Here is a 71411-nt window from a genome sequence, read left to right on the forward strand (position 1 = left end):
TGTTAGAAAGTGATTAAACGGGCTAAATCACCTAATCAGTGATTTTTGCAAAAAGTTTACTCAATGCGTGATGATTTTTACAAATGATTAAGAACCAGATGGTTTTCTGCAGAAAAAGCCCGAAATGTGGTGGTTTTATGCAATTAACTCCACCAGAGGAGATCGAGGAGCACCTTATCTCCAAGCACCCATCAACGCTTCCGTCCTTCTTCTTCGTCGCCGGGCCGCCGTTGGTGCTGCCCAAAAAGACGCCACACGGCAAATGGGTTAAGCTGCGGAAGCAGCACGTCATGGTGCGTGCGGCTGGGCCCGTGAACTCTCGTCCCAGCTACATGGGCATGAAAATGGCGCACGAGTTCTAGTCGGAGGCGAGGAAGAAGAAGAAGGAGGAGGTCTGTTTGAACTTGGTCCAGTACCAGAACATGCGGGAAGAAGCTAGCGCTTGGGCTTGCTATATATCCAGGTACCACCGCATCTGGACGATTAGAAGGGACATGATGCCGGTAGAGCTAGATTTTGCTATGTTTGTTTACACGAAGGGCATTGTTACTCCCATCTCAACTGCTTTTACAGTTATTAGGATTAACAGATTTCTTAGGGAATGCAGTGCACGTAACTTAACATGCTCGGTCCGCTCGCCACGTGCTCTGAGCCGTCGCGTAGCTCTGCCCGCTCACTCGCTTCTCGCGTCCTCTGTAGACTCGAGAGCGCGTCCCATCCGATAGATCGCGCGTCGCCGGTCGCGGCTTCACCCAAGGGGGGAGCGCGGCCACAAACATCCTAGACGTCCCCGCCGCCGCGCCATCGTTAACGACAAGCACGTCCCAGCATGTTGGGAGCAGCAGCATGCCGCCAATCACCCGTGGCAGAGGCATTTTCACCATGGCTACACCGGTTGGGTTGGGGTCAGTCGGCGCGATGCAGCCGCATGTCCATGTCCGGTCGGCCAGCACGAACGTGCCGTTCCGGAGCGCGAGGTGGTACGAGCGCCTGGGCGTGCGTCTGATACTCGGGGCGTGGCGGGAGGAGGACAGGTAGTTCCGTGGCACGTCTCCGGAGATAGTTGGAAGGACGGACGCGTAGCACTAGCGGGGTGCGGTTCTAGGGGTCAACGACAAGACATGGTGCTGCCGGGAAGGAGGTGAAGAGAGCTTGTTCTCTACGTTCGCCTCCGTGTTCTCGTCCGACAACGGGAAGAAGGTCGGCGGCGGTGGGCCGTTAACGCCAGTCGTGCAAGAAAAACTCAAAGTTTGCCGCTGCGCGCCGAGGATGAGCGCCCGGCCTGTTAAAATACGACGGGCAAATCAACGTGACGGAGAACGAAAACAAGCAAGTTACATGAGATTTAACATGAAAAGCCCCTCCAACACAAAGGAGAAAAAACCACGGGCGCTACCCAACAAATCTTCACTATATCGGGGAAGGTTATAAACGCTGGGGATTTACAACCGATCAACTCATCCCGTGCGGCGGCTTACAAAGGATGAATACAGGTGACCTACGTCAATACTGATCGGTACTGCCGGGGGGGGGGGGGGGGGGGGGGGGCTAACTTGATTTTTAACACGTATGTACAGTGCCATATCCAAAGATCCTGCGAAGCCACCGCTTCTAATATGACAGTGCACGCTTTGACATGCCCCTTATACTGGCCCTGCCAAGCAAATGGACAGTTCTTCCACTCTCAGTGCATACAATCTATACTGCCAAGCATGCCTGGAAAGCCTCTAGCTGCGTTGGTCGCCAACAATCTCTCTGTATCAGCGGCAGTTGGCTGCCTCAAGTACTCCGGGCCAAACACCTCGATCACAGCCTGGCAGAACTTGTACATTGACATCAGACATGTTGTCTCACTCATACGCACATACTCATCTACCTGATCGCCTGGAATTCCATATGCAAGCATGCGGATGGCCGCGGTGCATTTCTGGTAAGAGGAGAATCCAAGCTTGCCAAGGGCATCCGTCTTACACTCAAAGTATGGGTCATGAGCAACCACTCCCTCTCGGATACGATTGAACACATGCCTTGCCATTCGAAAACGGCGACGGAATTTATCCGGCTTGAAGAGCGGGGTGTTGGCAAAGTAATCGGCATAGAGCAGGGCGTGACCTCTCTCCCTGTTGCGGTTCAGGTTGGGAGCACGGCCAGGGAGTGACCCCCTGTATCGAGGAAGCTGTCGTTGAATGTGGTCGTGAACGACCAGTGCAGCTACCACAAGATCTTCATCATCCGACGACGAATCGTCCGATGAACAAATGAAGTAGTGGAAGAAAAACCCATCTCCATTGTCCATACCTTTGTGGGCAAACTGTCGAACACCTTGCGGTCGTGGTGGAAAAGAGGACGCGATGATCACCTCGACGCAGCAGGGGTGGTTGGCGGCCGGCTACTGGCCGCTCTGGAGCTCTCGTCGGAAGCTGCCGCAGCCGCCGTGGTACGTCGTCAGCGGTCGTATCCCCTCTGCCACCGGCTACGACGGCGACGGCCAAACCTCCTCCGATCGACGGCCAAAACTACGACGAAAGCGCGGGCGTGTTGGCAGCCATGTCGAGACGTGGTTTGGTATGGACGGTCGTGGCCTGCACAGTGAGGAGGCAGCCGGAGAATAGCTGCGGCGCCGGCGGGGTGGGGGGGAGAGGGGGTGGAGGCGTTGGAAGCGAAGGGACTGCTAGTGTCCCCGGCAGGCGGGCCACGGGAGGACAAGGGCGTGCGGCGAGCCCGTCCGCGCGATGTCCGTTTCACCCCAAACTCGGCGCAAGTTTGAGTCGGGGATGGGTCAAAAACGGACGAAATCTGGACATTTGTTCGTTTGGGGCCGCGCTATTCGTTCGTTCTACCTCAAACGGACGCACCCAGACATGATGGGGTCGCGCGGTGAAGTTGGCCTAAGGGGGGAGAAGGCGGCACTAGCTCTTCCTCTGCGACTCCATAGACACCGCAGCACCCCTAGGTTCCCAGCTCGCTGATGGAGTATATTACTATCTACTAGATCGGCAGCGCGCCTTGGCGCGAGGGTGCCGGTCCCAACAATGTGCCCAAGCAAGTAATGGTGAAGTTAGTAGAAAGCCAGGCTTAGCGTACGTATTCAATCAGGGTAACAAAATAAAAGAAAGAAGAAACATTCACATCTAATCGGAGCAAGACATCATCGATGGACACTAAAACTACAGTACAACACATCTCCACATCTCCATGGTCACCAGAACGATAGTACAACACATTCGGAGGATGCAATGTTCATATAGGATGCAATGTTCATATACAGGGTAAATTAAGGAATGCAATGTTCATATGAGTACAAAAGGATGGATGGACATGCCAAAGGGGAGGTGCTCACAAAAGAAGAGGGAGATCACACGATAGTTTACACTGTACATCACAGGAGCTGGTGGCACCACATATGATCAGGTACTTGCCAGAGTTAGAATAGGCGATCTATGACGTCCATCAATGATAAACGTCCTTCAGTATTCATAAGGGTCATGTTTGTTGATTTATCCACGGCACTGGTAAAAAGGAAAGCCATGTGTTATCACATTATGAAGCTGATCTAAGTAAGAGCTCATGTATCTCACATCATACAAGTAACCTTTGGCACTTGTTTATCATGTCAAATGCCTCATTGAGCCCGAGTCTCAGATAACCAAAAGTCTTTCTGCGTTCTGCTAAGCCTGGCATAGTTTAGATCCTTCGCTACAATGTTTCTGGCATTTTCCATGTACCTAATGGCCTCCAAAGCGGCCGAATCTTCTGGCACCGCCTCGTTGGAGGACTGAACACCAGTAATCTGCATACGTGGTGGACAGGTGTCGTTGTCTTGAACAGTAGTGTCAAAGAGAACGATGACACTCACCGTGTTCTCATTGAGCTCGGGTCTCAGATGGCCTCGTGAAGCCCAAGATGCTCTAACAGGAGATCAAGCATCATTCTAATTGGGATCCTTACTATGCTTGTCTCGGCCTGTGTCATAGGAAATTTCAGAATAGTTATATGATTTTCCATAGTACTAAAGTTGACAGCAGATGGTTTTATACCACAAAAACAAAGGCCTGGGTAACTAAAGGACATCAACCTTTGTTGTGCAAGAGTTTTATTAGACTCTTACTGTCTTGTTCGACAACCGAGACATAGTAATTGATAAAAAAATCAAATGGTACCACGAATTATAAGATATAAACCAGCAGAAAATCTAAAGGCTAATAATCAGACAAAGTCACACACACGAGCAGATCGCTTCATATTGTACAAAGAATAATGGCCTAGGAAACCATATCAACAATCCATTGAGTTTGCTACAAAAAAAAAATCCCAAGGACAACCTGTACGCACTCACACGCAAGTGTCAATTCTGGTGTTTCCAACTTGAAAGTTAGGCTAACCAAAATAAGAGGCCAAGCAGTCCTGGATAATCATAGTGAGAAGTCTAATTAAACAATGTTAAGTGGAAGAGAGGCAAGGTGACCAATTAAACAGTGCGCCAGGAATGCCAGAAAAAGACGATTGCATCCGCACGTCCGTTGTAGTTCCTGTAGTGCTTGTATTTTGCATCAGGCAGACCAACGTTACCAAGAGTGGCACTAAGCATAGCCTTTGGCCTGACCAACTCGTCAGTTAATGAGACGCCAAACGATTAGATATGTACATATATTTGGAAAGAGAATATGCCAGACCAGGCTCAGAAATAAGAATGACACGATCAGTAAAAAAACAATGATGGCACAAGTTAATCTATGAACATGTGGTATTTAGATCGTTTAATAGATTCATTAGGTGAGTATTCGTACTAAACAAAAATCAATACCACAACTAAATCATAGTTAATAGTTCTAGAGTAGTCTCTCTGAAAAGAGCGTTCTGCTGGACCATGAGACTCACAACAATAGAACTGCAGCTACTACTGATAACCGAGCAACATTTTTAAACACGGCCCAAAGAACAGTAAGATTCACTCACATGACCCCTAGATCGATACTACAGAAGTACGGAATTTATAAGCGACCGACTGCTCGTGTTTACCTTGTTCATTGGTTGCACCGTGGACTGGATTTTCCCTGTTCCTGTCGCCGACGCGGTGGAGAAGAGTTCCCTCCATGCACTGATTGATATTGAGTCGTCAGTTGCTTTCAAATCACAAAGAACTACATCAAACAAAGATGAATTTAGTTAAAGGATGCATGTCTTTCATACAATAAAATGCATTGCTGCAAAATAATGTCCCGAAAGCTTTAATTCATGTACAGGTAGCCAATTGAGCTATTTCTTTTTAGTTCAATAGAATCACTAAATTTTATGATAAACAAAGGGATTAGTTTTGTCCATCAATAAACATATGGGTAGGGGTGCAGCAAGCTCTATATGCAGTATGTTACTATTCAACATAAGATAAGTCATGCTAATTTAGGATATAATCACGTGTAGTAGCCTTGACAAATTAACCTATCGGAGCTAGATATATGCACTAAAAAGGCCAGATTACCTAGACACAATCAAAAGTATCATATACTGTTATAGATCTGCATACAACTTACTGTCTTATCAACACTATCATACATAAAATTAACCAATAGAATGAGGCTCGGAGCTAGTGGCAGGAGCAAGGCATTCAATTGGTGAACGGAGAAGGAAGGGGGTTCCATCCATTAACAAAGCTACACTAACCTTCTTAATCACAACAACATCTGAAGGAGGATTGTAGAGAGGAACCTGTAGGTCAAGCTAGAGCCTGCAGGGTAGGAGGCTCACCTTGTTGATGTCGCCTGTAGGTTGGCGTTGATTGGGGAGGCAGTAGTTGCAAGATCGGAGGAGGAGGCCGAAGCAAGCTCGTGTCGGGGGGGGGGGGGGGGGGATCATCCAACGGCACTTGCTACCAGTTATGCGCTCGTCTAACTGATACGTCTCCAACGTATCTATAATTTTTGATTGCTCCATGCTATATTATCTATTGTTTTGGACCATATTGGGCTTTATTTTCCACTTTTATATTAATTTTGGGACTAACCTATTAACCGGAGGCCCAGCCCAGATTTGCTGTTTTTTGCCTATTTCAGTGTTTCGAAGAAACGGAATATCAAACGGAGTCCAAACGGAATGAAACCTTCGGAAACGTGATTTTCTCACCGAATATGACCCAGGAGACTTGAACCCTACGTCAAGAAAGCCACGAGGTGGGCACGAGGTAGGGGGGCGCGCCCACCCCCCTAGGGCGCGCCCCCACCCTCGTGGGCCCCACGAAGCTCCACCGACGTACTTTTTCCTCCCATATATACCCATATACCCTAAAAACTTCAAAGAACAGAATAGATCGGGAGTTCCGCCATCGCAAGTCTCTGTAGCCACCAAAAGTCAATCGGGACCCTATTCCGGCACCCTGCCGGAGGGGGGATCCCTCACCAATGTCCATCTTCATCATCCCGGCGCTCTCCATGACGAGGAGGGAGTAGTTCACCCTCGGGGCTGAGGGTATGTACCAGTAGCTATGTGTTTGATCTCTCTCTCTCGTGTTCTTGATTTGGCACGATCTTGATGTATCGCGAGCTTTGCTATTATAGTTGGATCTTATGTTGCTTCTCCCCCTCTACTCTCTTGTAATGGATTGAGTTTTCCCTTTGAAGTAATCTTATCGGATTGAGTCTTTAATGATTTGAGAACACTTGATGTATGTCTTGTCGTGCGTATCTGTGGTGACAATGGGATATCGCGTGATTCACTTGATGTATGTTTTGGTGATCAACTTGTGGGTTCCGCCCATGAACCTATGCATAGGGGTTGGCACATGTTTTCGTCTTGATTCTCCGATAGAAACTTTGGGGCACTCTTTGAGGTTCTATGTGTTGGTTGAATAGATGAATCTGAGATTGTGTGATGCATATCGTATAATCATACCCATGGATACTTGAGGTGACATTGGAGTATCTAGGTGACATTAGGGTTTTGGTTGATTTGTGTCTTAAGGTGTTATTCTAGTACAAACTCTAGGGATGTTTGTGACACTTATAGAAATAGCCCAACGGATTGATTGGAAAGAATAACTGTGAGGTGGTTTCGTACCCTACCATAATCTCTTTGTTTGTTCTCCGCTATTAGTGACTTTTGAGTGACTCTTTATTGCATGTTGAGGGATAGTTATATGATCCAATTATGTTATTATTGTTGAGAGAACTTGCACTAGTGAAAGTATGAACCCTAGGCCTTATTTCCTAGCATTGCAATACCATTTACGCTCACTTTTATCATTAGTTACCTTGCTGTTTTTATATTTTCAGATTACAAAAACCTATATCTACCATCCATATTGCACTTGTATCACCATCTCTTCGCCGAACTAGTGCACCTATACAATTTACCATTGTATTGGGTGGGTTGGGGACACAAGAGACTCTTTGTTATTTGGTTGCAGGGTTGTTTGAGAGAGACCATCTTCATCCTACGCCTCCCACGGATTGATAAACCTTAGGTCATCCACTTGAGGGAAATTTGCTACTGTCCTACAAACCTCTGCACTTGGAGGCCCAACAACATCTACAAGAAGAAGGTTGCGTAGTAGACATCAAGCTCTTTTCTAACGTCGTTGCCGGGGAGGTGAGTGCTTGAAGGTATATCTTTAGATCTTGCAATCGAATCTCTTTGTTTCTTGTTTTAGCACTAGTTTAGTTTATAAAAGAAAACTACAAAAAAATGGAATTGAGTTTGTCTCATACGCTTCATCTTTTTAATATCTTTCGTGACTATGATGGAAAGAAAAATTGTGCCAAAGTGCTAGAAGAAGAATTACATAGAATGCTTGGCATAAAATATGTGAATGATGAGCATGATTGAAATGTTTTTAGTATGAACTCCTTGAATATCCATGGTACTAATGATGATCGCTCTAGTTATGATGAAAATGTCTCCTATAAACATGTCAATTTTTGTGGAGTGCATTGGGTTTGCAAGTATACACCAAATAGGGAAGATAGATATTGCAAGAGGCATAAGTATTTAGAAACTAAATTGTTGCAAGAAAGTCTTGATGATTGCGCTGAAACATTCAATATTTATCGCGCCCCTTGTGAACTTTGCAATGAACATGGTCATTTAAAGCTCCATAGCTATTTGTTTCATGATCAAGTCGTGTCCAAATATTGTGATAATTTGATTACCCTTGAGCATCATAAAGAGCTTAGCCTTCTTTTGGGGTATGAAGAAATGAAATGTATAACCGAGGGTATTCCAAAATTTAATCTTGATAGATTTCTTGATTTTGATCTAGAGAAGATTTATATGTATTGTGCGGTGAATTGTATTGAAAATCCTTATATTGCCAATTACATAAAGAAAAGAAAACAAATAGAAGATGAAGAGAATATTAACGAAAGGGAAGAGACTTCCCAATATCCTCCTATTATTTCTTATGATGAATCAGGTAACGAGGAAGAGCCTTCTATTCAACCAATCTCATCAATAAGGAGCTCCAAAAAGAGAATTGAACCCACACATGAGGTGAAGAAGAAGAAAAAAAGGAAGAGAGGTAAAAAGGTATCCCTCCCAAATAATGTTGCTCCTATTATTGTTGTGCCTCATGAAAATGAATCAAAAATAATTGTGGAAGATGATGCACTTGATGATGATCTCGTTATACCTATTGCTTGTTGTGATGATTATGATTGGGAAGATAATGATACTTCTTATGATCTTGAAAATCTTTTTGGCACTTGCTTGGAAGAATATGATAATTGCTATACTATTGGTGCTATCCATACTATTAATGATGAGAGTGATTATGCTTATGATATGAAAAAGCCCAAGCTTGGGGATGCTATGTTTGATGAAGATGATGTTTTTGAGAATATATTTGCTGCAATTAATGTTTGTCCCAAGTTTGGGGATGCTATGTTTAATAATGATGATATTTTTAGCCTCCCAAGTTTTGATATGCAAAGTTGTTATGATGATAGCATGCCTTCTACTTATGATGATTATATTTATGAAAGTGGGTTTGGAAGAGTGTCAACTTTAGGAAGTAATGATCCCACTATTTTGGAGGATGTTGAATCTTATAATATTTATGAAAGTGGATTTGGATAGGTCATGACTTTATTTAGTGATGTATCAACTATCTTGGAAGAGGTTTCAATCGATTATGATGAGAACAAAGTTGCTACTTATGATGATTATTGTGATGAAACTTATGCTATAAAAAGTAGTGATGATTATATTTATAAAACTTGTCATGATTATGATTCCCCTTTTTCTGAACATTACTCTTTTAATGTGGAAACAATTTATAGTATTCAAGTCTCTTATGATACTCTCACTATTCCGAATGAGAAGAATTGTGCTTATGTGGAGAGTAGTAAAATTTATATGCTTGTAGATCATGAAAAGAATGCTTTAGGTGCTGGTTATATTGTTGAATTCATTGATGATGCTACTGAAAATTATTATGAGAGAGGATCATATGCTTCTACATATTGCAATAATATCAAGTTTCCTCTCTATGTGTTGAAAATCTTGAAGCTATGCTTGTTTTGCTTTCCTATGCTAGTTGTTTCATGTTCCCATAAGTTATTTGCTCACAAAATCCCTATGCATAGGAAGTGGGTTAGACTTAAATGTGCTAGTCATATTCTTCATGATGCTCTCTTTATGTTTCAATTCTTATCTTCTATGTGAGCATCATTGAAATCATCATGCCTAGCTAGGGGCGTTAAACGTTAGCGCTTGTTGGGAGGCAACCCAATTTTATTTTAGTTTCTTGATTTTTGGTTCTGTTTAGTAATAAATAATCCATCTAGCCTCTGGTTATATGTGGTTTTGTGTTTCAATTAGTTTTTGTGCCAAGTAGAACCTTTGGGAAGACTTGGGTGAAGTCTTTATGATCATGCTGTAAAAAACAGAAACTTTAGCGCTCATGAGATTAGCTAAAACTTTTTACTGGAAAGTGATATTTAGTTGATTCTTTTTGCATATGATTACTAGACAAATTCCTCAGGTCCACCAATTTATTTTAGAATTTTTGGAGTTTCAGAAGTATACGTTTGATACAGATTACTACAGACTGTTCTGTTTTTGACAGATTATGTTTTCATTGTGTTGCTCGCTTATTTTGATGAATCTATGGCTAGTAAAATAGTTTATAAACCATAGAGAAGTTGGAATACAGTAGGTTTAACACCAATATAAATAAATAATGAGTTCATTACAGTACCTTGAAGTGGTGTTTTGTTTCTTTCGCTAACAGAGCTTACGAGTTTTCTGTTAAGTTTTGTGTTGTGAGGTTTTCAAGTTTTGGGTAAAGATTCGATGGACTATGGAATAAGGAGTGGCAAGAGCCTAAGCTTGGGAATGCCCAAGGCACCCCAAGGTAATATTCAAGGACAACCAAGAGCCTAAGCTTGGGTATGCCCCGGATGGCATTCCCTCTTTCGTCTTCGTTCATCGGTAACTTTACTTGGAGCTATATTTTTATTCACCACATGATATGTGTTTTGCTTGGAGCGTCATTTTATTTTCTTTAGCTTTTCTTGCTGTTTGAATAAAATACCAAGATCTGAAATTCTTAAATGTTAGAGAGTCTTCACATAGTTGCATAATTATTCGACTACTCATTGATCTTCACTTATATCTTTCGGAGTAGTTTGTCATTTGCTCTAGTGCTTCACTTATATCTTTTAGAGCACGGTGGTGGATTTGTTTTATAGAAACTATTGATCTCTCATGCTTCACTTATATTATTTTGAGAGTCTTAAATAGCATGGTAATTTGCTTAATCCTAATATGCTAGGTATTCAAGACTAGTAAAAACTTTCTTATGAGTGTGTTGAATACTAAGAGAAGTTTGATGCTTGATGATTGTTTTGAGATATGGAGGTAATAATATTAAAGTCGTGCTAGTTGAGTAGTTGTGAATTTGAGAAATACTTGTGTTGGAGTTTGCAAGTCCCGTAGCATGCACGTATGGTAAACGTTATGTAACAAATTTGAAACATGAGGTGTTCTTTGATTGTCCTCCTTATGAGTGGCGGTCGGGGACGAGCGATAGTCTTTTCCTACCAATCTATCCCCCTAGGAGCATGCGCGTAGTGCTTTGGTTATTGATGGCTTGTAGATTTTTGCAATAAGTATATGAGTTCTTTATGACTAATGTTGAGTCCATGGATTGTACGCACTCTCACGCTTCCATCATTGCTAGCCTCTTCGGTGCCGTGCATTGCCCTTTCTCACATTGAGAGTTGGTGCAAACTTCGCCGGTGCATCCAAACCCCATGATATGATACGCTCTTTCACACACAAACCTCCTTATATCTTCTTCAAAACAGCCACCATACCTACCTATTATGGCATTTCCATAGCCATTCCGAGATATATTGCCATGCAACTTTCCACCGTTCCGTTTATCATGACACATTCATCATTGTCATATTGCTTAGCATGATCATGTAGTTGACATAGTATTTGTGGCAAAACCACCGTTCATAATTCTTTCATACATGTCACTCTTGATTCATTGCATATCCCGGTACAACGCCGGAGGCATTCATATAGAGTCATACTTTGTTCTAGTATCGAGTTGTAATCATTGAGTTGTAAATAAATAGAAGTGTGATGATCATCATTTTCTAGAGCATTGTCCCAAGTGAGGAATATAAAAAAAAGGCCATAAAAAAAAGAAGGCCCAAAAAAAAGAGAAAGGCCATATAAAAAAAGAGAAGGCCCAAAAAAAAGAGAAAAAGAGAGAAAGGACAATGTTACTATCCTTTTACCACACTTGTGCTTCAAAGTAGCACCATAATCTTCATGATAGAGAGTCTCTTGTTTTGTCACTTTCATATACTAGTGGGAACTTTTCATTATAAAACTTGGCTTGTATATTCCAACGATGGGCTTCCTCAAATGCCCTAGGTCTTCGTGAGCAAGCAAGTTGGATGCACACCCACTTAGTTTCTTTTGTTGAGCTTTCATACATTTATAGCTCTAGTGCATCCGTTGCATGGCAATCCCTACTCCTTGCATTAACATCAATCGATGGGCATCTCCATAGCCTATTGATTAGTCTCGTTGATGTGAGACTTTCTCCTTTTTTGTTTTCTCCACATAACCCCCATCATCATATTCTATTCCACCCATAGTGCTATATCCATGGCTCACGCTCATGTATTGCGTGAAGGTTTATAAAGTTTGAAATTACTAAAGTATGAAACAATTGCTTGGCTTGTCAACGGGGTTGTGCATAATGAGAGCATTCTTGTGTGACAAAAATGGAGCATGACTAAACTATATGATTTTGTAGGGATAAACTTTCTTTGGCCATGTTATTTTGAGAAGACATAATTGCTTAGTTAGTACGCTTGAAGTATTATTATTTTTATGTCAATATGAACTTTTGTCTTGAATCTTTCGGATCTGAATATTCATACCACAATTAAGAAGAATTACAATGAAATTATGCCAACTAGCATTCCACATCAAAAATTCTTTTTTATCATTTACCTACTCGAGGACGAGCAGGAATTAAGCTTGGGGATGCCTGATACGTCTCCAACGTATCTATAATTTTTGATTGCTCCATGCTATATTATCTACTGTTTTGGACCATATTGGGCTTTATTTTCCACTTTTATATTACTTTTGGGACTAACCTATTAACCGGAGGCCCAGCCCAGATTTGCTGTTTTTTGCCTATTTCAGTGTTTCGAAGAAACGGAATATCAAACGGAGTCCAAACGGAATGAAACCTTCGGAAACGTGATTTTCTCACCGAATATGACTCAGGAGACTTGGACCCTACGTCAAGAAAGCCACAAGGTGGGCACGAGGTAGGAGGGCGCTCCCACCCCCCTAGGGCGCGCCCCTCACCCTCGTGGGCCCCACGAAGCTCCACCGACGTACTTTTTCCTCCCATATATACTCATATACCCTAAAAACTTCAGAGAACAGAATAGATCGGGAGTTCCGCCGCCGCAAGTCTCTGTAGCCACCAAAAGTCAATCGGGACCCTGTTCCGGCACCCTGCCGGAGGGGGGATCGCTCACCAGTGTCCATCTTCATCATCCCGGCGCTCTCCATGACGAGGAGGGAGTAGTTCACCCTCGGGGCTGAGGGTATGTACCAGTAGCTATGTGTTTGATCTCTCTCTCTCTCGTGTTCTTGATTTGGCATGATCTTGATGTATCGCGAGCTTTGCTATTATAGTTGGATCTTATGTTGCTTCTCCCCCTCTACTCTCTTGTAATGGATTGAGTTTTTCCTTTGAAGTAATCTTATCGGATTGAGTCTTTAATGATTTGAGAACACTTGATGTATGTCTTGCCGTGCGTATCTGTGGTGACAATGGGATATCGCGTGATTCACTTGATGTATGTTTTGGTGATCAACTTGCGGGTTCCGCCCATGAACCTATGCATAGGGGTTGGCACACGTTTTTGTCTTGATTCTCCGGTAGAAACTTTGGGGCACTCTTTGAGGTTCTATGTGTTGGTTGAATAGATGAATCTGAGATTGTGTGATGCATATCGTATAATCATACCCACGGATACTTGAGGTGACATTGGAGTATCTAGGTGACATTAGGGTTTTGGTTGATTTGTGTCTTAAGGTGTTATTCTAGTACGAACTCTAGGGCTGTTTGTGACACTTATAGGAATAGCCCAACGGATTGATTGGAAAGAATAACTTTGAGGTGGTTTCGTACCCTACCATAATCTCTTCGTTTGTTCTCCGCTATTAGTGACTTTGGAGTGACTCTTTGTTGCATGTTGAGGGATAGTTATATGATCCAATTATGTTATTATTGTTGAGAGAACTTGCACTAGTGAAAGTATGAACCCTAGGCCTTGTTTCCTAGCATTGCAATACCGTTTACGCTCACTTTTATCATTAGTTACCTTGCTGTTTTTATATTTTCAGATTACAAAAACCTATATCTACCATCCATATTGCACTAGTGCACCTATACAATTTACCATTGTATTGGATGGGTTGGGGACACAAGAGACTCTTTGTTATTTGGTTGCAGGGTTGTTTGAGAGAGACCATCTTCATCCTACGCCTCCCACGGATTGATAAACCTTAGGTCATCCACTTGAGGGAAATTTGCTACTGTCCTACAAACCTCTGCACTTGGAGGCCCAACAACGTCTACAAGAAGAAGGTTGCATAATAGACATCACTAACTAACATGCATCTCTATGGTAAATGACCTAAATATAAACATTTGTTACAGCCTGTTATGGTCAGCGATCTAAATCTAAACATATGTGACTGTTGTATATCAATTTACTTGATCAGTTTTCACATGAATACTCAACCATGATCTTAAAATTATTATAGTAGGAGTTTGAATATTCGGTAGAATTTGTACTGAAATTTAGAGCATAGTGCATCTTTGCAAACCGACATCTCCTCCCAAAGTGAATAGATGAGAGGGAAGCCACATATATTATTCAAAATAAAAATGAGTCAAGGCTCAATCCAGACATACCTTGCAATCAGTTGAAGCTTTCTTTCCCTTCTATGCATTGATTTGAGCCTAAGAACCTAATAAATCATCTAGTGGGAAAATAATCAGCATCCACATATTCTCTGTCAGGTTTCATGGTGAATACTAAACCCCCGTTTTTGTTAGACGATCAAATCATAGATCAACATCACATTAATATACAAACAAATGGCTGAAAAGAAGATCCCCGAGAACATGACATCTATGCAGGGGCATTTACATGAATTGAGTATAGATGCGAGATAGTTAACCACTGTCATTTTCCAAACCTATAACTTCCTCTCAGTAAGTATTTCTCCATATTAGTAATACAACACCAAGAAAATGAGTAAGCAAACCATCATTTGCTCTCCTAATTTTGTAGGAAAGGATAGAGGTTAAGTTCAGGAACCAGAAATGGGAACAAGAAACACTTAAATGCAACGCCATCTCCTTGAGGTTGCCACTATCAAATCTTGAGTTTCAGATGAATGAAACACTGCTTAGCTAAGTATTCAAAAGGAAAGAACAAAAAAATTGTTAGGTGGAGAAAAATCAAAGTACCACTTGATCTATTTTCAGATGAATGAAACACTGCTTGGCTAAGCATCATACACACAAGATTAGCGATGCTAGCTAGATGCACAAATCCACGACCTACCTAATCATGTGTACGAACTCTGCTTCTGACCAAAAAGAAGAAATGAAAAAATAACATGGACACCTGATAAAGAAAGTAGTGAATCACATGTTGTAAATAAATACAAAATAAATTAGCTCTTTTGTATCCATATGTTCTATTTTCAAAATAGATCCTTATATTAGAACTGATTTCATTTACATTTTAAGCAAATGTTGATGGTGGGGTTAATACTGCCATGACAGATGCATGGTATAGGCTGCATAATGGCAAGTAAGATAGCATGTCCCTATAAATTCAACCACTCGAGCCAAACAATTTGTATCCGAGTCACAAATTGCTACTACAGTAACAGAGCAAAATAGAGCACTCTTAAATGACAAAGAATGAACATTGCTAGACTTGTACAGAGTATACAAACACACAAAATAATCCACGTATCAGCGATGAATGGACAGAATTGGGAAAGAAAGTCAATGCATTGTTTAGTGAGCAAGTAGAAAAAAAATAAAGAAAATAGTTCATGACTGAAAATTTAGTTGTTCTGACGCCATACTAAAGAGTGCATCTTGGAGACGCGTCGCTGTTGTGCAAGTATGGCCATGACAACACAATAGACATAGCTGAAAGAGCAACACAAAACATTTCTGTTTATAAATTCATTGGTTCATATCTGATGGATTAACAACATGGTGCTGAAAAAGCAAGTTTTTTTTTTTTGAGAAATTAGTCATGCCAATATTCTTCCACATCGCAGATTGAAGCTATAAAACAAGAGCAACAAAAGTAGCTGCCATCATGGCAAAGCATTCACCAGCATCAAAAGTCGGTGCTCCCCACTGGAATGGGTATGGTACAGTTATCCTGCAAAATTTAAAGCAATGATACGCTCAATAGCTGAATTCCCCAGTGTAAATTGCAGAAACCATTCATAATATCAATATAGTTATTATGTGATTGTCTTAAAATTTTACCAGGGAACACCCCCAACAAGTACAAATCGATCAGTGCGGCAGTGGAATTGGATTTTTGGAGAAGCATTCTTATACGCCCCGCCAACCATCAGGAAGAACGCGTAAAGCCAAATAACGGCGACGGACATTATTACGGGGAACTGCTCGAAGGCAGTCCCCAGCAAAGGCACCAAATGAGATATGTAATGCAGAAAAAAAGGCAACAATCATAACCCTTCAGAAATTGCAAGTAAAGGTCACACATCAGCTATGTATGACTAATCATGCATGTAGTGCTACCAGCAGTATGATCTCCTGAAGACCGATTTCGATACATTTCGCGACCTACATAGCAAATCCATATTATTATGTTATTGTTAACCCCCCCCCCCCCCCCCCCCCCCTGCTGTCAACTACAGATAGACATAATTCAGAAGTGCAAATTTGCGTATACACAAGATAAAAAAGTCTTACACTTGGTAATCCAAGCTCGTAGAGCCCAAATCCTACGAGTGCGATGAGCGGCACGGCCAACAGCGGGCTCAGCAGTCTGCAGCATCACAGGAGACAAATTAGCCGAAACTGGCAACAAGGCTAAGTAGCACACTGATGAGATGGGGACCTGAACCCCTCGTCCGTGGGGACTGGCGAGAGGATACAGAAGAAAGAAGAAGCAGAGACGAACCTGATGACGATGCGCCAGTGACCGCTGAAGCCCATGACGATCTGGAGCGTGGATGCGACGATGAGCGTGCCCTGCATGCCCCGCATGGGGCGGAGGAACTTCTCGTGCGGGTCATGAAGGAGGGGTCTCTACGGTGGAGGGCCTGGTCGAGCCACTGGAACCCGACGACGGCGCGTTCCACCTGGCCTCCTCGTCACTCCTCCGACGAAGGGCGAGCGCGAGTCGACGGCTCGAGTGGAGGGAGACGGGCATGAAAGACGGATGTGGCGGGCTGAGGTCGGCAAGGAGGAGGACGCCGACAACCATGGAGGCCCCCATCGACGCTTTGGCCGGTGGTGTCTCCTCCCGGCAATGGCGAGGGGCGAGCTCGACGGGGAGAGCAGCACCGACGGCGATCTCAGCGAGGAGGGAGGGGAGAGGAGGACGGGTGGATGGGTGCCGACGGCATGGTTCGAGGCGGTGGGTGGCGGCGATCTCCTCGTCCACCGCTGCCTGTTGCCCCTCCACAACTTGAGGGCCGGTGGTGAGGGACGAGCTCGACGGGGAGAGCGGCGGCGGTGGCAAGCTCGGCGCAACACAGAGCAGTAGTGGCCGCGTTGCTTCTCGGAGGGCGGCGGCGCGAGGGGAGGCAACGAAGAGAAGGGGACGGGGCGGCGGCGTCAACGCGAGGGAGAGATGCAGCCCTAGCTGTCTCACCGATTGGGGGAGCAACCAATGGTGAGAAGCCACTTGGCACAGGATTAGGTGAAATCTCACAAATGCCTTCGGCGGGTCACGGGAATATCAGGCGGTGGTAGTAGATCTTTTCGTCTGGAGGGCACTGACGATCCGCACGCGCCACGCTCGCAGTCACAGTCGCTGACCGGCACGCGCCAGGGGTCGACCCCACACGTCAGTGAGGTAAGACAGTAATTCCGGAGTAAACAAAACCAGTAAGAAAAACAGGATGGAAGCTACTATTCATTGTAGCAGTGATCCGGCTTGAGCCAACGGCCCAGATCTCTCCCGAGCGAAATCGTACGGTTAAGAACGCATTAGACAATAGATCCGACGGCCAGGAATTAAGAGCGATGAGGAGGCTGGGTGGTTCCCAAAATACCTATTCCTGGATCTACTATGTTAAGGTCGATGCGTTGCCTAGCTAGACACCATGTTTGGTGCTGCAGCTTCTTATTTTTCTTATCTTTGGTGCATTGGCAATGTTGCCTTTTGTCTCCGTTGCAAGTATTGTGGTAGCTGGCCGTAGGCTTCAGAGCAACTCCAATGAGCTGAGCCATTTTGTCCGTTGTCATCCGTTTGGATCGGCGCGGACATAAAAGGTGGCCCAACGCACCGACCTAAACGGACGCGTGTTCGCTTTTCGTCCGCGGACGACCCATTCTCGGTCCATTTTTTAGTCGGATTTGCGTCGGTGTAGACACGAGACGGACGCGCGTGCGCTCGCCCTCTCCCCTCTCCGGGCCCGTTGGTTGGTGGCACATTGCCCTCTCCCCATCCAACAGCGCACCCTCCGACCCTCGCCCGCCTCCTTCGTCGCCGACGCCGCCGGCCAGTTCAACATAGATAGTATAAAGATAGTACCAAGAATCAACTGTTAAAAGAAAAGATGAACTACTGGCCGGAGTGGCTGGATAGTATAAGGATACATAGATAGTTCATAGAACACACTGTTAAAAGAAAAGATCAACTACTCGTCGTTTTCCGACTCCGACTCGGTAATGTTCTCCTCCGACGTCTGAATGTAGGCGTCAGCATACCGCTCGTCCTCAGAGTCTCAGAACGACGCTTCTCCTAGCTTCATGTTCAATTGAGCGGCCTGCTTCCGCGCACGCTTGTCCTCCCGATAGGCAGCTCGCTCCGTCCTCCTCGCCTCCCTCTCCGTCCTCTGTTGCTTGTAAAACTGACGCTCGTTGACGATGTCCTGTGAGAAGCGTTCGCGCCACACCGCCATGGCTTCCTCGTCCATCTCGGCTATGGCGAGTCGACGCTGCCTCCTCCGGTTGTCACGACGATCCTCGTCAGTGAAAAGCCACGGGAGAGGCACAAGATCCTGTGCTCGCTGGCTCGTCGACACGTCGGGAAAATTCATCTCCCGACGAGGCCGCCAGAGGCGCCACGCCGCCTCCTCTGCGGTGTCGAAGGTGCCGAGACTGAGGCGTTTTTCGCCAAACCAGATTTCGGAGGAGAAGGCGCCGGAGCGGCGCTCACGGACTCCGTGAAAATCCAAAGCGCCCAGGCGGCGCATCGACATGGTGGCGCAGAGGCGGTGAGGCGAGTGAGAGGCGGCGAAGCGAGTGGGCGGCGGACAGATGGAGGGAACGCCTTCTTAATAATGCGCGCCGGACGCGGCGCGCCAAAACCAGCACGCGCGAGGCCGATTCCCCCCCCCCCCCCCCCCCCCCCGCGATCCTTTCCCACGCGCTGGAGCGCCAAAACCAGAGCGATGACATGGCCGCTGGCATGATCTATGGCCATGGGTCTTTTTCTAAAAATTGCGCGCGGACATGAAATGGGTTGGCACGTTGGGCGCCCTGCCGACCCAAATCTAAAAGAGGCCGGACGCCGGGTGGGCGGCCGACCCAAACGAACAAAAAGCGGACGAAATCGTCATCCATTTGGGTCGCCCCATTGGAGTTGCTCTTATCTAGCTTTGGTAGTTCTAAAATGGAACCATGTCGATGTGAGTTTATATGTCTCCTCTGACGCTTCTATTTTTGTGTTCCCCTCTCACGTGCTCGGTCCGTGCCTCCGGCCCACACCACATGAAATTCCCCTCTTTTCAATCCTGTGCCGTGTCCAAAAAGACGGACCGCAGTTGCCCGACCAAATCGTAAGAGAGAAGAAGATCGCATATCCAAACGCCTCGATCCCGGCCAGTGGCAGAGACAGGAGCCCTGACCCCCCTAACAATATGGATTAGTGCTAATTTGTTGATGAACAGTGTAAAAATTAATGATTATCTACTGTTAAAGCCTATTTTTTATTGGCTTGGCCCTCCCCAGCCTGTTTTAACAGCCTTCAGCTTCAGTGATACAAATTTTTTGGCTCCGCCACTGATCCCGTCCGGCATTCTATGGATCTTGGATCACCGCAAGGCCTATGGTTTTTTACTTCTTTTTTCTTTTCTCTTTCTTTCTTTTGATCAAGTACAGTTTATCGCGCGAGTGGTCTGGCTTAGTTAATTGCCATACAAGTGGAAGTAGTAGGCAAGCACCGCTGGCTTTGTGCCTTTTGAACGAAGCACAACTTCATGTGCTTTTTTTGCTATTCGCTCTATCAGTTCGCTTGCTCCTGTATCTGACTACATCATTTAGGTTTGTAACGAAAAGAGGTAGCACCGCAGGTCCTACAACTTGTACTAGATGTGATGGTTTAGTCCTAAATTTTGTAAAAATGGAGTGCTCCATCCGTCCTCATAAGTCCTCATTGTGTGAGTGAGTATTCGATATGCTGACTTCACTGTGAACATGTCGGTTTTTTCGAAGTTGCATCCCCATAAGTCCTCATTGCCACAACGATGATGGCAAGCTGGAGTTGCAGGTCACAATAAACGATATACAGATGCTTGGGAGCTATATCTCGCTTGATGCGAGTGCTTCTTCCGTCTCGCTTGAAGCTTTGTCCTCGCACACTACCTACTAGGCCTGCACATTTCGTCATTTTTTTCATTCGCTGGGTTTAGTTCGTGGTTTTCTTCTGTGTTTGTGTGTGGGTTTCTTCTCCGGTTTTGGTGTGATTATTTTTGTTTTTGCTTTGTTTTGTATTTTCTTCAGGTTTTTCATTTCTTCACCGGTTTTCTCGTTTTCTTTTTCTTTCTATTTTTGGTTTTCTTGTTTTTTTGTTTTCTCCTTTTTTGCGCTGTTTTTCTTCAGCTTTTTGTTTCTTTTTTCTCTTCGGTTTTCTTTCATTTCTTTCCTTGTTTTTTCTATTCTTCGTTATTGTTTTATTTCTTTCTTAGTTTTTATGATTTTTCTTTGTTGTCATCGGATTTGTTTTTTCTTCTTCGTTTTCTCATGGTTTTCTTTGGGTTTTTCGTTTTTCTTTGTATTTGAGGTGTTTCTGTCTTCGAATTTTATTGTTTTATCTTTGTTTTTATCCACAACACATGTCTAGATTTTTCATTAAAATTTGTATATTTTAGTTATGCACCATGAACTTTTTTTTACAAATTTAACATTTTCAAATACATGGTTAACGTTTTCAAAAATAATGTATGATGACTACTTTTTCATAAACATTGTACATTTTTGGTATATGCCAGGAACATTTTTTAATACATGATTGAATTTTTTGAAATATATGGTTAACATTTTTATACACAACCAACATTTTTAGAAATTCATGTTTTATGTTAAAATTTTGTAATACATGTTCTAAATTTTTTGTAGACATTACGAACTTATTTTGTACATTTACATAATTGATTTAAAAATAATAGATAATTACTCGTGCCTTGCAACGGGATTATAAATATTGTAGTAGATTAGCCCAATACTGCATGTCTATTATTACATTTATGTGCTAAAATGTTAGAGAATTTTGTATGAAAGTGCCATGATTACTTGCCATATCATTATTAAGCACATATTTGGTAAGAATTTTTAAACTTATCAAAGAAAATACTTTCTTTATTTTGGTAAGCTAATAAAACCGGGACAACTAATTCCATTTTAAGAAAAATCGATGGGATTAAAAAATCAAAGTGAGGAAGGGAAGAAGGTGGGCATATATAAGTGGGATGGGCCAAGGAGAGAGGTGACATGACAACCTTATGTTCTATTTAACTAGTAGAGATAGAGATAGAGATTTATATTTGATGTCTACTCTTTTCATAGAGATTTATATTTGGTATACAAAACATTTTTATGCATATTTAAGATATTTGAAATATATGATTAATATTTTCTGAAACACGACCAACATTTTTTTAAATTCTGTTTTATGTTAAAAAAATACACGTACCACATTTTTGGTATACATCAGGAATATTTTTTTTGTGCACGCACACTTAACATTTTTGAAATAGATGATTAACATTTTGTAAGAACATATACTTTTGGATGTTTACTCTTTTACATACACATTATACATTTCTGGTATACATCAGGAACAATTCTTATATATACATCGGAACATTTTCTGTACACATTTATCATCTTTGCAAATGTATGATTAACGTTTGTCATAATGTATGTAAATAAAGTATAAACAAAAGTAAAGAAAAATTTAAAACGAAAAAAAACGTGGGAAAAGCAGAAAAAAACGAGGCAGTGGACTCCCGCTTCAGGCCAGATGGCCCACACACACACGCGCGCGCGCGAGACTCGGGCAGGCCCAGGTGCGGGGCAGGGCTCCCCTGCTTTTTTATTTCTCTTGTTGCTTTTTTGCTACTTTTAAAAAGTTTGCGATTTACAAACAATTCCAAAAATGTCCAGGATTTTAGAAAGAAATAAAGCATTTTGTATTTCCGTGAAAAAATTCGAATTTTTTATGAACAGTTTTTTGAATTTTGATGAACAGTTTTTTGGGTTTTGATGAACATTTTCTGAATTTGGTAAATAAATTTTGAAACCAGTAACATTTTTTGAAATGCATGATTATTTTTAAAATTGGATATATATTTATTGAATTGATGAATGTTTTTCAATATGATGACATTTTTTGAAATTCATGATCATTTTTTAATATGATGTGCAATTTTTGAATACAATGAAAAAAATGAACTCAGTGTACATTTTTTTGAATTCAATGAAAAGTTTCTAAATTTGGTGAAAAAAATCATGATTTTTTTGCTAATTTGAATAATGTTCATAAAAAGCCAAAAGGCAAAATAATAAGTAAAATTTAAAATAAAAATAAAAACATTTAAAGAAAAAACATGAATAAAGTGAAAAGGAAAACGAATAAAACAATAAAAATAAATAAAACGGTCTAAACCTTCCTAAAAGTGAACTCTGCGCTTCTTGGGCCGGTCGAAATCACGTACCGAGAGGCGGCGCGCGCATGCATGAGGGGTGGGGGGTGGGGGGTGGGGGGTGCTCGCTTGGTCATCAGTCGACCTACGAGGGGAATAGGCTTCCCGCGGGAGGTCCTATTCCCCGCGTGCCGCGGGGAAACCGAGCAATCTCGCACCCCCGCTCCCTTGTGCGAGCACTTTGGGCTGACCCAAGTATAGGATCGGGGCATCCCCTGTTTTTCGTTTATATAAACTTTGAAAAATATTCATGAATCCCAAATTCTACAGCCAGAAACGGAAAGGCAATTTGCTTGAGTGTCTTATCTCAACTCCAACCTTCATTGTTTATTTTGGCGCGGCAACCAAGCTCGTGCTGAAATCACCTTTTTTTATTTGAACAAGGTCTCACCGACAACCCATTGGGCGAAGATGTTCCCATGGGTAAGTTTAAGAAATCTAGAACCTCGTGTTCTCAAGATTTGTAGTACTAGCTAATAACAATATTGACTTGAAAAGTTAATTTCTTCAATGTAATTTCAGGTCATGGATCTGGATTCTCTCCTGGATTATTTCTAAAAGACTTAAGCAACCGGCTCAACAGCCCTGGTTGTGAAGAACAATGTAAGGAACTCTGAAATCTTGTGTTTTTCTAGACATTAATTTTGTATTAGTGGTAGTAACAAGTGGGGAGGTAGTGTTTTAGCTTGCTAATTACTCCTAGATTCGTTTTCAACATGTACGTATAATGCCACCCTGGGAAGCAATGTAATTTCAATATTGACCTGATCACCTGAATAATTAATTTCTTCACTGTAACTTCAGGTGATTGGTCAGAATGTAATTTCAGCTGATTTCCTTGCATTGTTCTTCAGAATAGTTTTCCAAATAATCACAAGGGAAATTAATTATTCTAAGTTTGGGAGACAAAAGCTAAAACAGTTTGAATGAATATGTTAGTTACAGACATGGAAACTTAATCGGTACATCAATATTGAATCAAGTTACAGGCACAAAAGCTTGGCCCTGTGTTATTATGTCGATGCAGAAAACCGGCAGATTACTGCATAGGGTTAGTCATGCGATTCTGTAGCAGTTTATTATGAGTATATTGTTTGAGCTCATTTATCGTACCTCGAAAGTAAGATAGACCCATCTATTTGCCTGATATAGTAGTTAAGAAGTCATGGAATATGCAAGGGGTAATCTGGACTATTTTGACATGAAGAAAAAGAGCCGGAAATTTTATAATCCTGAGCAGATGCCATTTGCCGTAATTCACCAAATTTAGAATTCTGCAAGGGCTAAATACATGACACTGTACAAAGAACCAGTGTTTCTCTGCCATTTGCAGTCCCTCCCATGCAATGCACACACAGTAGCCAATAATGTGGGCAAATTTACGGGCCACAGTAAATGTATGAAAGAAATGACCATAATGACAAACCATTAATAATTAACATATAGCAACAGCATTTGATGTGAAAATGTATGAAAGAAATAACCATAATGCCAAATATTCCACCAGGCACAACTACAACGTCTCCGAGAGCACAGCATGTTGACGAATCACGTTCACATTTCTAATGCACTATCCAACATCTTCACCATTTTTCCGTTGCAGAAACCAGTCATTTTCAACTTTCAGTTTCGGAAAATCTGAATCCTAAGTAAATATTTCCCCTACCCAGAAAGAAAAAAGAGTATGTCTTGTCTCATCTTGAGACTAAATCATCGCACCATGCATCTCCAGTTCTCCGCTGCAGCAGTTTTATAAGGGTTCAAGTCAGCCAAAAAAAAAAAGGACCCGGAAAACCCTAAGAAGCTCCCCTGATACTTTTCATTTGTTTGCCAGAAAGTTAAAGTCCTATCCTGTCATACCTTGTTCTATGTATGTGCAGTTGCTACATGTCCTAGCTGTCCTGGATTCAGGTAGAGCATACTACGCTAGATCCTCGCTACAAAAGGCCACACGACAAAAAAAGGTTAATCCATGCCATGATTCAGACAACAAAGATACCAAGAGACATAGATGCACAGCAAAGGAGGAAGAAATTATATCTTGCACACTCACCTGGCAAGCCTTGACGTCCTGGCATCCACACAGGAGCATGCCGTTGAGCAGATCGGTGGCTTGGAACGCGCCCCCTCCCTCGCTTCTCTGAATTTAGTTCATTTCAGAAACATGGACAAACATCAATGATTTTGTGTAACAACATAGCCTTGTTGTACTCGACCAGAACTTGATATACTGGATAGTAAATATACACTCCACTGCATCGAGAGTTAATAGGTTTTAGAAGTGTTTAGGTTATTTGAGATTAATATCTGCAGTTGTCATCTTGTGGAACATACAAGTACTTGACCCTGAAGTTTTATGTATATACATATAAATATATATTGATTTCTGTATTCAGTACCTTGTAGTAATCAACTGCGATGAAATTAGCCCATCGGTTTCCAGCTGAGCCGTAGCATGTGTTAGACATGCCAGTGAGGCCCCTGGAGTGCTGCAAACACGCAGTCGGCTTCATTGGGACAGATGGGAAGTAGTTCATGAGGACCAGTGACTTGGTCTTGTCGTTGAGCGGCGCGGACTCTGCACGGTTTGAGCATTTGCCAGCATCCATTCCATCGTCGCCATCTTCAACACAGTGAAATCAATCAGTTTATAGCAACAATAGTTACGATAATTAGGAACTGCAGCAGAATGTTTCGTATGGAGGAACTAGTGTCTCACAATTATTCTCAACCATGAAATTCCACTGGTATGCGATTCCTTCTGTGACTTGCTTCGATCTGGCAGAGGTGAACACAAGGAGGCGCTGGTTGCTTGTGACCATTTCGCTGACAAGAGGCCACTCCTGACCATCCTTTGGCATATTCGACACCGGAAACCAGTACTTTTGCAGACCAGAGGCCTTGAACACGTTCGTCAGGCCATTTGGCGCGTGAACATAGTCTTCCAGGATCAACGTAACAATTTCAGATGGATTGGCAGAAAGAAACGCCTCAATTTCCTTGAATGTGTCCAATGCCGGTTCCTACAATCAAGTAATAATATTTATAGACTGTACTCTGAAACTCTATGTGGATATGAGGGAGGAAGGCATATTCAGTATGTACTCACAAATGCAGTAAAATCGTTGCATTTGCCTCCACTGGAATGGCACAACCATACACTTCCTTTGAAGTCATATGTGTCGAGCATTAGCGCGCGAACACCATTCTGTAGAGCAATGCAATTGCGATGAGAAGTGATGTTCATAAGATAAGACATGTAGAACAAGAGAAGAGTCTTATCAGATGACACAGAAGCTACCTTTAACTGATCGGTGACTGTATCCTCCTGGTTGTCGAAGGTGATGCGTGGAATTCCGGTGTGCGACGGTTCCCCAACAATCGCGAATGAATTGTGCGTCGTGAGGTAGGCGTACTTATTGAATGGCAACGAGTTATTCTGAAGACCAAACCAGAAGCAAAGCAAATTCACAATGAAACATTAGGGCCATGAAAAAAAAAACTGTTTTCATCATGATTTTCTTGGCTACTGAGTCCAAACAAGTCCTATACTCCTAATTGGGTATTTTGAGAAGTATCAAACTTATCGGATTTTTTGTTGGCACGGACTGAACAAGATTATGGGAGAAAAATATGCCATAACGCCCTGCCATATCTTACTGAAATCTCTATGCATGTAGAGAATGTGACCCCAATATACAAGCAACATTAGATAAACATGATTATGGAAATATCCTAATAAAATCCATCATTTTGTCGGCATGGACTGAACAAGAGAATGTTTGCTGCTGAGCGATACAATCTGCCCATGACATAAACAGCATTCTGTTTGTTTCAGAAATAGATCTGGCCAACCAAGAATTTGTGGAAAGAGGAATAAAGGAACTCAAAATCATCAACAAACATAATCATTTGTTCTTATTCCTTCTATGACACAGGACAGGAAAAAAAAGAGAAGAATCAAACAACTGGAAGAATTAAGCGGACTCTTACAACGAGTTGGAAGGGGTTGGTGGCGGCTGAGCGGACGCAGTGGGAGCCGGCGAGCTTCGGCTCGCAGTCGAAGCACCACTGCCCGGCACCGCAGCCAACACTCGTCGTCGTCGAACACTCGTCGCCTACCTGAATTCAGATGCAACCCAAAGCTCAATTTTAGCAGGGAATCATTATGGCGAATCTGATCACAGTCCTTGCTGGAATCTTACACTGGCAGCTGCAGCTCCCAAGAGGCCAGCCATGACTAGAACCAGTGCTGCTGCTGCTGCCCCCATCTGAAAGGTATAGAGAAAGAGGAGAAGAGGAACAGAAACAGATAACGCCAACCAACCGAACAATCAATTATTGGCAAGAGAGATAGAGATATAGATATAGAGCTGGAGTTGTTGGGGGGTGGTTGCAGACTTGTAGTGCATTAATGTTCATACTATACTTATATATACTAGATCTACTTGACCTTGTCCCATATTTAGTATACGAATAAGACCGTGCGCGTTTGGCAAATCCAATAAGATAAGAGTGCAGTATTGAACTACTACTTGTAAAGAATGGCATGCCAAAGAAAGCAGCAGGTTACTCTCTCACAAAGAAAGCAACATTAATTAGTCCTTAATTAATTGTGTAGCAGCAACAAACTAACATGTCAAATTTGGAATATCCATGCCACATTTTGTTCTTTTGGTGGCCTAATATGTGCACTACCTACCATCCTTAACAGAGGATAGCGATGACCAGCCACGATTTTGTTCACTAGTGAGATGTGAGATGTGGTCACTAGCTAAAGATGTGAAAACGACGGCCACAGATGTGATCACTAGCTACAATTTTCACCTGCAAACAACTTGCACTAAGTAACCGTGGAAGTTGAATACAAGTGCAATTTCACCATGGATGTATCTAAAACTAAAATATGTCTATGTACATCCATTTATCAGACGAGTATAAATTCTACAGTACTACTCGCCTATCTCGTATGAATAATTGAAGATACAGTTCCGCCGGATTGAGGATGAAGCTCAAGATCTCAAAAGGGGGGAGGGGGGATAAACCAATCCAATCCAAGCGCACCTGTAGCTGAGATGCAGGCTCCAGTTTCTCAAGACCTTGCACTGGCACTCATGCAGCAGCAACAACAGCAGGGTTGCAGGTCCAGCTCCGCCGGAAATGGGCCAGTCCAGCAGGGACGGCGCGGTCAGGCAGCAACCGAGAGATTCGAAGAAGCGGCGGCGGCGGCTCTCCGGTCGCGTTGTGGCAGTCGGCGGCGGGGAAGAAAGGAGCCCGCAGCGGCCGGCGGCGGGTCTCCTCGCGTTTTTGGGCTGGATTTCTGCGATCGCTAAATGGGCCGGCACAATATGGGTTTCTGAGAAGCGGTTCAGAAAGCTTCCATAATCGGCCTTAGAAGCTTTTAAGCGTTATATACTAAAATAAAAAGCTTTTATGCGGGTTTTTTCTCTTTTATTATTTCCTTCTTTTGTGTTTCTTCACGGTTTTCATTGGTATTTTATTTTTCTAACACATGTCTACTTTTTTCAATTCTTATTGTAAAAAATTTGTATACACATCAAACATTTTCAATACATGTTAAGCTTTTTTTCAAATACATGTTTTGAATATTTTTTAATACATGTTAAACATTCAACATGTTGTATTTTATAAAAATTGTGCAAAACAAAATTAAATTAAGTGATGTTTTTACAATCTACAATTTTATTAAATGTTACAAACATTTTTGTAATATGGGAGCATTTTTATATTGTATAATAGTTCTTAATAACATTGGAAAGCACACAATCATTTTTTAAATAGTACTAATGTTTTGTAAAAGTTGCACAAACAAATATTTTACACTGCATTAATATATTTTTAATGCATTATGAACACTTTTTAAAAAATTAGATAAATTATTTTAAAAGAATTATGTATCCAGACTATTTTCAAATTTTAAAAATGAAGAGAAAAGAAAAAACAGACAAAACCCAACCAATGAAAGAAACAATGAAAATGGGGCATGTCTAATACAACGGTCCCTTCGAGTTATGTGCTCACTATGCTAGCCCCTGATCAATAGATAGCACACACAATACATGATGTAATATTATCGTAGATCCGGAAGTTTAAATGTTACATACTTGCGTAGCTCAAGACTAGTTTACAAAAGAAAATACAACGAAAAAGCAAAAAAAAATCTACGTGAAGTCCATCAAGACCATCGACAAAAGTTGAGTATAGACCGCAACCCTACATCACATTATTTACTCGTCGTATAAAAATCTGCAATATGATAAGCTGCAACCATAAAGGTCAATACTTTGAATATATTGGCAAGTCACACCCAATATGTTAATGCAGACCTAACATCTATGTGCAAGGATATGATACAATGAATGGCTTATGGTTTTGTTTTCACCTACTTCTATTTACTAGTCAAGTCTTGTTACATTCCAGTTAACCTCTTGCTAAATTGCACTACTAGATATCCCATTTTAGCCGAGGGTCCAATTATCGTCGAATATTTAAGTTCACTATGGGATACTCTTATAACCGACGGTACACCGTCGGCCATCTCCCGTCGGCTATGCTTCGTCGGCCATTACACTAATAACCGACAGTACCGTCATATTATATCTTTGCCCACGATAAGAAGCCGACAGTGAGCCGTCAGATATGTAGTTTCCTACACCTGGCTCCAAGTAGTAGCTGACGGTTCATGGTCAGGTGTTTATCATCCGACGGTTATTGTTTACTGCTGGTTTTCTTAATAGCCAATGGTATATACAACCTGTCGGGGTTACGTAGAACTGAGAGGAGAGCCAAACCATCGGTTAATGTGATTACCGATGGTGCATACTACACCCCTTCGGGGATTCCTTTAGTTGAGAGGTTAGCCCACACCTTCAATTTAGAAAGTCGCTGACAGTCTAAGTGCTTGTATGCATATTTTGTACCCAAGATGTTTGTTGCACCATGGGCCATTAGTCAACCCTCACTGAATTAATTTCACTAAGAGGTGTTGTACCACAGGGAAGTACTACATATAACACAATATTTCATAATTACACAACCACACATGACCAAAAACATATATTATATCCATGATAATCTAAGTATTACAAACCTAATGAGTTGCATATGAATTACATTTACCATAACAATCCATCTAGGAAGTGTTGAATGCAGAACAAAATAGTGACAAAGTGGTCCAGACATTTTACATACGCTAAATTGTCAACAAACTTCGGTGCTTTACTTTATCATAATGCTTATCACCAAAGCTATCATCTCCCTGGTTGCCATAATGTCATCCTCATCATCATCATCATCATCATCAATGTCATGATCATTCTCACAGTTCAGACCGCTTCTAATATTGCTTCACACTCCTTCAGAAATGACAAGACTAGATGTAAGAGAGATGAAAAACAATGCAATGTACTTGAAATTTAGTTGAGCTACAAGCAACAAACTTTTTCTTAGGGAAGCTACAAAGAACAAATTTAATTGTTCTAGAAGCATCTATATGCATGGAGATATATAGCTAATCACGTCTTACGGTTGGAACTAGAAACTCAGTGTACGTGGACAATTACTAGTGTCTAGAAAAGAAATATTGAGTGCGGCGTTTCGGTGTCCAGGCTCATCTGCACTCGGTCAGAAAAAAATCACAAAAAGTTCCAAAAAAATTCAAAAAGATCCAAAAAAATTGTATGGTTGAAAATTTATTGTCTTTTTTTGCCGAGAACTGCTTAGATGTCTAAATAATCTGAAAATTGAAGCGGACCTCACGCACAAATTATCTACCGCACAAAAAAAATGGATTTTTTTGAATTTTTCTAGTATTTGCTTTAATCTTTCGTCAGTGCGGGTGCGGCTGAGCCTGGGCTCAGAAGTGGAATATTGAGAAATATCTCTTCTCCGCTGGTGAAAGCAGTGCGACCTGTATACAATCGAAGGTACGCGGCAGCCCACAAAAAACGGCAACCGACGTAACAAAAACGTGGCAGATGAATAGAATCATGGTCAAAGCGGCAATCAAAAATCTCAGAAAAATAGAACCCTTACAGACCTAGAGTCTTTAGTATGTTGACAAGCATTGAAAGAAGAAAAGTTAAAAAAGGGAGTTCGAAAAGAAGACCAAGAATCGTCGCTTGTGTATTTCTTCTTCTGGGCGCATGAAGATCAAAATCGAACCAACTCAAACCAAAGCTCATAACAAAATAACACATACAAATCTACAATGGTATGATTTCTCAGAAAAAAATCAACCGAGTACCATGTAAAACCATGCAAGATCATAAAATCCACAAACACTACCGTAAGAATCACAGGATAGTTCAAAGAATCAACATGACATCAGCTTAAGCAATCACGGATAACTCAAGCTTGGAACAGAATTGGAAGATGAAACATGTTAAGACAAAGAAGAGACTAATGAATTCTGTTGTGCTACCGTCTTTTTCTTCAAAATGGAAGGGGAATACAATGTTCATACTACTTGGCTAGGCAAATAGGGAGTATATATGATAGCTACACAAAATAAGTCGAATGCTAATTCAGATATTCATAAGGACACAGTAGACAACTAACAGACACTGATTGGACTGCGTGTACAAGTAACTTCATGGACATTTGGTGATTTACAGCGTTGCAAAAACATCACTAACATAAGGTTTTGACAACAGGAGTAGTCACCTTAACCACACTAGTACATCATACATATAAGACCTATGATTTTCTTCAGCCTTCAAAGTAGGATTATGAAAGGTTACACTGCGACGAAGTAAACACACCACTCGGCCCTTGCAATGCCCGGTCCCAAATCCAGATAAGACTCTTCGGCACACTTGGACCAAAACACCCTGAAAAACAGAGCAGTTCCGAAACAGTCAGTGCATCGGATTTTAGCAATACTTTTTAGTAGTACAGTAAACCAGTAAAAAATGTACTCCCTCTGTGAAGTAATGTAAGATCGTTTAGATCACTAAAGTAGTAGTGATCTAAACGATCTTATATTACTTTTACAAGAGTTAGTATTTCTTAAAGATTGCCCCCTTCAGGAATGAACAGGCCTGCAAATACAAAAAAATGCAGCTTCAATAAAAAAGGATAGACGCAAGAAGTAACACCAGGTAATTAACTAAATGTGAACTATAATTGTTCAAAAAAAATGTGAGCTCTAATTCAAATATCACCCGTGTTCAAGCTTCACATGCATTCCAATGCATGTGTATGACGAATACGTGAACATGTACATCCTGCCTGCCAATGTAGCATATCAGATCCTTGCTTTTATAGAGAGCCACAAAAACACACCACACCAAAAAAAAGCAAAAAAGGAAGGTGACAAGACAGATTAAAAACCACTTGCTACTGCTTGAATGCTAAAATGACATGTGGTCACACTAGCTGATTGTATCGTAAGTGTTATAACAGAATACTGATTAATGTTTAAAGAACTGCATATATATTTTCAATAGCCATTGCACATATTAACAATTAAGAAATAAGAGATACTCACGTTGATTGATCACACGAACATGGTTACCTCTGGACGGCTGAAGATGTCGTTGTTTCCAAGATCGCCTAGGGAAGGATAAGAAGCCACAAGTGCATCCTGTGCGCCAATATACAGCGAGTTGTAGATCTTCCAGTATACTTCACGTACTTTCCTTGCTGGATGGAAGAGGCCTTGAAGGCAATAATTCAGAACCACGGCTGCGCCTAGAGCAACTCGCATCCCCTCGATAGCTTCCATGACGGCATTTATGAGATGGGGAGATGTCTCAAATATGTTGGGCCAGACATAGTTGAGCAAATGGACAAGAGCATCCTCACAACCCAAGCCTGCAACTCCTAGAGCCATATGCTTGATAGCAGACGCAGCAGTCTGCCTGTGAACCAGATCCCTGTCCATCAGTGCATCTTCAAGCAAGGGAGCGACTGCATATATGTAATCTTTGCCCATCTCACCAATATACTCAAAGAGGAAAGAGAGAGATTTCAAAACACCATTCTGGACATTGAGCTCCGGAACCCGGTACTCATTCATGAGGGCAGGCAAAACTGTGAACGGCGAGCAAGTTTCAGCAACAATAGCAATTGCTACAGTCGTGCAAACACGGTTCTGTCGCTCCTGCACCTTCAGGTTATTCAACAGAGTGGCCAACACGTCCTGAGGCCCGATTGCCTTGGCAATATAACCAAATGTGTTCACAGTGGCTCTTCTGATACCCTTCTTGTGAGCCTTCAACATTTCCAGCAGCTCAAAACAAATCCTCATCCACTCCCGAGCTGGTACAAATTCTGCTCCGCGATCAGCTATCCTACCAACTAGATCAATGCAGTTCTCTTGGACTTTCTCATGCCTATTTTTCAAGATGGGGGTCAAACGAGGAAGAAGATCCTTGATTGGAGGCGTCATCTTAGTCATGCCAATAACATTAACAATAGCCTTCAACGCTCCAAGAATTGAACCCAGCACCTCAGGATACTCCTCCCCCAAGTACTCATATAGCACAACACCCAGGTGACCCATAAGCTGTTCCTCCTGGCACTGCTTCATCACAATAGCTATCCTTGAGATCAGATCAGCAGCTTGCTGCCTAACTTTTGCACTCTTGTTGTTCAACCGCCACTTGATGGTACCACATATCTGCGGAAGGTAAGGCTTGACCCTCTGGCCAAGCGCATTCACAACAGCTCCAAAGCCATTAAGCATGACATTTGCATCATCACTTGTCTGCTCCTGGAAAGCATACAGGATGCCATCAATAAGCAGCTCCTCCAGACGAGGATCAATATCCGAGGTACCCAAGTTAGCCACCACCTTCTCAATTGTTTCCATCACCATTCTCCTGTAAGGCTCACTTTCATCTTTCAGATCCTCAACAATCTTCCCGACGATATCAGTAACTCCCACCTTGTTTGCCATCTCTACTGTTGTTTCCACAAGTTGCTTATAGTTCCTACGATCTAGAGCCATTCTCCTAACCCAGAAGTGTTTGAAGAACGCTGAAAGGACTCTGTGACTCCGGATACAATCAGGATCTAAACACTGTGTGCTGATGACACACTGACTCCGGATATAATCAGCCTGTACACCCTCTGTACTGACACACTGCTTCACAACCTTCAGGACAATCTTCTTCATCTCTTCATCTGGGGACTTGAACTCTCTGATTAAGACTGGCATCACACCCTTCGTGTAGAAACTGGCATACTCAGCATCCATAAGAGGGATGATGAAACCAATAGCCTTCAAGAAGGCAGCAAGGACCTTTCCACTGTGACATCTGGTACCCTTCCAGAGAGGTCTCAACACACTATCAAAACTTTCTATACCATAGGGCGCAGCAGCTTCAGCAAGTGCAGCAAGAGAGAGAGCAGTGATTGTCCGCACTTTCTGGTTCTCATCAGTTAGACCATGCTCCATGATCTCAACTAGGTTCTTAAGGTGAGGCAGAACAGCACAGCCCATGAGAATAGCAATCTGCTGAACAATCTTGATACCAGTGTGTCGAGCTTGCCAGGACTTCTTACTCTGACAAACAGCCTTCAAAAATGGGAGGAGGGCGGGGATACCCAAAGCAGAAGCCACCACACTGAATGCCCTAGCAGTTGTATTCCTCACATACTCGTCAATGTTATCAATATCCGGTCTCATGGCGGCAATCATAGTAGCAAGACCAGCAGCTTTGCTAAGATTTGAGATAATCTCCCTGCCCTCAGCACGAGCGTAGTAATCCTCATCAATCAAAAGTGGCTCGATAACTACAAGAATCTTGTGCACAAATGGACGGACCAGCTCATCCAGCTTATACAGCACCCTGTCAATAACCTTCACCAGGAGATGCCGCTCCTGGTCCTCAAGCGTTGGCTGCATGAGCAATGGCAGGATTCCATTGAACAGCGGGCCAGCACCAAATTCACGTGCTTTGTCCGTGAGCTGCCGAAGTGACGTCTTTCGCTGTGGGGGCGTGCCGTTCTTCACCTTGAGCAGGAGTTTCATGATTTTTCTCTCCTTCTGCTCCTCTGGCGTCAGCTGCTCCTCGTCATCCTCATTCAGCAACTTCCCAAAGAACTGTATATCCTCTGGCTTCATGAGTGGCAACCCAGGACCCAAGTCCTTGGGCACATCAAATTGCTGCCCACGATTCTCCTCGGGAATAGCATACAATGGTGTGCTCAGAGGCGTTGGTGTAGCAAGCAGCTTCCTTGCAGGTGTGCATATGGGCTGGTACGATGCTGGAGGTTCAAGAATCTTGTATCCCTGCGGCGGGAACATGGCGTCAAGCTCCTCGTCAGTGAGAGGCCTGTTTCGCTCCTCAATGTCCCGCTCCATCCGCAGGAGATGGTAATACTCCGGAGTCATCTGGACAGCAGCAAGGTGGCCAGGTGTCGGCGTGGCAAGGTTCTCTGCTCCAAATGGTGTCGCTGCCGTGCCACTGGGTGTTGCATTCCCCATACTAACCGGAGTCTCATCCCACCTCGATCTCTGCTTCTTGGGCGTTGGCGTGGCAAGCCCACCAGGCAGCAGCTTAGGAGTAGCATCCCATGCCCCAGAAGGGGTGGCTCCTGCTCCTGGGGTAATGCCACCAGCTGCCGGAGTTGCATCTCCATCAGCCATCCTCCCTGGAGTCGGAGTCTCATCCCACCTGTTCCTCCTCACAGAGGGCGTCGCGTCTCCGGCACGCCCAGGGGTGGCGTCCCAGCGCCCAATTCCAGGAGTTGCATCAGGGGCATCCCAATCTGAGTCTGTCTTGGCCTTCTTCTCGGCCCCAGCAGCAGCTGCAGCATCACCCTCCTGCGACTGATCCCACCTATTGCGCCGTTTTGTCAATGCGGCTGACGGTGGCTGAGGCGCGGCCTTCTTCTCCTTGGCTCTCTCCTCCTCCTCCTTCTTCTTCTTAGCGATCTCCCGCAGCGTGCGCTCCTTCTCTTGCAGCACGCTGGCCTCGCGCATGGCGTCGCCGTAGGTCCGGACGGAGGGGGCCGGGGTTGCCTCCCCCGCGGCGAACGCGTCGTGGCGCTCGGGCGAGAGGCCGCGGTCGAGGCGGCGCCGGCGGTAGTCGTCCTCGCGGTCGATGATGCGCCGGGGCTTGTTGGCGGGGGCCCCGTCGTCGTCGCCGCCGTCGGCCGAGCGGGGGATGTCGGCGGCCGCGGCGACGGCGTGGCCCGTGTAGGAGGCGAGGCGGCGCGCGGCGGGGTTGGGGGCGTCCTCGGGCGCGTCGTCGTCGTCCTCGGAGGCCGGGATGGAGGTGTCGTAGCCGGCGAAGCCGCCGCCCCCGCCGTAGAGGTCCTTGTCGAAGGTGACGGAGGAGACGGCCATGGGCGCGCCCGCCGCCAGGGCCTCCTCCAGCCTCTGGCGCTCCTCCTGCGCGCGCGCGAGCTCCGCGTCGATCCCGTCCATGGCCGCGGCCGCGTCGCGTGCTAGGGTTTCGCGGGGGGCAGCGATGGGAATTAGGCGAGATTTTGGGGAGTTTGGGTTTCGGATCAGGCAAATCCCACCTCTCTTGGATTATATATAAAACGAACCGACTTGGAAACTGGGGACGCAACGAACCGACTTAAATCAAACATCAAATTTCAAATTCAAAACTAAATCTTTATCTTTATCTATCTATCCCTATCCCTAATCCCTCCCTAATCTATCCCTAATAATAATATAATAATAACAATAATCTTTCTCTTATATATATGTGTATATTATATATATATATATAATTTTTTTAATATATATATATATATTATTATTTATTATATATATATATATATATAATAATAAAGCACGGATTGACTTTGTCGGGTTCACCGTCACAATACGTTTTCTTCTCATGTCATAATACGTTTTTACGATTTGCAAAGACAAAATCATAATATAAACGAGGTGGTACTAATTTGGGGTCCGCATGTCCTTCTGTTGGTACGTCATGTGTGTTTCTTCGTGCGTTGAACGGCTGGACCTTCGTCCCGCCTGGCCCTTTCCGCGAAAAATACGTGCCCGATCCGGACTTCACGTTTCGTTCGTGGGCTGGGCTGACTCACGGAGGAAGCAGTTCTGTAAAAAGAAATACACCAGCACGGGCTCTCCTCCTCGATGCCTACGACATCGGCGCCGGTGCCACCACCTCGCGCGGCCGCGCGGCCGGTATTCTTCCCCGGCCGTTTCCCGAGCCACCACGCGCCTCCTCCCCTGCCGCTCCGCCGCCATGCCGAGACGGCATACTGGGACCAGCGGATTAATGCCACCGCCCACTCCGGCCTCCACCACACCAGCCGGAACCATTGCTCGTGGGCGCGCAGGGATGGAGAACCCTGACGGCCACGCGGAAGCTGCGCGGGGGCAGGTCTGGGCAGCGACCACTACTGCAGAACCGGGCTTTAGCGCCGGTTCGTAAGGGCCTTTAGTGCCGGTTCTACAACCGGCACTAAAGAGTGGAGACTAAAGCCCCCCCCTTTACTACCGATTCGGCACGAACCGGCGCTAACGTGCCACCACGTGGCACGAGCCAGGCCCGGGTGCGTGTAGGACATTAGTACCGGTTGGTAACACCAACCGGTACTAAATGTTTGGGGGTGTTTTGGTTTTATTTTTTATGTTTCCTTTAATTTTGTGTTTTCGATTTAATTTAGTGATTGTTTTACATTATAATGAGTTGTTAAATCATTTGGTGAAAGTACCGCAGATTAGTTTCGACTGGATGCATGTGGATCCTAGCTAAGTGATCAAGTATATGCCATATGCATATACTTGATCAAAGTGATCAAAAGTATATGCATATGGCATATACTTGATCACTTAGCTAGGATCCATCCAGCTGAAACTAATATGCGGTTTCTTTCATAAATGATATAATAACTCATCATCATCATATTAATATAAAAACTCTTGCATCATATCATCACCAACAACAGTATACTAGCTAGCTAAAAATCATCATAGTCGTCATTACCACTATTTAATCATCATAATCATTATCACTATCTAATCACTACCAACACTAGCTTAAAGAAGAAACATTCACTTGTACCAGAAGCAAAGATATCATCGAGTTCAACATGGTCATGATATTATAAGCGTTCATAACACCACAAAAGCAAATCACTCTTTGAGATTAAGTTCAGGACGAAGAACACAGACATGAGAGGACAAGTACTAAGAGCATGAACTAGCTAAATCACTCCTGCTGCTCTCTCTCAGGTAAAATAGTATAGAACATGTATAGCTCTCCTGATTCATCATACTGGAGCATGCAGATGAATCTGTCTCCTAATCGTAGGTTGCGCTTCTCATTGCTGCCCCCTAGTACTTCTCTGGGATCGTTAACAATTTTGCTCCAATCTTTCACTATTAAGTATTCATCGCTTTTAGAAATCCTGAATGCACTCATGTGCAATGTAGGATATCTTGGCCGTAAGCTAACCATTGACATGCGACCTTTAGTCTCGATCCACTGAGGCACAACTGTCATCGGGAGTCCCTGTTGAAGAACATCGTATAGTCATTAATATACTTAGCAATGAAAGTTTAGCTTCAAAAATAATGTATGCAAAAGATGCACTGAGGACAAATAGTAAAATTTTTATCATCTTTCCATTATAGATGTGACCGTAGTTCAATACGATCACTATTGGTCGCACGTTTTGAGTACTAACATTTCTAAGTGCAGGAAGAAAATTTGTCTTGACAGTATGAAGATCCTCAAGCCATGAAACATAATGACTTATCTCCTCGCAGTTTAGTTCAGCCCCGGGACAGTAGTAGGTCCTGTCTACCAAGCGTCGGACATGTTTGCTTGAACCGAAATAAGCTGACAATAGAAATTAGTTGTCAACTATTTTTGAATAAACAATATCAAAGACATAAATATGGTTGAGAAACTCACATAATGGTAGAACTGGAGGCGTCTGCACATCGACCCAGATGTCTCTATTACCTTCAATATCATCTTCCGGACGAATATCAAAGGTGATAACCATATCAGGCTCAAATGCATAAGCCTTGCATAGTCCTTGCCAAGTTTTGCATTCAAAATAGGTGTATGTGTCTGCATTGTATAATTTGACGTTGAAAGTATAACCATGCTCGGTCTTCAGGTAAACTCTCTTTACCTCCATAGTTTCCACATCACTGAAACCTATCTTATCCAAGACAAAAATTCTTGCATGGCAGGGGATGCGCCAGTAGAATAGTGAAAATGTAAAATTATAAGTTGAAGCAAATGAAGCATATATATAAGTCATGCTTAATTACGAAAAAAGACTTGTCGTTGTGACTTACTGTATCCACTTTGAAGGTTTCATCCAGCTTGATGCTGAAGCGCCTATCATCAACAAGAAAATTTCTGTCGCACAGGCCGCGCTGGTCTTTACAGTATTCGCACTTAATGAAATCTTTTTCGTCGTCAGACGACATTTCCTATGTTCATATAGGTGAAACATTAAACATTTATTAGTTCTATTAATTCAACTAATTCAACTACTTTTACTAATTCAACTAGTTGTATTAATTCAACTAAGCATTTACTAAAAATAAACTAGTTCTATTAATTTTCTTACTAAAATAAAGTAGCTAGTTCTATATAGTAATATTTTAATTAGATCATCAAATCTCATATACCTAAATTTTCTTACTAAAATAAACTAGTTCTATTAATTCAACTAATAATTTACTAAAAATAAACCAATTCTATTAATTTTCTTACTAAAATAAAGTAGCTAATTCTATATAGTAATATTTTCATTAGATCATCAAATCTCAGATACCTAAATTTTCTTACTAAAAATAAACTAGTTCTATTAATTCAACTAATTAATTCAACTAAGAATTTACTAAAAATAAACTAGTTCTATTAATTTTCTTGCTAAAATATATAAAGTAGCTATATATAGTAATATTTTAATTAGATCATCAAATCTCATATACCTAAATTTTCTTACTAAAAATAAACTAGTTCTATTAATTCAACTAGTTCAACTAAGCATTTACTAAAAATGAACTAGTTATATTAATTTTTTTTACTAAAAATAAACTAGTTATATTAATTCAACTAGTCCATGCATATACCTAATTCATGTAACATTAACATTCTAACATTTTTATCTACGTAATTCATCTAATTCGATCATCTAATTAACAATTTGACATGCATTAATCTAAACAACAGAAGACAGAAAATAAGTAAAAAAAATGTGTGTGTGTGTCTCTCTCTGTGTGTGTGTATGTGTGTGTGTGTGTGTGTATTGTGTACGTACGAGCAGGGGGCGGCGGCGTACGGGCGGCCGCGCGAGACGGCGACGCGACAGGGACGACGCGACGGGCGGCGGGCCGGGGGCGACGGCGCGACGGGCGGCGCGCGACGGGGGCGGCCTGCGACGACGGCGCGACGGGGCGCGCAACGACGGGGGCGGGCTGGGGCGGCGACGACGTCGACGGGGATGGGGCTGGGACGCGACGGGGCGGGGGCGTCGACGGGCTGGGGCGGTGACGTGGGCGGGCGACGCGGGCGCGGCGCAGGGACGGGCACGACGAAGCCGAACAGGAACTAACTAAATTTTTTCGTAAGTGCTGTATATATAGAAGAGGCCTTTAGTACCGGTTGGAGCCACCAACCGGTACTAAAGGCCTATTTTGGCCAGGCCAAGCGGCGGGAAGAGCAGGTCTTTAGAACAGGTTGGTGGCTCCAACCGGTACTAAAGACCCCCCTTTAGTACCGGTTGGAGTCACCACCCGGTACTAAAGGGTGTGCGCTGCCAGGCCACGGGTGAAAAGTTTAGTCCCACCTCGCCGGGCGAAGGGCAGCTGCACTGGTTTATAAACCCAGCCGCGGCTGCTCCTTCGAACTCCTCTATATAGCAGGCTTCTGGGCCTAACTATTGTGCGCTGCCCTGTGAGCCCGCTGGCCCTTCTGGGCCTTAATTTGCACACCCGAGGTCTGACAGGCCCACTGGGCAGCACCCCAACAAATTTTTATATAGTTTTTTTTTCTTTTCTGCATTATTTATTTTCTTCTATTTATTTTTGAGTAATTTTTTATATAGTTTTTTTCTGCTTTATTTATTTTCTTCTATTTATTTCCGAATAGTTTTTTGCTACATTTAGTTTCTTTTTGAATATTTTTGCTTTAGGTACAAAAAATTACAAACTTTCTGTTAGTGCCAGTAGTTTTCAAATTTCAACATTTTCAGAGTTCATTTTGTAGTGCCCGTGTATACTGAACGCAAAAAAAGTCTGGAGTTCAAATAAGTTAAAAAAATGAAGTGCCCGTGTAACACATGAGTTCTCGTCCGAAACCCAGATACTTCGAAAGATATTGTCCAGTTTGTACACGAAGTGCGTCCAGTTTTTGCCGTAACCCTCCCTACTCTCTTGCACATGCTATGTGGGTGAAATGATGTTACCATGCCAAGTTTCAACATTTTCAGAGTTCATTTTGTAGTGATTTTCAATTTCACGGTCATTTAGCTCTCTAAACAAATCGGTGAATGGATGAAAAATAGCAAATGATGTCAGAACGTGTTGGAAATTGACGACGTCGCTTTGAATGCTGCATACTGAACGCATAAAAGTCTGGAGTTCAAATAAGTTTAAAAAAATGAAGTGCCCGTGTAACACATGAGTTCTCGTCCGAAACCCTGATACTCCGAAAGATATTGTCTAGTTTGTACGCGAAGTGCGTCCAATTTTTGCCGTAACCCTCTCTACTCTCTTGCACATGCTATGTGGGTGAAATGATGATACCATGCCAAGTTTCAACATTTTCAGAGTTCATTTTGTAGTGATTTTCAATTTCACGGTCATTTAGCTCTCTAAACAAATCGGTGAATGAATGAAAAACAGCAAATGATGTCAGAATGTGTTGGAAATTGATGACGTTGCTTTGAATGCTGCATACTGAACGCAAAAAAAGTCTGGAGTTCAAATAAGTTTAAAAAAAATAAAGTGCCCGTGTAACACATGAGTTCTTGTCTGAAACCCTGATACTCCGAAAGAGATTGTCCAGTTTGTACACGAAGTGCGTCCAGTTTTTGCCGTAACCCTCTCTACTCTCTTACACATGCTATGTGGGTGAAGTGATGATATCATGCCAAGTTTCAACATTTTCAGAGTTCATTTTGTAGCGATTTTCAATTTCACGGTCATTTAGCTCTCTAAACAACTCGGTAAATAAATGAAAAACAATAAATGATGTCAGAACGTGTTGAAAATTGATGACGTCACTTTGAATGCTGCATACTGCACGCAAAAAAATGTTTAAAAAACATTGATTATACATGTGAGGGCGTAAACATGTAAAAATATACATAAAAAATACATTGATTATCAATGATCTTTTTGTGTACAATCTGAATTGTCAATATGAGTTCTGAACGGTTTAGAAACCGGTGAAGACTCGTATTGCGACCACAAATTCTACACATAGAGTTCAATAAAGACCAAGTGCTTGTGATAGTTTGAAAAGTAACATATTTAAGGTGGTAAAAACCCTTCTAGGGGAGCGAGGTGGGACTAAAAACAGCCTGCCACAACCTCTTTACTACCGGTTCATACCACAAACCGGTAATAAAGGGGCTGGCCGGGCTCCAGCCTCTTTAGTACCGGTTCGTGGCATGAACCGATACTAAAGGTTCGTTCCGAACCGGTACTAAAGATCTCCTCCCGCCTAGCCGTTGGAACCGGCACTAATGGACACATTAGTGCTGGCTCAAATTCAAACCGAGACTAATGTGTCTCACATTTGACCCTTTTTCTACTAGTGGACCCGTCCAGGCTCCCCCACCGTCGCCCTTGGACGCCGTGGAGGCGGGCCTGGGCAGCGACCCGGCCGAGGTTCTCCCACCGCCACCCCCGCATCTCCCGGGGGGTGCCCCTTACGACAGGGCGCGGACAGCCAGCGGATCCGCGTACGGGACCTCCGGCAAGGCAGCGGGCTACCAGGCCGCGGGGGCCACGGAGGACGGCGCCGCCGCCGTCGAGATGGCCGATCCCATGGTCCCCTAGCAGTCGTATGAGGATGGTAATGTTGCTGAGGCAGAAGCCTTCTCTATCTGGTTTCGTTGCCTACCTGCTACTTTGTTGCTAATAGGTTGTTACTTTCAGTGGAAGAGGCTAGGTTATGGGATGTTACCTTGGATTGCTTAGACGTCGATGCTTGGACCACACTTATTGAAGAGACAGAGAGGATTGCTGAGGTGAAATTGAAATTGTTGCCTTACCATACAGTGCATTGTTCTCCTTTTTGCAACTTGCTGTATGGATGTGTCATAATTTTCAGCAGCTTATCCTCTTTTTGTGCCCACATGTGTTACATATTCCTGTGGTCATATGCAATCGATCTGTATCTTGTGGACCACAAAGTTATGCCAATCTTTGTTATGCATGGATGGTCACTCGCTCCCTTGTTTTTGTTTAGCACATTTTCTTTCTACATTTCTCTGTCTTGTAGGATCCCAGTATATTTTCTTTTTGACTTCATGCGCCTTGTTCCCTGTAGTAGTTTCATCATTGTCATACTGTAGTCTTGTCAATCTGTCCTTATTCGTGTTTTAATGGACAACACTAGATATAAATTTGTTCTGATTGGTTAATAAATTAAAATGGATTTTTAATGATAAACAAATTTATGCTAATGGCATATTTTTGTGTATTCCTGATCAGAGCGACATATTAAAAATACAGAAAGTGTATGATGCATTCCGTGCGGAGTTCCCTCTGTGCTTTGGCTATTGGAAGAAATATGCAGATCATGAAGGCCGTCTAGATGGTGTCAATAAAGTTTTTGAGGTGTATGAACGGGCAGTTCTTGCAGTTACTTATCCAGTGGACATATGGTGTAATTATTGTCAGTTTGCGATCTCAACATACAATGACCCAGATGTCATCAGAAGGTAGCAATTGAATACCCAAACTATTCTGATGAAGTTTTTAACTTCTTTTTATGTCTTGAATTTTGTTAACTACTGCATTTTAGGCTGTATATATATATACATGAATACATGACGAGAAGTGATTTTACAATACTTAGTACCTGAACATGAATGCTTGATGAAATGCTTTATAATATAGCACTGTATTTTCGCAGTCGTTGTGATAGTGTAGGCCATGGAGATGTTGCATATATTCAAATTTTGGCTTAGGCAGTGTGTTCTTAGACTCCGTGCATGTCGGTTAGTTGTAATTACTAATCTCTCTCCATGAAGTACATAATCTGTTTGACCTTTTTCCTTTTGTAGCAGCTATAATCTGTACTCCCTTCATCTGGGTTTGTAGGGCTTGCACAGGCTTTTAGGTCTCAACATGCTATATGCCACCGAAAGTATGTCTAGAAACTTCATTCGAATACAAATCCAGTGATATGCTTTTGCTGGTATATACATATGTTTCGTTAGTCAAATTGTCGAGTTCGTAAAATATCCGCTCATGCCCTATAAACCTGGATAGAGGGAGTATAAGTATTTTCATAGCCAATATTAGTCATTTAGCGCGTTAACTAAGTGGCCAATTTGGAGATCACATGTTTGTGCTATACAAAGTACTGAAGTCTAGATCTTTCAAGAAAAATACAGTCCTCCTTCGTTGCAAATGTAGCTTTCACTGTTTGACCGCACAAGCCATCATTCATTTAGTGTTCCTGGAACTATCTAATGTTTCTTTTTCTGGGGATTGATTGTTTCATTCTTTCATCAGCAACTAAAACCACTGTTTTTTTTCCACAGACTGTTTAATCTGGGTTTGGCATATGTTGGAACAGATTATGGTTCCAATACTTTGTGGGATGAGTACATCAAGAATGAAGAATCACTTCAAGCATGGAGTCATCTAGCTGTGGTATACACAAGAATACTAGAGCACCCTATAAAACAGCTTGACCGGTACTTTAATTGGTGAGTCATTGACATTATTTATGCATTTAAGTACTTAAGTATGTTTTCTTGTCAGTTGCCACTTCTACTTGTATTATGACTTATCTACTATGTCATCCTAAAATAGTATAGTGTGCAGGCATCCCAAAATTTCGCTCCAGATGACTCATTTATTCCACTGAAAAACACTCGCTCTAAACAACATCACCATGAAATTGTTTGATCTGGCAAGTGTTGTGTGTTGTGTCGGCTCTGATTCAGTTGCAATTGAGTTTGTGTTGTTATCGCGGAAGAATATTGTTCTCACTTATGGTGACTAGATTAGTGAAATTATGATCAATGACTAGCAATTTATGCTAACTGACTGCTTACTTTGGGGAGTGTGGATGACTGCCATTTTCTATGTGCTTACTCTATGTAATCACTATAGAGTTTTTTTGCTTTCAACCAATACAAGGCTATGTGGAGAAAGTATGTAGAAATTCAAATGGAATTCCTGACACTATGTAAGTTTGGTTTCCCAAGTAATTGAAGAAATGCTCCAAGAATAAGGCCACCATCAATATATTTGTTCTTTTATGGGCAAAAGAGTCTGCACGTGCAATATCACTTTTTATTTGTTGAGAAGTTTCTTACCTTTGTGTTGGTCAATTATTTTTACGTAGATTTTGATAATATATTTTTAGCTAAGATGCATTAGATCATTGTAGTATAGTCGAATGGGATGTTCTAGATGAACATTTGTGTACTATTTGTGGCGAACATATCTCCAATTGTATTATTGGAAATTAAGGAAAACTTTGGCGTTTGCTACGTAGCCAAACACTAAAGAGGAATGTGGGGACACGCGCATGACTCACCCTCCCTCTAGGAAACAAGTCCACAACATTACAAGTCAAAAAGCGAGCGGGAGTATCGGGGCGTTATATGAACTTGATGCATGAGTAGATCGATGTACAGACTAGGTGCAGGACTAGCTCACAGAGGGCGACCATCATATCTAGCTTGACGCAATTATTATTTGAAGTTATAAACATTTTCTTGAGCTTTTCAATGAAAAGTGTGTCATGTGGTGGTTGACCTCATCACGTTGGAATTGATTGCGTTCCAACATGCTTTGATCAGGTAAACAGCACAAGCATCGTTGTAAGAGCTTAATGAAGGATAAGTGGCATCACGGGCGGGCTATCATGTTGACATAGATGTCATGTTAAAAATATAAGACATGGACGAAAGAAGCCTCATTGGGTTAGAGAGAGTTTTCTTTCTCCCGTTGCAACGCACGGGCATTTGTGCTATATAAAGTTAAGACACTTAGGCCCTGCTTGAATTGGGTGTAAGTTTTTAAACATGTAATTATTTTACAGGTGTAAATTACAAGTCACTTCTTGATTCCAGCCTGAAATTAAAACGACGGGAGGACGTCTGTACCCTAAAACCGGTCAGAAACGAGCTAAAACGCTAATCCAAGCAAGGTATAATAATTAAAAGTGAGTGAAATATTAGAAAGAAATATTTCTTAAGGGAGAAGATATTTGAAGCTCAGCGGTGCTTGCTGTCCATGAAGATATTCCTCAAATCTGGATGCCATGAGTGAGATGGTGGAGAGACGGAGGGATGAAGAATAAAGAGAGTGCGACAACGGTGCATCTCGCTCGCGTCCTGTTTCGCCCAGCACGACTGCTGGGAAGGGGGAGCACTACCCTCCGTTGTATCATCTATCTCGCAGTTCTGCGTACCCTAATCCTGATCCCCATCGAGTCCCGACGATAATGTCCAGGGAAGTGGTCTTGTTGGCGTGGAGGGTGTGCTCCTACTGCTGGCGGCAACGTGTCAACAAAGAGTGGCAAGCATTGTAAATACTTTACTTTCCGGCTATCATATTTTTAAAGTGAGAAAGCATAAATATGAATCAATGTTAATAGGGATTGCAAGATATAGGAATTAATATATGATCTATTTGAAACTGTTACAAGTATGCAAATGATGCACAATTACTTTTGCATCGAAGGAGTAGCCGATGATCTACCGGATCGACAAATGTTTAGATATTTTAATTATTTGTACACGAGGTTGTTAAATAACGACAACTTATTACACATAATTAAATTTTTTTAGAGAGAGTTGAAGAAGTAGGTTATATTGGTAGAGAAAAAGATAACAAGCTTTTGGAATACAATTGGATCTTCATAAAATGGATCCTTACGAGTCTTGCAACCAATTTAGTTGGAAAATCTTATTATTCACCGTGACAGGTAAACTCTTGAATATCACATGAACACTCAGATTTATTTTATACCCGTTGCAACGCACGGGCATTTTTGCTAGTCTCTCGCTAATAATAAAGTACGGAATGACTTTGTCAGGTTCACTGTCACAATACACTTTCTTCTCATGTCATAATACGCTTTTATGTTTTGTATAGACAAAATCATAATATAAACGAGGTGGTACTAATTTGGGGTAATCGAGCAAAATTACCGCAGTTGCCGTGAAACGGCTGTGAAACCGAAATCACTAATTAAGGAGTACTCGTTGCAAAGAACACTCCATCTTCCCAGGTCACGACAAGTGGCGCACATGCAGCGCGCCACTTGTCGCAACTAGGAGTTTTCCCTTTTTTCGTAGATTCGTTTATTCAAAATGTTTTATCTCTTAAACCGTACGTCCAAATCTCAAACCGTTTTCACCATTGGATTCCTTGCGTCGAGATCTTCAAAACTAGATCCCATGTTGATAGGTTTTGACGAACTTTTTTTCACGAAAAAACCGAACGAAAAAAACCGGATGAAAAAACCAAATTGGGAGCACGGTTTTTTTCCCTTTCCGAAAGAGGCACGCCCGTGCCTCTCGCGAAATCACAACCGTGCCTCTCGTGAAAGCAAAACCGTGACTCTCGCGGAAAGAAAAAAAACAAAAACGCGTTTTTTTTCTTTCCGAAAGAGGCACGCCCGCGACTCTCGCAAAACACAACCATGTCTCTGGCAAAAGCAAAACCGTGACTCTCGCGAAAGAAAAAAAAACAGAAAACGCGTATTTTTTTCCCTTTCCGAGAGGCACAGGCGTGACTCTCGCAAAAGCACAACCGTGTCTCTCGCGGAAGCAAAACCGTGACTCTCGCGAAAGGAAAAAAAAACAGAAAACGCGTTTTGTTTTTCCCTTTCCGAGAGGCACGGCCGTGACTCTCACAAAAGCACAACCGTGCCTCTCGCGGAAGTAGAACCGAAATAGAAAACGCGTTTTTTTTTCGTTTCCGAATGGCACGGTCGTGACTCTCGCTAGAGCACAACCGTGCCTCTCGCGGAAGAAAAAACGTGACTTTTCACGAAAGAAAAAAAAGTAAAAGCGTTTTTTCACGCAAATTTTTTTTGGTCGAAACGCTAAGGAAGACCGGGGGAAAACCAAAACGTCAAAAAAAACCGAGAAAAAACCATTTTAAAAACCGAAAACGCGTGCGAAAAAATAAAAATAACAAAATCTGAAGGGAGCGTCCAGAGCACGACACGTGGCGAATGGCTGAGAGCGCGCCAAGTGGCGCTGATCGTTGCGAGGCTCCCGGAGGAGCGCTCTTAACTAGTTGCTCCCCTGTGAAACGGCTCATCACGTCGCACACCTGGGCCTCAGCTAGCGCCTTCGCTTCCCTATCCCATAAGGACCCGCTTGGAGAGATTTTTTCCAAAAAGGTTCGACATGCGTCTCCCTCCCCCACAGGAGAACGCGAGACGACCAGAAGCTAGGGTTCTCTCCGCCGCCGCGCACAAACCCTCCGGTCCGGCAACCCTCGCGTCCCTCTCCTATCCCCAGTTGCCGTTGTAGTCCCCTGCCACCGGTACGGCGCGCGAGGGCGAGAGCCACGCGAAGCGCCAGGCCGGCGAAGGCGCGGGGGAGGAGGAAAAAGAGGAAGCGAGAGGGCGGCCGCGGCGGAAGGAGATGACCATCTGATGTCTCGGTGGGGTAGCCCAACCCACCACTCCTCCTGCGGCGACGACGGCAGAGAGCAGAAGACAATCTGACAACGCTGCCGCAGATGATGAAATTGGAGAAGCGGTCTTGGTGATAAGGCCGGTGGACTGAGGAACTACGGATGTGGTGGCGGAGGACGTAGAGACTACTCAGCCTTGGTCCAGAATTTTGGCAGATCACTCAGAGACGGGTGCATTCCTATCTCGTCCTTCTCGATTGAACTATTTGTCTGTCATCCCCTTCTCCGATTGAAGTACATCATGCTAGATACCACAGAGGTTAGTTGGTCTAACTATATTTACTAGCTATTTTAATCATGTTACAGAAGCCTCGCTGAACTCCCTTGGTGTTGGTTCTTCTTGAAGTAAAGAATTTACGTCTAGACTTGGCATAATTCAGTTCCTGGATGAAAAAAAGTTGCATGTCCTTTGAGTCTGAAAACCATACTGGGCCTTGGAGCATGATGCGGAAAATTGCAGGTATTTCCTGCACTTCCTGCACATGAAGGCGGATGATTTTTTTTGGATGCCACTATCGTCAGACACATCGTGTTTATCAGTGAGTAACTGGTACAAAGTTCAGATTATCAGTTTCCATTCGTGCTGATGGATGGATAGCTTCGTTGCAGTCGTCGGGAGAAATATCACCAATGGTAGGTAGGCTGAGGCGGACGCTAATACCAAGCGGTCAATGTAGGAAACCAACCCCGCCTCGTGCCATTCCCCATCTTTGTATTTGTGTTAGGCCCAACTCAAGGTAGAGGAGTAAGAGGAGGCCAGAAAGAATGAAGCTAGAAGGCAGAAGGCATTTGATCTGAAGGCATGGTTCAGTAAGTTGGACGAGCTGCTAACAAACTATTCTAAATTTCTACTTGAAAAAATGCATCAGATCGCAGAGTATGTTGGCGATGCTAACAAACTATTGAACAACTTTTTTCTTATTAGATCTTGGTTGTTGACATTGGTGGTGTTCTCTTTTGGTTCAGCAGAAAGTTGTTGAAGTGAAAGATGAAGAGGAATTTGTGGAGGAGCTGAAGACATGACGTGGAAGAAAGAAGAAAGCAAACCCTAAACATTATAATGATGTGAGTTCAGATTTCATATGTTGTCTTCCCTGCTTCATGAATATGATAGTGTGGTTGGCTTCCAGATTATGCATAGGCCTTTATTTGTCATATACTATCAATGCACTGTAGTTTGATGTGTAGTCTGTATTAACTGCTGAACTGACATTCCTTGCATAATTATAGGGAGACTGTTTGATATCTTGTTGTTTCAAGAAATTCTGATTAAGCGCTCAACCCGTGACCGAGTACTGCCCTGCCTAGACACACGTCCAGGATGCGGAAGATGCGGCGCTTGCTGGAAAGCTGGTCAAGTAGGCCCCCACTTTGTGTTTTAGCAGATTGATCCTGCACATCACACTAACTGCTAGAAATAAGTGGACTCAGAACAATTTGCAATCATCAGTTGGATATTTGATGACTACAATATATGATGTTTTCTATATTGAGTTTGTATATTCGATCTCACCACTGTTTAGCTTCCTTCTGAGATCCAATTTATATTTTTCAGTTTTCACACTAGAGTGATTATTTATATGTATTACTGTAGAGACACGGGAATCTAGATTGTTCTTTCCCATGAACCCTAAACTTCAGTTAAATGTATTCTCTGTAATTAAAACATCGTTGTCTTTTTCCTGGATTGTACTAATTTTCAGGTTTCGGTGTCTGAATCTTCAATACAAAACAGAGTCTGAAAGTATATGCCATTTAGAGGAGTAATTCCGCCAACATAAACTTTTTCTTTTGTCCCTCAAATATTCCAGTTTTCTTCTACAGTTGAATGTGTTGTTGGTAGCTTTCCTTCATAGAGTTTTGATAGCAACTACCAGAATATACCGTTATAAAATCCATAACTATTTATAGCCACAATAGTAAATTCCACCAAGAGCTCAGGCGAGCAGACTATCACCGGGTCACATATCCTCATATTTTCATTGGATATTTCTCTCAATTTAACTAAGAAGAAAACATACATCTGCTGAGTATTTCAATTGTGTAAAATAATAAGATTAGTGGGAAGCTTAGAAATTCTGCTTCTGTTGCCTTTGTGCATTCATGTCATTTTGACACTTTCATCATGGATAATTTGTGCCCATCTGTTTGGTGAAATAATGTGTTTTGATGTACAAGTGACTAAAAATGGTTAATGCTTTTTGCTTGAGCAATGAGAAGTCAAGAAGCTTACCGACAAGGATCAAAAGAAAACATCAGTCATGCCTAATTGTGAAGAAGAGTAAGCCAATAGAGCTATTTGGGTTGTATAAGAAGAATACCGACCAGTGCAGGTTGAGGCTAGACAATTGTTGCTTAACTGGGTTCAAGTTAGCTCAATTGTTCTGACAAGCTTTTGTTGTTTTCCTCTGGTGTTTATTCTTGAGACATTTTATATAAATATAAATAGCATACAAGCAATCCCATTGATGAGATAGTTCACTTGGTAAACAATGCAATGTAAGGACATATTTGAGGTTCTAGATAATTTTTTAGGGTCATATATTGTATGTTGTCAGTGAGATGCAACTAGATGGGAAAGATAAGCTTTGCATGGAAATGCCATTACTTTGCACATGCCTCTTAATTTAACGCATGAGCAATCATTTTGTGTAAATAATTAAATATACATTTCGTCAGTATTCAAAATTGTCATTAAAATTCCATTCAACGCATGATACGTCTCCAACGTATCAATAATTTTTGATTGTTTCATGCTATTATATTATCTGTTATGGATGTTTAATGGGCTTTACTATGCACTTTTATACTATTTTTGGGACTAACCTATTAACCCAGAGCCCAGTGTCAGTTCCTGTTTTTTCCCTTGTTTCAGTGTTTCACAGAAAAAGAATATCAAACGGAGTCCAAACGGAATGAAACCTTCGGGAGAGTTATTTTTGGAACGGAAGCAATCCAGGAGACTTGGAGTGTACGTAAGGGAAGCAACGAGGAAGCCACGAGGCAGGGGCGCGCCCACCCCCGGGGCGCGCCCTCCACCCTCGTGGGCCCCTCGTGGCTCCCCTGACCGACTTCTTTCGCCTATATATATCCATATACCCTAAAAACTTCGGGGAACATAATAGATCGGGAGTTCCGCCGCCGCAAGCCTCTGTAGCCACCAAAAACCAATCGGGACCCTGTTCCGGCACCCTGCCGGAGGGGGGATCCCTCGCCGGTGGCCATCTTCATCATCCCAGCGATCTCCATGACGAGGAGGGAGTAGTTCACCCTCGGGGCTGAGGGTATGTACCAGTAGCTATGTGTTTGATCTCTCTCTCTCTCGTGTTCTTGATTCGACACGATCTTGATGTATCACGAGCTTTGCTATTATAGTTGGATCTTATGATGTTTCTCCCCCTGTACTCTCTTGTAATGGATTGAGTTTTCCCTTTGAAGTTATCTTATCGGATTGAGTCTTTAAGGATTTGAGAACACTTGATGTATGTCTTGTGTGGGATACCCGTGGTGACAATGGGGTATTCTATTGATCCACTTGATGTATGTTTTGGTGATCAACTTGCGGGTTCCGTGACCTTGGGAATCTATGCATAGGGGTTGGCACACGTTTTCATCTTGACTCTCTGGGAGAAACTTTGGGGCACTCTTTGAAGTTCTATGTGTTGGTTGAATAGATGAATCTGAGATTGTGTGATGCATATCGCATAATCATGCCCAGGGATACTTGAGGTGACATTGGAGTATCTAGGTGACATTAGGGTTTTGATTGATTTGTGTCTTAAGGTGTTATTCTAGTAGGAACTCTTGAATAGATCGATCCGAAAGAATAACTTTGAGGTGGTTTTGTACCCTACCATAATCTCTTCGTTAGTTTTCCGCTATTAGTGACTTTGGAGTGACTCTTTATTGCATGATGAGGGATTGTTATATGATCAAACTATGTTATTATTGTTGAGAGAACTTGCACTAGTGAAAGTATGAACCCTAGGCCTTATTTCCTAGCATTGCAATACCGTTTATGCTCACCTTTACCACTTGTTACCTTGCTGTTTTTATATTTTCAGATTATAGATACTCATATCTATCATCCATATTGCACTTGTATCACCATCTCTTCGCCGAACTAGTGCACCTATACAATTTACCATTGTATTGGGTGTGTTGGGGACACAAGAGACTCTTTGTTATTTGGTTGCAGGGTTGCTTGAGAGAGACCATCTTCATCCTACGCCTCCCACGGATTGATAAACCTTAGGTCATCCACTTGAGGGAAATTTGCTACTGTCCTACAAACCTCTGCACTTGGAGGCCCAACAACGTCTACAAGAAGAAGGTTGTGTAGTAGATATCAAGCTCTTTTCTGGCGCCGTTGTCGGGGAGGTGAGTGCTTGAAGGTATATCTTTAGATCTTGCAATCGAATCTTTTTGTTTCTTGTTTTATCACTAGTTTAGTTTATAAAAGAAAACTACAAAAAAATTTGGAATTGAGGGTAACTCCTATGCTTCATCTTTTTAATATCTTTCATGGAAATAAGGATTCTGATAATTGTGCTCAATTGCTAGAGGAAGAATGCATTAAAATGTTTGGCACTAAATCTTTGAATGATGAGCATGATTGCAATGTTGTTAGTATGAATTCTTTGAATACCCATGATGCTAATGATATGCAAAGCCACAAGCTTGGGGATGCTATGTTTGAAGAAGATATGTTTAGTCCCCCACGTTTTGATGAGAAAATTTATTATGATGAAAGCATGCCTCCTATTTATGATGATTATTGTGATGACACGTATGCTATAAAGAATAAAGATAACCATGAAACTTTTCATCATGATTTTAATTTTCAATTGGATTATGCTTCACATGATAGTTATTTTGTTGAGTTTGCTCCCACTACTATTGATGAGAATAAATTTGCTTATGTGGAGAGTAGTAAAATATATATGCTTGTGCATCATGAAAATAATGCTTTATGTGCTGGTTATATTGTTGAATTCATTCATGATGCTACTGAAAATTATTATGAGGGAGGAATATATGCTTGTAGGAATTGCAATAATATCAAGTTTCCTCTCTATGTGCTTAACGTTTTGAAGTTATGCTTGTTTTGCCTTCCTATGCTAGTTGATTATTGTTCCCATAAGTTGTTTGCTCACAAAATCCCTATGCATAGGAAGTGGGTTAGACTTAAATGTGCTAGTCATATTCTTCATGATGCTCTCTTTATGTTTCAATTCTTATCTTTTATGTGAGCATCATTGAAATCATCATGCCTAGCTAGGGGCGTTAAACGTTAGCGCTTGTTGGGAGGCAACCCAATTTTATTTTAGTTTCTTGCTTTTTGCTTCTGTTTAGTAATAAATAATTTGTTTAGTCTCTGGTTATATGTGTTTTTATATTTTTAATTAGTGTTTGTGCCAAGTAGAACCGTTGGGAAGACATGGGTAAAGTTTATATGATCATGCTGTAAAAAACAGAAACTTTAGCGCTCACGAGAATAGCTGCCATTTTTTATCAGAGAGTGATTTTTAGTTGATTCTTTTTGCACCTGATCACTAGACAAATTCCTCACGTCCACAAATTTATTTCAGAATTTTTGGAGTTCCAGAAGTATACGTTTGATACAGATTACTACAGACTGTTCTGTTTTTGACATATTCTGTTTTCTATGTGTTGTTTGCTTATTTTGATGAATCTATGAGTAGTATCGGAGGGTATGAATCATAGAGAAGTTGTAATACATTAGATATTACACCAATATGAATTTAGAATGAGTTCACAACAGTACCTAAGTGGTGATTTATTTTCTTATACTAACGGAGCTTACGAGTTTTCTGTTGAGTTTTGTGTTGTGAAGTTTTCAAGTTTCGGGTAAAGATTCGATGGACTATGGAATAAGGAGTGGAAAGAGACTAAGCTTGGGGATGCCCAAGGCACCCCAAGGTAATATTCAAGGACAACCAAGAACCTAAGCTTGGGGATGCCCCGGATGGCGTCCCCTCTTTCGTCTTCGTCTATCGGTAACTTCACTTGGAGCTATATTTTTATTCACCACATGATATGTGTTTTGCTTGGAGCGTTATTTCCTTTTATTTTGTTTTGCTTGCTGTTTGAATAAAATATCAAGATCTGAAATTATTAAATGGGAGAGTCTTCAAATAGCCAAATAATTATTCAACTACTCATTGATCTTCACTTATATCTTTTGAGCTAGTTAAAATTTGCTCTAGTGCTTCACTTATATCTTTTAGAGCATGGTGGTGGTTTTATTTTGTAGAAATTATTGATCTCTCATGCTTCACTTATATTATTTTGAGAGTCTTAAACAACATGGTAATTTGCTTTAATTGTGAAATTAGTCCCAATATGATAGTCATCCAAGATGGGTGTAATAAAAACTTCCACATAAAGTGCATTGAATACTATGAGAAGTTTGATACTTGATGATTGTTTTGAGATATGAAGATAGTCATATTAAAGTTGTGCTAGTTGAGTAATTATGGAATTGAGAAATACTTGTGTTAGAGTTTGTAAGTCCCGTAGCATGCATGTATGGTGACCGTTGTGTAACAAATTTGAAGCATGAGATGTTATTTGAGTGTCTTCCTTATGAGTGGTGGTCGGGGATGAGCGATGGTCTTTTCCTACCAATCTATCCCTCTAGGAGCATACGCGTAATACTTTGTTTTTGATGACTTGTAGATTTTTGTAATAAGTATGTGAGTTCTTTATGACTAATGTTGAGTCCATGGATTATACGCACACTCACCCTTACATCATTGCTAGCCTCTTCGGTACCGTGCATTGCCCTTTCTCACCTTGAGAGTTGGTGCAAACTTCGCCGGTGCATCCAAACCCCGTGATACGATACGCTCTATCACACATAAACCTCCTTATATCTTCCTCAAGAAAGCCACCATACCTACCTATCATGGCATTTCCATAGCCATTCCGAGATATATTGCCATGCAACTTACCACCGTTTGTTTAGTATGACACGTTTCGTCATTGTCATATTGCTATGCATGATCATGTAGTTGACATCGTATTTGTGGCAAAGCCACCATTCATAATTCTTTCATACATGTCACTCTTGATTCATTGCATCCCGGTACACCGTCGGAGGCATTCATATAGAGTCATATCTTGTTCTAGTATCGAGTTGTAATCATTGAGTTGTAAATAGTTAGAAGTGTGATCATCATCATTAATAGAGCATTGTCCCAAAAAAAAGGCCAAATAAAAAAAAGGCCCAAAAAAAAGAAAGGCAAAAAAAGGGCCCAAAAAAAAAAGGGACAATGCTACTATCCTTTTTCCACACTTGTGCTTCAAAGTAGCACCATGTTCTTTATAGTAGAAAGTCTTTTGTTTTGTCACTTTCATATACTACTGGGAATTTTCATTATAGAACTTGGCTTGTATATTCCAACAATGGGCTTCCTCAAATGCCCTAGGTCTTCATGAGTAAGCAAGTTGGATGCACACCCACTTAGTTTCTTTTGTTGGGCTTTCATACATTTATAGCTCTAGTGCATCCGTTGCATGGCAATCCCTACTCCTCGCATTAACACACTAGTAGAAAAAGGGCCATTTGTCCCGGTTCGTAAGGGCCTTTTGTCCTGGTTTAGGAACCGGGACTAAAAGGTCGTTACTAATGCCCTAGGCCTTTAGTCCCGGTTCTTACACGAACCGGGACAGATGGGCATCCACGTGGCCGCTGCGGCCAGCCCAGGCAGGAGGGCCTTTGGTCCCGGTTGGTGACACCAACCGGGACCAAAAGGCATCCACGCGTCAGCATTTCAGGGGCTGGGGTTTTTGTTTTTTTGAGGGGGGGGGGGTTAGGGGGTTTTGGGGGTTAATTTAGGTGTTTCATATATTGTGTTAGCTAGCTAATTAATAGAGAGAAGTGTCCTCTCTTATCTCCGTGCTTGGTCGATGCTACGTACTATACGTATAGAGAGGACTCGACACGCTAGCTAGTAAGCAAATGAAGGAAACAGAAGATCATCCATACATTTAGAGAGGACTTAGATTGAACTGAGGCAACATGTGGTGCATGTCGAAAGTAATACTAATCCTAACTTGATCAAGTTTGGATTGTTCTACTTTCGACATGCACCACATGCATGTTGCCTTCACTTCACTTCAATCCATGCTCATTTCACCCACATATATATAATAACTCTTCATGCTTGCATCATGCATAATCATAATAACAAGTCCTACTAATCATCATCATACAACTTCTACTCGTTATTAATAACAAGTCATACGATCATCATCCTGATAGTCATCGAACCAACCCTACTTAATTGTTCTTAGCACATGATCATCAGTATTAGGCAGGACCTAAATACCCTATTTAAGGTAAAATAGCATAAAACAATATAGACCCTGACTCTCCATTATGGAATTGTTCTTCATTGCTCAGAAGCAATTAAACCTTATGCTCGCCGACTGACTGTTTATTTTTGCAGAAATCTTGTGAGCTTGGAGCTTGTTATACTGAGCTGGAAAAGAAGCAGATCCAGCTTGACCTTGACCTGAAGCATGCTCAAGAGAACTTGTAGAAGGCCAGAGACGAAGCAACTGGTATGTTCGGTGAGAACTTTGTCGACTGTCTTTCGTCCTGTCTTCCCATTCCTTGTTCTGACCCGACTATCATTTCTTGTAGAGAAAATGAAGGAGGCTCTGGAGAAGAAGGATCGTGACCTTGCCAAGGCGCAGAAGGCAGCTCTAGAGAAGACAAAACTTGCTGAGGAGAAACTGGCTTCGGTCGGCAAGCTGGAGGAAGAGAACGCCAAGTTGAAGATTGCTCTCGATGAAGCCAACAAGGAATCAACCCGACTGAAGAGAACGCCAAGTTGAAGATTGCCCTGACTGATAAAACTAGTAACCTGGCGCAGAGGAGGAACGAGCTGGAGACTTATCTGGGAGGGCTCGCCCAAAAGCTGTCCCTTATGCTTGAAGGTATTTCTTTTCTGATTGTTTTGCCGTTGTTGATTCGACATGTCACCGTCAACTCACTTCCCGCTTTTGCACACAGAGTTCTGCCAGAATTTTGAGGAGGAGACCGGGCGGATCGAAACGAACTTGGATCCCATCAACCTCCCAATCAAGGATGAAGCTGCCATGAACGTACTCCGACTGGAATCTCGTCTTGCGAGCGTCACTGATTACATTGCTCGACCGAAAGTGGCGGTTTCACGAGTCGACACTACACTCTGGCCCAAAACCACACTTCGGAACGACTTGGAATCTCTGATGACTCGACTCAACCAGATTCCAGATCGAGTGTTGGAATGGAAGAAGTCCTCTGCCCGTTGTGGTGCTGACGTGGCTCTGTCCCTAGTTCAAGTCCACTGCAAGGAAGTCAAGGAACAGAAGCTCGCAGCGCTCAAGGTTGCCAATACAAAAAGGCTCAACTTTCAATCCTTCCTGGAGACTTTCATCGACGCAGCCACTCGGATCGCAGATGGGATCGACTTGGGTGAGTTCGTCGAGCCTTCCAGTCCTCCTCCCGAGGAGTGAAAAACTTTATATCATGCTTAAATTTGCCTCGGAATGCCGAGTGGTCTTGTAACCGTTAAACTCTTTCGGGCTTGGTGCTTGAGTACTTTATCCGTGGTCTGGAACCCTTAGAATTTATCCGAACTTAGTTTATCTCTGAATATGCTTGTGTTTTGTTCTTGGAGTGGAAATTGTTCTTCACTCGGATAATTTTTAAACTTGAGATGCAACTCTGAAGAGAAAGTTCCAGTCGACCTGCACCTCGTCGTCTTCTGGATGGAGCGCGCATTGTATTTATGGCGCAGCTCTGAGGAGAAGGTCGCAGTCGACCTGCACCTCGTCATCCTTGTGGGTCAGGATGGAGCGCACATTGTATTTATGGCGCAACTTCGAGGAGAAGGTCGCTGTCGACCTGCACCTCGTCGTCCTTGCGGATCGGGATGGAGCGAGAAGATCGGATCTTACTCGGACCGTGTTTTATCCTTAGGCGAGTACTAGACTGCAGCTAAGCCTCCGAGTGAGAGGCTGACTCTACAGTCGGTAGGATTTTTAAAACTTAGGCGAGTACTGGACTGTAGCTAAGCCTCCGACTGGGAGGGTTGCTCACCACTCGGTAGGATTTTCATAACTTAGGCGAGTACTGGACTGCAGCTAAGCCTCCGAGTGGGAGGGTTGCTCGCCACTCGGTAGGATTTTCATAACTTAGGCGAGTACTGGACTGCAGCTAAGGCTCCGACTGGGAGGGTTGCTCACCACTCGGTAGGATTTTCATAACTTAGGCGAGTACTAGACTCCAGCTAAGCCCCCGAGTGGGAGGGTTGCTCACCACTCGGTAGGATTTTCATAACTTAGGCAAGTACTGGACTGCAGCTAAGCCCCCGAGTGGGAGGGTTGCTCACCACTCGGTAGGATTTTCATAACTTAGGCGAGTACTAGACTGCAGCTAAGCCTCCGAGTGAGAGACTTGCTCACCACTCGGTAGGATTTTGTAAAACTTAGGCGAAACGGATTCGTGACTAAGCACCCGAGTGAGAGGCTTGCTCACCACTCGGTAGGATTTTGTAAACTTAGGCGAAACGGATTCGCGGCTAAGTCACCCACTGGGGGATTTCAGACATAAATATAAGCAATGACAATCATTTTGAAAGACCAAAAAGCTCTTGTCTTTGATAAAAAAAACTACAAAGGTATCTCTTATTACATCTCAGCAGACTGAGTACTCAAGTATAAAAGGGGCGGAGCAACTCCGCATTCCAAGCTCGTGGCTCGTCTTTCTTGTGTTCGACATTGTAAAGGTGGTACGCCCCGTTGTGGAGCACTCTGGTGACAATGAAGGGGCCTTCCCAGGCAGGAGCAAGCTTGTGTGGTTTCTGCTGGTCCACTCGGAGAACCAAATCTCCCTCTTGAAATGCCCGACCCCTCACGTTTTTGGCGTGGAATCGACGCAGGTCTTGCTGATAGATGGTCGACCGGATTAGGGCCATCTCTCTTTCCTCTTCCAGGAGATCAACTGCATCCTGCCGTGCCTGTTCTGCTTCATCTTCTGAGAAAAGCTCGACACGGGGTGCATTGTGGAGCAAGTCACTCGGAAGTACAGCTTCAGCTCCATAAACCAAGAAGAATGGAGTTCGGCTAGTCGACCGATTGGGAGTCGTCCTCAGTCCCCACAGCACTGATGGGAGTTCATCGACCCAGGCCCCTGCTGCATGTATGAGATCACGCATCAGTCGGGGTTTCAACCCTTTGAGAATCAATCCGTTTGCTCTTTCAGCTTGTTCATTCGACTGGGGGTGGGCGACTGAAGCATAGTCGACTCAAGTACCTTGGGAAGAACAGAAGGTTCTGAACTCATCAGAATCGAAGTTCGATCCATTGTCAGTGATGATGCTGTGCGGAACACCATATTTGAATGTTAACTCTCTGATGAAGCTGACAGCAGTACTGGCTTCAAGGTTTTTGATGGGCTTGGCTTCAATCCATTTGGTGAACTTGTCGATTGCTACAAGCACATGAGTAAAGCCGCTTCTACCAGTCCTCAGAGGTCCAACCATATCCAATCCCCAGACCGCAAAAGGCCAGACAAGCGGAATGGTCTTCAAGGCTGATGCGAGCTTGTGAGACATGTTGGAGTAAAACTGACAACCTTCACATTTGTCGACTATTTCTTTTGCCATCTCATTTGCTCGTGGCCAATAAAAACCTGCTCGGTATGCTTTGGCCACAATGGTCCGAGAGGACGCATGGTGACCACAGGTCCCCGAGTGGATATCATTGAGGATCACTCGACCTTCTTCTGGTGTTATGCATTTCTGGCAGACTCCAGTCGCACTCTCTCTGAACAACTGTCCTCTTATCACTGTAAAGGCTTTGGATCGACGGACGATCTACCGAGCCACTTCTTCATCCTCTGGGAGTTCCTTTCTAAGAATGTACGCAATATAAGGTACTGTCCAGCCAGGAGTGATGACCAAAACCTCCATGATCAAATCGACCATGGCGGGGACTTCAACTTCAGTCAGATCCGTGGCACTCTTCGGTTGCGGGGGCTCTTCAGTGAAGGGATCTTCTTGTACTGAAGGTGAATGAATATGTTCCAGGAACACATTGCTGGGGATGGTTCCCCTCTTGGAACCTATCTTTGCCAGATCATCGGCCGCTTGATTTTTCAGTCAGGGTATGTGATGGAGCTCTAACCCCTCAAACTTCTTTTCTAACTTTCTTACTACATTACAATAACCAGTCATAGCTGGGCTTCTGACGTCCCACTCTTTCATCACTTGATTGACCACTAAATCCGAGTCGCCATAGACCATGAGGCGACGGACGCCGAGTGAAATGGCCATACGCAACCCATACAGAAGTGCTTCATATTCAGCGTCATTGTTAGAGGAGTCAAAGTGAATCTGGAGAACATAGTTGAGTTTGTCCCCTCGGGGGGATACTAATACCACCCCAGCACCGGAACCATTCAACATCTTGGAGCCATCAAAGAACATGGTCCAGTGCTCCGAGTGAACTTGAGTCGGCAATTGCTGTTCAATCCACTCAGCTACGAAATCTGCTATTGCTTGGGACTTGATAGCTTTCTTTGCCTCAAACTCGATACCTAAGGGAAGGAGTTCAATCGCCCACTTTGCCACTTGACCAGTTGCATCTCTATTATTCAGGATCTCTGACAGTGGTGCGTCGCTGACGACTGTAATGGATTGATCAGAGAAATAGTGAGCAACCTTCTTCGTGGTCATGTATATCCCATAAACGAGCTTCTGATAATGTGGATATCTTTGCTTTGACTGGGTCAGAACTTCGGAGACATAGTACACTGGGCACTGAATCTTATAGGCTTTTCCTTCTTCTTCCCGGTCGACCATGAGCATAGTGCTGACAACTTGTCCAGTGGCTGCAATATAAAGCAGTAAAGGCTCTTTGCGGATTGGGGCAGCGAGCACCGGCTGGGTGGAAAGCAGGGCTTTGAGCTCTGCAAACGCCGCGTCAGCTTCAGGAGTCCACTCGAACTTATCAGACTTCTTCATCAGTCGGTAAAGAGGCAATGCCTTTTCACCGAGGCGAGAAATGAATCGACTCAAGGCGGTCAAACATCCAGTAAGCTTTTGGACATCATGTACACGCACAGGGCGTTTCATCCGGAGTATAACACCAACTTTCTCTGGGTTAGCGTCGATCCCTCGTTCGGAAAAGAGGAAGCCGAGTAACTTTCCGCCAGGAACTCCAAATGTGCATTTTGATGGATTAAGCTTGATATCATACCTTCTGAGGTTGGCAAAGGTTTCCGCAAGGTCAGCCAGCAGGTCGGAACCCTTTCGTGACTTGACCACAATGTCATCCATGTATGCTTCCACATTCCGACTGATTTGAGTGAGCAGACACTTCTGAATCATCCTCATGAATGTGGCTCTAGCGTTCTTCAGGCCGAATGGCATGGTGAAATAACAGAAGCATCAATGGAGTAATGAAAGCCGTTTTTATCTCATCGGGCCCATACAGTCGGATCTGATGGTACCCGGAATAGGCATCTAGAAAAGACAATCTCTCACACCCCGCAGTCGAGTCGACGATTTGGTCGATGCGGGGGAGAGGAAAATGATCTTTCGGGCAGGCCCGATTGATATGCTTGAAGTCAATGCACATGCGAAGTGAATCGTCCTTCTTGGGGACCATGACAACATTGGCGAGCCACTCGGAGTGGTAGATTTCTCGGATGAACTCAGCCGCCAGGAGCCGAGCCACCTCCTCACCAATTGCTTTCCTCTTCTTTACGGCGGACCGTCGAAGATGTTCTTTGACTGGTTTTATTTTCGGGTCGACTCGCAAACGGTGCTCAGCCAGTCTCCTGGGTACACCCGGCATGTCAGAAGGTTTCCATGCAAAGATGTCCCAGTTCTCACGGAGGAACCGGATGAGCGCTTCTTTCTATTTGCTGTCGAGTGTAGTTGAGATGTGAGTAGGAGCAGCATCAGGATCGGTCGGGTGAATATGAATCGACTTGGTTTCACGGACGACTGAAATGCAGAGTCAGTTGCAGGCTTCTTGGATCGCAACAAATCACTCGGATCTGCATTTTTCCGGTATTCTTGCATTTCAACTGCTGCCATTTGTGCATCGGCGATTTTTGAGCCCTTCTGGAAGCACTCTTCTGCCTTCTGCCGATTGCTAGTGACAGTGATCACTCCTCTGGGACCAGGCATTTTCAACTTGAGGTACACGTAACACGGTCGAGCCATGAAACGTGCATAAGCAGGCCTACCCAGAATAGCATGATAAGCACTCTGGAAATCCACCACTTCAAATGTCAACTTTTCTTTGCGGTAATTCTTGGAATCACCGTAAACCACATCAAGTGCAATTTGGCCGAGTGATTCAGCCTTCTTGCCAGGGATAGCGCCATGGAAACTCATGTTGCTCGCGCTAAGCTTGGACATCGGAATGCCAATCCCCTTCAAGGTCTCAGCGTACAGGATATTCAGGCCACTACCACCATCCATCAGTACTTTAGTCAGTCGAGTGCCTTCAACAACTGGGTCAACCACCAGTGCTTGCCTCCCGGGGGTGGCTATATCTGCTGGGTGATCAGACTGGTCGAATGTAATGGCAGACTGGGACCACTTCAAATAACTTGGTGTTGCCGGAGCAACCATGTTCACCTCTCTGTTTATGACTTTCAATCGACTTTTGCTTTCAACATCAGCAAAAATCATCAGAGTAGAATTGACATTGGGGAAACCATCATCATCTTCATCTCTATCCTCACCCCTGTCTGACTCCTTTCCTTTCTCTTTGGGCTGTTTCTCTCGGAACTACTGGATCAGGAGCCGACACTGTCGAGTGGTATGTTTAGGGTAAATGAAATTGCCCTCTTCATCTTTTTTGGTGTGAATATGGCATGGTAAATCCAACACATCATTTCCATCTTGATCTTTAACTTTCTTGGGGTTCCATGTCCCTTTGGGATTCCCCTTGAACTTCCCTTGAGTCACCACTAAAGCTTCACCAGGAGCTGCTGGTTCGGCCTTCCACTTCTGTTTCCGACTGGAATTCCCTCCTCCGGTTTCTTGGGCGACTGTTTTGTGCTTGCCACTCCGGAGTCGGTCTTCTTCTTCACCGTTAGCGTTCTTGGTGGCAATCTCCATCATCCGACTCAGGGACATATCCCCTGTCCGACCGAACTTCAGGTTCAACTCTCGATACTTAACGCCCTCCTTGAAGGCACAAACTGCTTGGTGATCTGACACACCCTCTACTGTATGGTTCAATGTGATCCATCTCTGGATATAATCTCTCAAGGTCTCATTCGGTTTCTGCACACAAGACTGCAACTCTTTCAACCCTGCTGGTCGTTTGCATGTACCTTCAAAGGTTCTAACAAATACTTGGGCCAGTTCTTCCCAACTGTATATGCTGCCAGGCACTAACTGATTCAACCACACCCTGGCCGAGCCTTCCAACATCAAAGGAAGGTGCTTCATGGCCACTTCGTCATTGCCACCGCCAATCTGCACAGCCACTCGGTAGTCCTCAAGCCAAGTGTCGGGCTTGGACTCTCCAGTAAACTTACTGATTCCAGTCGCCAATCTGAAGTTGGGAGGAATCACCGCTGTCCTGATGGCTCTGCTAAAGCACTTTGGACCTGAAACACGTACTCTGCTGCTAGTCGGATAATCTCTGTCAGGGCCTTCCCTGTGTGCTCTGTTCCTGTCGACCAGACCTTGAACGAGGATAGATCTTGCATCAAAACCTAGCTCTCTGGGGTCGACTGGAATTCTTCGTCCACCACTGTGAGGGCGTCAGTCATCGTGCTGTCGAGGCACATACGACCCACTCCTCGGAGGAGGAGTGGGCACTCGACGACAATCATCATGGACTCGGTGATCATGCTGCTCACGGTTTCTGTATTGATCTCGCCGGTCCCCACGTTCCTCACGCCGCGGGGGCGATCTTGGGCTGTGAGCCGACTGAACAGTGTCTGCCATCACTGATCTGCTATGAATCCTATTCTGCGACTGAGACACTGCTGTGTTCAATTCTCCAGCTGCCCGGAGTAAAGCCCGGATCTGCATCAAACCTCTGCCACCCTCTGACTGAGAAGGCTGAATCGACTTTGCTATTCGGGTTGCAGCTACGAGATTCTGAATCGGAGTTTGGTATACCTGAGTTGGGGGCAGAAAAAGCTGTCGTCGACTGGATTCAGGAATCCGCTGCCGAGCACGTTCGTCCAGTGCGTGCTGGAGGTTCTCCAGTCGAGTGCGCTCAGCCAAGTTGGCCAGGCGCGCCTCCTCCAAGGCCTGGGCCTCGGGGGTCTCTCCAACGATAGGAGTGTGAAGTGCATCCATATTGCGGCGGCGGAGCTCTTCCCTCTGCTGCGAAGAAAGAGGCTCGGGGCGGTACTCTTCATGAGCACGCGACGGGCGCCACTGCCATTACCACCGCCGTCGCGAGCGAAGCCAGGAGGACTGCATGGTCCATCGACCATCAGGACTTCCGCCGCGGGGTCACTGCTATCACACTCGGATGCGGTCTCGACGGAGCCAGTCGAACAGGCCATAGAGATTTTTCGTCGGGCTCGATTGCCGCGACCTGTGGAGTGGCCGACTGGCAGGCCACCGCATGCCTCACCCACCGCTGGAGCCGTGACCGACCGGAACGCTTGCGCCGGCGGACAGCGGGGAGAGAGGATTCCACAGGAGCCGACCGATACTGAGTCAACGGCTAACGGAGGAGAACGCCACGGACGCATGCGCGAAAGTGCGTCGCCCCGCGGACGGGGAGCGCGTCAACGTCGAGTGGAGCCTCCTGGAGCCAGGCGGAGTCATCGGCGACGAAGATGAGCGCGCCGAGACAGATCTCACGGCCCTCGGCCAAACCTCCGCCGGAAACCATGATGATGGGAGTCGGGAAAACGCAACTTTCACCGAAAAATCGCTAAGACACCTGCCCCATGGTGGGCGCCAACTGTCGTGGTCCTAAGGCTGACAGTAGAATGGGGGGTAGGTATGTAGAGGCAATATCCTAACTACGGCGAAGTTGTAGACACGAGATTTACGAGTTCAGGCCCTTCGCGGAGGAAGTAACAACCCTACGTCTCGGTGCCCGGAGGCGGTCGATTGGATTATGCGTGTGTAAGATTACAGGGGTGTGATGACCCACAAGTATAGGGGATCTATCGTAGTCCTTTCGATAAGTAAGAGTGTCGAACCCAACGAGGAGCAGAAGGAAATGATAAGCGGTTTTCAGCAAGGTATTCTCTGCAAGTACTGAAATAAGTGGTAACAGATAGTTTTGTGATAAGATAATTTGTAACGAGCAACAAATAACAAAAGTAAATAAAGTGCAGCAAGGTGTCCCAATCCTTTTTGTAGCAAAGTACAAGCCTGGACAAACTCTTATATAAGGAAAAGCGCTCCCGAGGACACATGGGAATATCGTCAAGCTAGTTTTCATCACGTTCATATGATTTGCGTTCGGTACTTTGATAATTTGATATGTGGGTGGACCGGTGCTCGGGTGCTGTTCTTACTTGAACAAGCATCCCACTTATGATTAACCTCTATTGCAAGCATCCGCAACTACAACAAAAGTATTAAGGTAAACCTAACCATAGCATGAAACATATGGATCCAAATCAGCCCCTTACGAAGCAACGCATAAACTAGGGTTTAAGCTTCTGTCACTCTAGCAACCCATCATCTACTTATTACTTCCCAATGCCTTCCTCTAGGCCCAAATAATGGTGAAGTGTTATGTAGTCGACGTTCACATAACACCACTAGAGGCTAGACAACATACATCTCATCAAAATATCGAACGAATACCAAATTCACATGACTACTAATAGCAAGACTTCTCCCATGTCCTCAGGAACAAACATAACTACTCACAAAGCATATTCATGTTCATAATCAGAGGGGTATTAATATGCATAATGGATCTGAACATATGATCTTTCACCAAGTAAACCAACTAGCATCAACTACAAGGAGTAATCAACACTACTAGCAACCTACTAGTACCAATCCCGGACTTGGAGACAAGAATTGGATACAAGAGAGGAACTAGGGTTTTGAGAGGAGATGGTGCTGGTGACGATGTTGATGGAGATAGCCCTCTCCTGATGAGAGGAGCGTTGGTGATGACGATGGCGATGATTTCCCCCTCCCGGAGGGAAGTGTCCCCGGCAGAACAGCTCTGCCGGAGCCCTAGATTGGTTCCGCCACGTGGCGGCGGAGTTTCGTCCCGAAAGGTTTCTTATGATATTTTTCCTCGACGAAAGGCCTCATATAGCAGAAGATGGGCATCAGAGAGCCAACAGGGGGCCCACGAGGTAGGGGCGTGCCCTAGGGGGGGCGCCCCCCACCCTCGTGGACAGGTGGGCCCCCCTCTGGTGAACTTCTTCCGCTGAATTTTTTTATTATTTCCAAAAATGACTTTCGTGGAGTTTCAGGACTTTTGGAGTTGTGCAGAATAGGTCTCTAATATTTGCTCCTTTTCCAGCCCAGAATTCCTGTTGCCGGCATTCTCCCTCCTTATGTAAACCTTGTAAAATAAGAGAGAATAGGCATAAGTATTGTAACATAACGTGTAGTAACAGCCCATAATGCAATAAATATCGATATAAAAGCATGATGCAAAATGGACGTATCAACTCCCCCAAGCTTAGACCTCGCTTGTCCTCAAGCGGAAGCTGATAACGATAAATATGTCCCCATGTTTAGAGGTAGAGGTGTCGATAAAAATAAAATACGGACATGAAGGCATCATGATTATTCTCATAACAACAACTTATATAGGTATTGTCATATGATTTCTTATGCTCAAGTAATAATCCATTCACAATGCAGAGTACGAATCATAAACTTTATTGAGAACCAACAAACTATAATCTCAGTCATTGAAGCAATTGCAATTTATCATAACATCAGAAAGAGTCTATGTCAGAGCTTAATAGCAAGTCCACATACTCAACTATCATTTAGTCTTTCATAATTGCTAACACTCACGCAATATTTGTGGTTACGGAGTTTTAATCGGACACAGAGAAAGATAGGGGCTTATAGTTTCGCCTCCCAACCTTTTACCTCAAGGGTAATGTCGACAATAATAACTCATGCTCCCCTACATCCAATCAGATATATATATCAGGATCTTTCCAACATACTGTGCTTGCCAAAGGATAAAGTGTAAAAAGGAAAGGTGAAGATCACCATGACTCTTGCATAAGGTAGAAGATAATAATAAAAGATAGGCCCTTCGCAGAGGGAAGCAGAGGTTGCCATGCGCTTTTATGGTTGGATGCACAAAATCTTTATGCGAAAGAACGTCACTTTATATTGCCCCTTGTGATTTGAACCTTTATTATGCAGTCCGTCGCTTTTATTTCTTCCACATCACAAGATCGTATAAAGCTTATTTCCTCCACACCAATCAATCATACATATTTAGAGCAATTTTTATTGCTTTGCATCGATGACAACTTACTTGAAGGATTTTACTCGATCCATAGGTAGATATGGTGGACTCTCATGGCAAAACTGGTTTAAGGGTTTTTGGAAGCACAAGTAGTATCTCTACTTGGTGCTAAGAATTTGGCTAGCATGAGGGAGAAAGGCAAACTCAACATGTTGGATGACCCATGACAATATACTTTATCTCAGATATAAGAAAACATAACCCATTACGTTGTCTTCCTTGTCCAACGTCAACTCTTTAGCATGTCATATTTTAATGAGTGCTCCCAATCATAAAAGATGTCAATAATAGTATATTTATATGTGAAACCTCCCTTTCCTTATTACTTCCTATTAATTGCAACGATGACCAAAGCTATGTCTGCCAACTCCCAACAACTTTTAATCATCATACTCTTTCTATGTGAAGTCATTACTCTCAATAAGATCAATATGAACTCTTTGTTTCTTTTTATTCTTTTTCTCTTTTCTTTAGTCACTCATGATCATGGCAAAACAATCAAACCCTTGACTAAACACTAATCTTTATCATATAGATCACGGGCTCGATTACATAGAGAGATCATAAAGCAAAAACTCAAAACTAGATCATGCCATAAACTTTATTCTACTAGATCAAGATACTACTAATAGGATTGAACTAAGAAAAACGGTAAATATAGGAGATGTGATGGTGATACGATATCGGGGCACCTCCCCCAGCTTGGCAGTTGCCAAGGGGAGTGCCCATACCCATGTGATTATGTCTCCTTCTTTGTTGGTGGAGAAGGTGGTGGTGATGATGGATAGTCGCACATAGAGCGTAAGAGGTCCTCCAGCTTGCGGATAATGCCCTTGAGTGCAACAATATGCTCCTTCAACAAAATATTTTCACGTGTGAGATGCTTGTTTTGTATACGAGCTAACTCAATCATCTTGAATGCTTCGATCTCAGTTGGGGTAAGAAGATTATGATCACGTTGAGGGATGTCTTCTGCTGCCGGAGCTTGATCCTCCGTGGCCTTCTTGATTCCTTCGTCCTTGTTGATCTCCATGGGTTCTTCCCTCTTCAGTTCTATCTTCATTAGCCAAGCATCGTTGTCACCATTGTTGGAGGGGGGGGGGACGACATGATGCCTAGCCTTGAAAACCCTGGCAGAAAACAGCTTGAAACAAGAACAGAGGACAATTGCGTGATACAGGGGTCAAAACCTTCGGGAGAATATATAATGAATTTTACCGACCAAAATACATAACGTGCAAGAAAACGGAGTCCGGAAGGCACACGAGGTGCCCACGAGGTAGGGGGGTGCGCCCAGGGGGGTGGGGCGCGCCCTCCACCCTCGTGGAGCCCTCGTGTCCTTCCCGGACTGCTACTTATTTTTTTATTTTTCTAAACATTCCAAAACGGAGAAATATTGCCTTAAAACTGTTTTGGAGTCGGTTTACTTACCGTACCACATACCTATTCCTTTTCGGAGTCTGAAACATTCTGGAAAGTGTCTCTTATGTATTCCTCCGGGGTTACGGTTTCAATAACATTGGTTTCAACATTTATAGGATTACGTGAGATATAATGTTTGATTCTTGTCCGTTTACCACCTTCGGATTTGTGCCTTCAAAGTTGTTGATTTTTATGGCACCGGAACGATAGACCTCCTCGATGACGTAGGGGCCTTCCCATTTAGAGAGAAGTTTTCCTGCAAAAAATCTTAAACGAGAGTTGTATAGCAATACATAATCACCTACATTAAACTCATGTTTTTGTATCCTTTTATCATGCCATCTTTTAACTTTTTCTTTAAACAACTTGGCATTTTCATAAGCTTGGGTTCTCCATTCATCAGGTGAGCTAATATCAAATAACCTCTTCTCACCGGCAAGTTTGAAATCATAATTGAGCTCTTTAATAGCCCAATAAGCCTTATGTTCTAGTTCGAGAGGTAAGTGACATGCTTTTCCATAAACCATTTTATACGGAGACATACCCATAGGATTTTTATATGCAGTTCTACAGGCCCATAATGCATCATCAAGTTTCTTGGACAATTCTTCCTAGATCTATTAACAATCTTTTGCAAAATTAATTTGAGCTCTCTATTGCTCAATTCTACTTGACCACTAGACTGTGGGTGATAAGGAGATGCAATTCTATGGTTAACATCATACTTAGCAAGCATTTTACAGAAGGCACCATGAATAAAATGTGAACTACCATCAGTCATTAAATATCTAGGGACTCCAAACCTCGGAAAAATAACTTCTTTAAGCATCTTAATAGAAGTGTTATGATCAGCACTACTAGTTGGAATAGCTTCTACCCACTTAGTAACGTAATCAACAGCAACTAAAATATGTGTATACCCATTTGAGGCAGAAAAAGGTCCCATATAATCAAAGCCCCAAACATCAAATGGTTCAATAACGAGTGAATAATTCATAGGCATTTCTTGACGTCTACTGATGTTACCAATTCTTTGACATTCATCACAAGACAAGACAAACTTACGGGCATCCTTGAAGAGAGTAGGCCAATAAAAACCGGATTGCAATACCTTATGTGCAGTTCTATCTCTAGCGTGGTGTCCTCCATAAGCTTCGGAATGACACTTGCGTAGGATCTGTTCCTGTTCATGCTCAGGTACACAACATCTAATAACACCATCTACGCCTTCTTTGTAAAGATGTGGGTCATCCCAAAAGTAATGTCTCAAATCATAGAAAAACTTTTTCTTTTGCTGATATGTGAAACTAGGTGGTGTAAATTTAGCAACAATATAATTAGCATAATCAACATACCATGGAGTGCTACTAGAAGTACTTATAACATTTAATTGTTCATGAGGAAAGCTATCATCAATAGGTAGTGGGTCATCAAGAACATTTTCTAGCCTAGACAACTTGTCTGCAACAGGGTTCTCAGCTCCTTTTCTATCAACAATATGCAAATCAAATTCTTGTAGCAAGAGAACCCATCTTATAAGTCTAGGTTTAGCATCTTTCTTTTCCATCAGATATTTAATAGCATCATGATCAGTGTGAATAGTTACTTTAGATTCAACAATATAAGGTCTCAACTTATCACAAGCAAATACAACTGCTAAGAATTCTTTTTCAGTAGTAGCATAATTTCTTTGAGCATTGTCTAGAGTCTTACTAGCATAATGGATAACATTTAATTTCTTATCAACTCGTTGCCCTAGAACAACACCTACAGCATAATCACTAGCATCACACATAATTTCAAAGGGTAAATTCCAATTAGGTGGCTGAACAATAGGTGCAGAGATCAATTCTTTCTTAAGTATTTCAAATGCTTCTACACAATCATCATCAAAGACAAATGGTATATCTTTTTGTAATAAATTAGTCAGAGGCCGAGAAATTTTTGAGAA

At 43.2% G+C, this 71411-nt stretch overlaps 4 protein-coding genes, 2 long non-coding RNA genes and 1 pseudogene across 15 annotated transcripts; 2 read left to right on the forward strand and 5 right to left on the reverse strand.

Moving 5' to 3' along the window:
* Positions 1-15724: 15724 nt before the first annotated feature.
* Positions 15725-17421, reverse strand: LOC109753396 (uncharacterized). The gene is made up of 3 exons (XR_002230486.4): positions 16737-17421; positions 16526-16601; positions 15725-15962 (listed from the first exon to the last, which is right to left on the reverse strand). It is a non-coding gene; the product is annotated as an uncharacterized lncRNA (long non-coding RNA).
* Positions 17422-18510: 1089 nt separating this feature from the next.
* On the reverse strand, positions 18511-18987 carry LOC109753404 (uncharacterized). Its single transcript, XM_020312309.1, has one exon. It carries the CDS (start codon positions 18985-18987, stop codon positions 18511-18513), a length of 477 nt encoding a protein of 158 aa, XP_020167898.1.
* Positions 18988-24119: 5132 nt separating this feature from the next.
* On the reverse strand, positions 24120-27422 carry LOC109753397 (PI-PLC X domain-containing protein At5g67130). Its single transcript, XM_020312304.4, has 9 exons — positions 26916-27422; positions 26704-26832; positions 26012-26149; positions 25820-25918; positions 25430-25733; positions 25110-25333; positions 24764-24850; positions 24571-24647; positions 24120-24449 (listed from the first exon to the last, which is right to left on the reverse strand). The coding sequence occupies exons 1-8, from the start codon at positions 26979-26981 to the stop codon at positions 24618-24620; spliced, it is 1077 nt and encodes a 358-aa protein (XP_020167893.1). The 5' UTR covers positions 26982-27422; the 3' UTR covers positions 24120-24449; positions 24571-24617.
* Positions 27423-29764: 2342 nt separating this feature from the next.
* LOC109753399 (uncharacterized) lies at positions 29765-36172 on the reverse strand. 9 transcript variants are annotated; one of them, XM_040388695.3, is made up of 3 exons: positions 32249-36172; positions 31396-31562; positions 29765-30086 (listed from the first exon to the last, which is right to left on the reverse strand). In XM_040388695.3, exons 1-3 carry the CDS (start codon positions 36110-36112, stop codon positions 30068-30070), a joined length of 4050 nt encoding a protein of 1349 aa, XP_040244629.1. In that variant the 5' UTR covers positions 36113-36172; the 3' UTR covers positions 29765-30067. The 9 variants fall into 9 exon arrangements, 6 of the variants coding, with proteins under 6 accessions (XP_040244629.1, XP_040244635.1, XP_040244634.1 ...); XR_006663399.2 differs by lacking the exon at positions 29765-30086 and adding an exon at positions 31896-31958 and having other exon boundaries at positions 31422-31772; positions 32222-36172; XR_005755986.3 differs by lacking the exon at positions 29765-30086 and adding an exon at positions 31896-31962 and having other exon boundaries at positions 31422-31772; positions 32222-36172.
* A 1328-nt stretch (positions 36173-37500) lies between these two features.
* On the reverse strand, positions 37501-39098 carry LOC141022285 (uncharacterized). Its single transcript, XM_073498584.1, has 3 exons — positions 38589-39098; positions 38359-38513; positions 37501-38183 (listed from the first exon to the last, which is right to left on the reverse strand). Exons 1-3 carry the CDS (start codon positions 38944-38946, stop codon positions 37881-37883), a joined length of 816 nt encoding a protein of 271 aa, XP_073354685.1. The 5' UTR covers positions 38947-39098; the 3' UTR covers positions 37501-37880.
* A 3329-nt stretch (positions 39099-42427) lies between these two features.
* Positions 42428-45155, forward strand: LOC141022496 (pre-mRNA-processing factor 39-1-like; annotated as a pseudogene).
* A 3116-nt stretch (positions 45156-48271) lies between these two features.
* LOC120963801 (uncharacterized) lies at positions 48272-50500 on the forward strand. 2 transcript variants are annotated; one of them, XR_005755509.3, is made up of 3 exons: positions 48272-49357; positions 49514-49612; positions 49778-50500. It is a non-coding gene; the product is annotated as an uncharacterized lncRNA (long non-coding RNA). The 2 variants fall into 2 exon arrangements; XR_005755508.3 differs by having other exon boundaries at positions 49517-49612.
* The last annotated feature ends 20911 nt before the right edge of the window (positions 50501-71411 follow it).

Source organism: Aegilops tauschii, chromosome 5, assembly GCF_002575655.3.
Source record: "Aegilops tauschii subsp. strangulata cultivar AL8/78 chromosome 5, Aet v6.0, whole genome shotgun sequence".
NCBI lineage: Eukaryota > Viridiplantae > Streptophyta > Magnoliopsida > Poales > Poaceae > Aegilops > Aegilops tauschii.

What these genes read in the sequence shown, in the direction of transcription:
- LOC109753404 (XM_020312309.1), bottom strand. Translation starts at nt 18,987, where the DNA reads ATGTCGATGCGCCGCCTGGGCGCTTTGGATTTTCACGGAGTCCGTGAG.
- LOC109753397 (XM_020312304.4), bottom strand. Translation starts at nt 26,981, where the DNA reads ATGGGGGCAGCAGCAGCAGCACTGGTTCTAGTCATGGCTGGCCTCTTG. An exon ending in CAGTCACCGATCAGTTAAAG is followed by an intron (nt 25,919 to 26,011) that starts GTAGCTTCTGTG and finishes ATTGCTCTACAG; the next exon opens with AATGGTGTTCGCGCGCTAAT. An exon ending in GCAACGATTTTACTGCATTT is followed by an intron (nt 25,734 to 25,819) that starts GTGAGTACATAC and finishes ACTTGATTGTAG; the next exon opens with GAACCGGCATTGGACACATT.
- LOC109753399 (XM_040388695.3), bottom strand. Translation starts at nt 36,112, where the DNA reads ATGGACGGGATCGACGCGGAGCTCGCGCGCGCGCAGGAGGAGCGCCAG. An exon ending in ACATCTTCAGCCGTCCAGAG is followed by an intron (nt 31,563 to 32,248) that starts GTAACCATGTTC and finishes TCTGTTTTTCAG; the next exon opens with GGTGTTTTGGTCCAAGTGTG.
- LOC141022285 (XM_073498584.1), bottom strand. Translation starts at nt 38,946, where the DNA reads ATGACTTATATATATGCTTCATTTGCTTCAACTTATAATTTTACATTT. An exon ending in GCCTCCAGTTCTACCATTAT is followed by an intron (nt 38,514 to 38,588) that starts GTGAGTTTCTCA and finishes TTCTATTGTCAG; the next exon opens with CTTATTTCGGTTCAAGCAAA. An exon ending in TTCTTCCTGCACTTAGAAAT is followed by an intron (nt 38,184 to 38,358) that starts GTTAGTACTCAA and finishes GTTCTTCAACAG; the next exon opens with GGACTCCCGATGACAGTTGT.